This window comes from Brachionichthys hirsutus, chromosome 19 (assembly GCF_040956055.1).
Source record: "Brachionichthys hirsutus isolate HB-005 chromosome 19, CSIRO-AGI_Bhir_v1, whole genome shotgun sequence".
Lineage (NCBI taxonomy): Eukaryota > Metazoa > Chordata > Actinopteri > Lophiiformes > Brachionichthyidae > Brachionichthys > Brachionichthys hirsutus.
This window is the reverse complement of record NC_090915.1, coordinates 4,939,182-5,006,976: the sequence shown is the minus strand read 5'-3', so window position 1 is coordinate 5,006,976 and position 67,795 is coordinate 4,939,182. Positions and strand designations below refer to the sequence as shown.

At 45.9% G+C, this 67,795-nt stretch overlaps 7 protein-coding genes across 7 annotated transcripts in view; 4 read left to right on the top strand and 3 right to left on the bottom strand.

The window, feature by feature from the left end:
• LOC137908522 (E3 ubiquitin-protein ligase UHRF2-like) overlaps window positions 1-7,107 on the bottom strand; it is a 12,451-nt gene extending 5,344 nt beyond the window's left edge. The window contains exons 1-3 of the mRNA XM_068752933.1: window positions 6,955-7,107; window positions 1,261-1,659; window positions 528-850 (exon numbers count right to left, since the gene is read on the bottom strand). Coding sequence (XP_068609034.1) covers window positions 528-850; window positions 1,261-1,659; window positions 6,955-7,107 — 875 coding nt within the window. The remainder of the gene's footprint in view (window positions 1-527; window positions 851-1,260; window positions 1,660-6,954) is intronic.
• Window positions 7,108-10,036: 2,929 nt separating this feature from the next.
• Window positions 10,037-13,707, top strand: LOC137908749 (uncharacterized bromodomain-containing protein 10). Its single transcript, XM_068753170.1, has 8 exons — window positions 10,037-10,089; window positions 10,230-11,830; window positions 11,970-12,031; window positions 12,207-12,317; window positions 12,431-12,546; window positions 12,738-12,973; window positions 13,453-13,529; window positions 13,624-13,707. The coding sequence occupies exons 1-8, from the start codon at window positions 10,037-10,039 to the stop codon at window positions 13,705-13,707; spliced, it is 2,340 nt and encodes a 779-aa protein (XP_068609271.1).
• A 4,810-nt stretch (window positions 13,708-18,517) lies between these two features.
• mlana (melan-A) lies at window positions 18,518-19,932 on the bottom strand. The gene is made up of 3 exons (XM_068753169.1): window positions 19,868-19,932; window positions 19,550-19,680; window positions 18,518-18,678 (listed from the first exon to the last, which is right to left on the bottom strand). The coding sequence occupies exons 1-3, from the start codon at window positions 19,930-19,932 to the stop codon at window positions 18,569-18,571; spliced, it is 306 nt and encodes a 101-aa protein (XP_068609270.1). The 3' UTR covers window positions 18,518-18,568.
• Window positions 19,933-22,450: 2,518 nt separating this feature from the next.
• On the top strand, window positions 22,451-38,756 carry LOC137908217 (nipped-B-like protein B). Its single transcript, XM_068752586.1, has 47 exons — window positions 22,451-22,471; window positions 23,571-23,720; window positions 24,112-24,277; window positions 24,541-24,641; window positions 25,182-25,290; window positions 25,374-25,525; window positions 25,685-25,815; window positions 25,901-25,988; window positions 26,082-26,615; window positions 26,701-28,122; window positions 28,410-28,520; window positions 28,704-28,868; window positions 28,991-29,059; window positions 29,150-29,239; window positions 29,334-29,434; window positions 29,522-29,608; window positions 29,699-29,930; window positions 30,054-30,205; window positions 30,310-30,390; window positions 30,776-30,876; window positions 30,972-31,095; window positions 31,195-31,277; window positions 31,406-31,538; window positions 31,629-31,772; window positions 31,875-31,961; window positions 32,115-32,317; window positions 32,404-32,506; window positions 32,612-32,710; window positions 33,026-33,172; window positions 33,420-33,554; window positions 33,648-33,746; window positions 33,837-33,890; window positions 33,973-34,081; window positions 34,183-34,319; window positions 34,466-34,606; window positions 34,735-34,828; window positions 35,036-35,190; window positions 35,288-35,378; window positions 35,468-35,641; window positions 35,745-35,935; window positions 36,083-36,190; window positions 36,316-36,516; window positions 36,609-36,755; window positions 36,884-37,236; window positions 37,334-37,508; window positions 37,589-37,777; window positions 37,879-38,756. Exons 2-47 carry the CDS (start codon window positions 23,657-23,659, stop codon window positions 38,236-38,238), a joined length of 7,992 nt encoding a protein of 2,663 aa, XP_068608687.1. The 5' UTR covers window positions 22,451-22,471; window positions 23,571-23,656; the 3' UTR covers window positions 38,239-38,756.
• Window positions 38,757-39,970: 1,214 nt separating this feature from the next.
• On the top strand, window positions 39,971-49,621 carry nup155 (nucleoporin 155). Its single transcript, XM_068752827.1, has 33 exons — window positions 39,971-40,112; window positions 40,402-40,539; window positions 40,888-40,984; window positions 41,066-41,136; window positions 41,211-41,303; window positions 41,464-41,727; window positions 41,828-41,901; window positions 42,000-42,091; window positions 42,190-42,287; window positions 42,366-42,533; window positions 42,627-42,727; window positions 42,885-43,055; window positions 43,170-43,280; window positions 43,375-43,469; window positions 43,556-43,641; window positions 43,803-43,944; window positions 44,120-44,186; window positions 44,250-44,365; window positions 44,450-44,553; window positions 44,646-44,779; window positions 44,878-45,069; window positions 45,239-45,377; window positions 45,461-45,596; window positions 45,678-45,831; window positions 45,915-46,019; window positions 46,408-46,562; window positions 46,728-46,857; window positions 46,940-47,053; window positions 47,150-47,270; window positions 47,344-47,454; window positions 47,782-47,918; window positions 48,046-48,152; window positions 48,941-49,621. Exons 1-33 carry the CDS (start codon window positions 39,971-39,973, stop codon window positions 49,077-49,079), a joined length of 4,104 nt encoding a protein of 1,367 aa, XP_068608928.1. The 3' UTR covers window positions 49,080-49,621.
• A 1,764-nt stretch (window positions 49,622-51,385) lies between these two features.
• On the bottom strand, window positions 51,386-53,834 carry ora5 (olfactory receptor class A related 5). Its single transcript, XM_068753168.1, has 3 exons — window positions 53,783-53,834; window positions 51,800-52,500; window positions 51,386-51,592 (listed from the first exon to the last, which is right to left on the bottom strand). The coding sequence occupies exons 1-3, from the start codon at window positions 53,832-53,834 to the stop codon at window positions 51,386-51,388; spliced, it is 960 nt and encodes a 319-aa protein (XP_068609269.1).
• A 5,249-nt stretch (window positions 53,835-59,083) lies between these two features.
• zdhhc8a (zinc finger DHHC-type palmitoyltransferase 8a) lies at window positions 59,084-66,186 on the top strand. Its single transcript, XM_068752995.1, has 10 exons — window positions 59,084-59,166; window positions 62,583-62,704; window positions 62,791-62,948; window positions 63,269-63,441; window positions 63,524-63,626; window positions 63,727-63,818; window positions 63,900-64,029; window positions 64,182-64,293; window positions 64,721-64,833; window positions 64,924-66,186. Exons 1-10 carry the CDS (start codon window positions 59,084-59,086, stop codon window positions 66,184-66,186), a joined length of 2,349 nt encoding a protein of 782 aa, XP_068609096.1.
• Window positions 66,187-67,795: the final 1,609 nt, after the last annotated feature.

Sequence of the window (67,795 nt, the reverse complement as noted above, 5' to 3'; positions counted from 1 at the left end):
TACTAACCAAACTGTGATTGAGCTTCTTCTGGCATGACTTCCCCTGATGAAAAACGCACACACACACACACACACACACACGCACACGCGCACACGCACACGCACACGCACGATAGACGCTGGCGAGGCGGCTGCGTCTCGCCAGCGTTCTGTTCACAGCAATTACAGGCAACAGCGAAAGGAGGCAAGCAAAGAAGTAATGCTCCCGAGAGCACATGGGTTACCATGGAAACATGGGATTTTGAATGAATTACTGGAATGGGAATGTGCAGGAGATAGAATCCCAATTGTAGCATCAACTACGCAACCCCCACCCCCCCAGCCTGTCAGTGGAGGCTGCAATTGAACACATCAAACCAATGTTACTGATGCTTGAAGCCGCTGGTAACACACACACACACAAACACGCACACACACACGCACACACACACGCACACACACACACACACAAACACGCACACACACACTTGGTAGAAATTTAGTAAAGCAACGAAGAAGGCGTTACTTAGCAACGAGCCGTTACTTACTCCTCGTATTTAATGTGGTAAATTACGTCCTCTTCTCTCTCTTTGGTCTCTGAAGCTGCAGCAGAGTCTGTCTGAGAGGTGGAGGCTCCATTACGCTCCGCGCTTAGCACAACATGATTCCTGTTAGTGTCTGTGCTTTGGCCCCGGCCATGAACTTGTCCCTGCTGTTCCATTTCCAGCTTGCCATTAGCCTTTTTCGGGGGCCGGCCTACCTTGCCCTTAGGAGGCGTTATCTGTCCTTTGGGAACACGCGTCACATTTTCGACGCAGGCCTCGAACCAGGCACCGATGCTGACGTCTCTACAGTCCACCAGCTCATTTATCTGAGAAGACACAAAGGAAAAAAAAAAAAATCATTTGTGTTAGATGTTTTTTTCTTATTTCACCACACAGAATGAAGCAAACATCTGTTTGTGGTCCAGACGTTAGCCAAGTAGGCTAATTAGGCGTAAAGCGCAGCCCAAACGGATGCAATAAATGTTTTTGCATCCCGTTAAGCCCCTCCCACGAGGAGAAGCGGGCTTCCTTCTGGGAGGTGATACGGTGCGATTCGTTAGGATGAACCTCACAACAAGGTCTGGGGATTTACCGTGAGGAACTGAGGCGCCATTTCTCAAAGGAAACAGCGGCGTTTAGCTTTTCGCATTAATAGAAATTCTTGGGTTGCTTGGAAAATACTTTTTTTTGGCCGTCCCCTTAACGTTTTCCAACCCATTCATACGACCATCCTCACCTTGTACACGCCGATTCCCGGGTCGATCAGTGTGTTTCTGCTGGACGTCGGGGGTTGGGTGTCCCGGGTCGGACTGGAGGGCTCGAACCCATTTTTGGCACCGGCTGAGTTGCCGGTAGCGCTGGTGTCTGGCTTGGTTTGGTTAACAGCGCTGATAGCGCCGCCGCCGCCACCGTCATTGTCTATGTGGGTGGAGGTTGCCACAGCAGCAGGGGAGGCCGGAGCTGGGGGGCTGCGGCTTTCCGACCTGTGGCCGGGGGGAGGAGACGCACTACAGGCAACACCTGAGGAATCCTTTGGGGCCGGGCTGTCTGGTGGGTCCGTCTTTGAGCGAATCAGCAGCTGGACGATATCATTGAGTCCCACGTTGTAGTCGAACAGCGTCTGGCCATCTTCCATCTAAAAAGGCATAAAAAGGCATAAAAAAAAATCCTGAATCCAAACAGATATGGACATATTGCACTTATTTCTTGATTATCTCATTCAAAAAATTGTTATAAACATCGAGCATATTCAACTGACACAGATCACGTGGCGCCAGCAGCACTTAACCATTAAATAACATGCCCTTAAATATACCAGTGGCGTTTAAATCTGTTCTCAAATGATCAATTAGCTGGCGATTATATGAACGAAAAATATTCTCAGAACGAACGGTTGAATCGATTCGGCTTCTCAAATTCTTAGAATTTGGGGGGGAGGGACAACATTTGGCATAATGAGCTATTTATGGCTGGTACTGATTACCTGGCAAAACCAATTTCGCCAGTTTGCTTTCATTGACGCCGTCGGCCCAAAAGAAAGCGGGTGCCGAGCTGCAGCGCCCCTCAGACAGACCCCCCCCCCCCAAACACACACACACACACACTGGCTTTCTTCAAGAAGTCGAGGAAAAAAAATGACTGCATAAATTAAAGTGATAGGAGACGTAGCTGGGGGGGAAAGAAATGACTGGGTTGCTATGACAACCAAGAGAGAGCAACCCCCCCCCCCAACCCCTAAATCTGATTCACATAATCTCTGTCAACACAGAAACCCACAACCAAGAACGATCAACGTGGCCCATTCAGGCCGAGCATCATCATCATCATCAAAAAGGACGAAGGCCCGTTAGAGCCCGCGTTTCCTCTTGCGCCTCTGATCGGGCGTTACAAGTAACGCAGTCGAAGCGACGGCAGACGTGCGAAGTCGTCCGCCATTTAATTCAGCCTCCATCCCACAAGCCCGTTGCAGCGGAGCGGCGAGCGTGGCCGCCAGTCTCGCTCGCCGCTCTCCTCTTCGGCTGACAGCGAGGAGGAGCGTGGCCGGAGGCGTGGGTGGAGGCCCCACCCCTCCCTGTTCTTAATAGTCTCATGAAATTTACATCAGAGGGCCGGACACGGTGGCCGCTACGCTCACCTGCCCCGTCCGTCTCTCTGTCTTCCTCAGCTTCCCTTTGTCTCCATGCCTTTGATGCCCTTCTCAGCTTTAAGCATCAGTACGTCCCAAATCCACCCGCCTCGTGTTGCTCGACACTCCCACCGGGGACACTAACAGGAGACGTCCCCCCCACAGTGGACATTATCGGTGGGATAAAGGATTATGCAGACGGACACGACCGTCGAATTTCATGCGCCGCACGAAGTCCTCATAAATTATTTCAAGCTGCACCCGCTTCCCACCTCGACACCTCGTGATGTTACGGCGCCGACATCTTTAACTATCATCTGGAGACACCTTAAAACAAAGGACAACCCGTCCCCCCGCCCCGGCTGCCATAACGTGCTTTATAAATTCTTGAAGGTCAAGATGCCTTTGACAGAAATGTTAGCGTGTTGGACATTTTTCGGTGTGAAATGAACTCCGCCGTCGAGGACGTGGCGTTTTCCGCTTGGTACGAGAAGCAGAAAAGCGTGGCTTCTGGCGCAGCGTTGCTCGTCACGCCGCTCGGGTTAAAGACGGCTCGCTGTTCCCGGTGAGTCTTCAGCCACGGCGAAGCAGAAGGGCTCGACTTAAAGATCCCTCAATCCAATTACAGCCAAACGGCCGTTTCCACGTGTCTCATTTTCTTCAGTGAAATTACATTAACACCATTTTTTCTTTCTTCCCTGCTGCTTTTAAGGAGCCAGTCTTTCAAAGATTTATTTATCTTCCATTTTGGAACAAATGGAAGCGCGGCGTCAGAGGAAAACCTCAAACAAAGATGCGAGAAAGTACAAAGAGAAATAAATACCTGTGGCTGCTGGCATCGCAGTTCAAAAGCCTACCGAACATGCAAAACATAGATTTACATTTACAAGGTGATGACGCTTCTCATTCTATGATAATCAGCCAATGGCGACGATTATTGGATAGAAACTGTGGATGGGTAGAGATGTGGATGCAATCTTTCATTTCAATGCATTGTTGTGCAGTCATATCTAAACAATTCTAAAACGAGATTTAAAAAAAGGCCCAACCCGGCGAACGCGCTGACGGAGGAGAGGACGTTTCATAGCAGATCCGAAACTGGCCAGATTTGCCGAGGCAGGCTTTACAAAGCCGGCGACGGTTTCTTCTTCGCCCGCCGCCTCTGCCTGCCTACAGGCCTTTTTTTTTTTTTAGAAAAACACTGAGAAAAACAGGTCATATTTCAAAAAAAACAATGTCTCTGTGCCTGCCGTGCACCAGGTTCCCATCTTTCATCTTGCCCAAAGACATTCAATCCCCCCTCCCAAATTGTTTTTTTTGCACAAAATACCCAGAAAAGGTGACAAATTATTTCAGTTAATGTAATCATTTAAATAGTGAAATGTTTAAATATATTTCCCACCGAAAATGGTAAAATTACTCAGATAATAACAAGTGCCTTCGTTTCCTTCATGATAACTGTAAACTAGAAAGGGAGAACATTGGGACAGCAACGGTGAATATTAATGTGGATTTGTGTGAGTCTGAAAGCCTTTGAATAAATGTTACCAATATTATAATAACCCATGTAGAGGAACAAGAAGCCCGACTGTTCACAATGCACTGACAATAGATCACAAAGTAGGCTAGGAGTGGCAAAACTATTAAACACGCAGGGGGGGGGGGGGGGTGAAAGCCTGGCGTTGGAGCCCGATTCTTTGTCTGGGCCTATCTGTCGAAGAAAGGTGTGATTGTTTACATGCATGGCTGCACCCAACTCGTCCCCTCAAGTTTTCCACCAGATTCTACAGCTTATTATAATAACTAAGGAATAACCACATCGCCGCCCGTTTATTAATGACGTGATATCTAGGTCACAGCGACGGCCCGTAGCTCGACAGTAGGCAACAGCGAACGTTTGGACGACAGCCCAACCCATTTTGACGTGAAACATGTTGCTGCCTCAGCAAAAAAAATAAACAGGGAACAGACATTTATAGAGGAAAGACACAAGCTGAGCTTTAAGCTACTTAATAAAGCAGGGGGGGGGGGGGAATGTTTCCTGAACCAGTAAAGTGAGTGGCGGGCGAAGAGCAGAGAGGCTGCGTGGATTGTGAACGTCCGTCGGCGTGTGGTGAATCCGGGTGACGTGAGGATTCTATTGTTAAAAGTGAAACAGAGACAAAGTCTGGGATTCTGCAGACAAATTTGTAAAAAACAACAACAGAAATTTAAAGGAAAGGAGAACCAGGGAGGCAAAGTTGCGCGAGCTGCTGGCTGGGAGCGCCTTCCGACTGAAGGGCAAGCATGACTTTGAACCGGCGAGACAGCGTGTGCGCAGCCAGCGAGAGGGAAAAACAAGACGCCATTTTGAAAAGGAATTCGACGGAGTGATTCTGTCACAAGGCCACATCCCAACACAAGGCAGTTCTAGCGTGCAAAGGAACACTAGCTAGTGCCGAGCCGCGCGTCGCTCACTCATTCCACGCATTGCTTAAAACATGGAAATCCCCTAATCACCACCCCTCCACCTCCACCACAAGTGCACACACACACACACACACACACACACATGCATGCATTTCCCAGTGAAATGAAGGAAGCGCTGGACTCACTGGCATTTGAAACCAGCGCTCAGGTCAACACAGCTCATCATGACGCCTAAGTAATGGCTGATGAAGCTAATGTTAGTTAGCTAAACTGCACTTCTGTTGACGCTTTTGCTTGTTGTTTGAAAAATTGCTCATTCGAATGGCGGTATAAAATAAAAATCCATACGCTTCAGCAGCGCCGCTTCCAAAATGACACTGGTGCTACAAAAACTACCACGTTACATAGCAATGGCTAGCCATTAGCGGATTGGCCAACTAAAAACGTGCGGGAACCTGCAGAGATGGGTACGAGGTGCAGTATTCGAGAACACAATCGTGTAAATGGAACACCAAAGGACAACCTGAAGCAGTAAAAAAGAAAACATGTGCGACTGCGTGCAAACAATGTGACGTCACAACATGGTGGAGGGCGTTTTGGGTTTGAGCACAGCAGCAAGGCCGAGTCGTGACGTACGCTAAATGTTAAATAAATCATAGCACAGGTGTCCCTTAGTAGTACACGCATAGAAGAAGCGTCCTCCTTCTGTCTATGGCACTATCCTCTCACGCATTATAAAAATGACCACCATATATATTTTTTTCTATTATTCTCCATCGACCATTCCAATAGTAAAAAAAAAAAAAACACCCTGTATGCAGTGGATCATTAAGTGTGTTATAAACTATAAACCTCAGGTTCTAATGCTTGCATGCACGTAGTCACCTGTCAAGATGCACAAGCACATGTGCCAGTGTCAGAACAGTAGGAGGTGACAGTTTGTATTCCATTTCCCTGCAGAGCAATAACATTTAGTAGCAATAGACGTGGCGTACTGGAGAGAGAAAACGCACATAAACATCCGTTCACAGCAATATATGACTTCTTCCGGCGCCGTTCTATAGCAGCGTGTCGCTTTGCTGCCAGAGGGATTATATTAAATCTTTGCAGCCTGGTCACGGCTTTAAATCCAAAAACATTTGCTCGTTTCAATAAGCAAATCAGAGGAAGTCCTGCCACAAAAAACATTTTTCTGAAGCACAGTTAGTCTTTCTTGACAATGACAGAAAACAATATACATTTTAGTTAGTTTAGAATTTAATGTAGGTCATTCATTGCATGCAACAAACACAAAAGGATCAAACGCAATGAAAAGTTGAGGCGATCAATATATGGCATCTAAATATCAGTATCGCATATTTAAAATAATACAGGCAACTTAGCATTTACATGTCACGGCACGTGGACCCACGAGAGTCCCCCCCTCCCTCCAATTGATCATCAACATCATCACAACACGACACCGACGCGGAGATGCTCCCGGTTCTCTCCGGCGGTGACGTAAACAAACGCACCTTCGGCGGTGACACGTTTGTTGCATGTGTGGGTGCGCTCGGTTCCAACAAAAACAATGCAACATAGCAGCGTAATATGGACGTACAGTTATACAATATGTTTTATAATAATAATATTATTATTATTATTATTTACGCATGGCTGGTGCGTTAAGTACCCGGGGGCCCTTGCGCAAGAACTAGTGATGAATTCCAAATCAAAACAGGAAGCTGGCGCGGGGGTCCGGAATCATCCCGAAGACCACCAGAAACCGAATCATGCCCAAAAAGCATCAAAACACCCTCCCCGACTGTTGCATAACGGGATAACGCACACGCACGCACACACACACACACACACACACACACACACACACACACACACACACACACACACATTTACCTGCTTCCCCCGGTAGAACAGACGCTGATTTTGGGGGCTCACGCTGAAGATTTCCTCTATTTTCAACCGCAAAGACTCGATTTTGGTCAACCGAGAAAGATCCTCCACGGCTCGGGTCTCTTTCCCGTCTATAGTGCGGACCTGGATCCACATCGTTGCAACCGCCCCGCTACGTTTCAACTAAATGGCGGAGAGCAGCGCGGGTTTGAACTACGACTATTTGTTTTTTTTTTGCAGGGGTTAAAAAGCCAGAAAGGAGAAAAGGAACAAAAAAAAAACACACAAAAAAAAAAATTGCGTTCAGGGCTCCATTGCGATTTTCCCTCTGCAGAGACAACGTCGGGACTGGTTCCGCGCAGGAGGTGCCTCACATGAGGTCGCGGCGCCAAGCAAAGTCTCGCGTAATGACGTTTAAACGCGCTTTGGCTTCCACTTAAAGGCGCAGCGCAACCTCTTTAGCGTCAAGAAGGACGGAGCCGTGCGTGATGGTCAAACGGGATGACGCGTAATCCGCAGCCAGTGGAATAAACTCAAGACATCTAATTCTGAGGGGCGTTCCAGCAATAAGGCATGCGATTTAAATTAGTGAGTAGCGACACCTTGCGGTCAAATATCAGCGAACGTCTACTCCAGTTTGTGTGTTTTGTAAGTGATTTATAATTTCGCTTTAGCGCTCAAATTATGAATGAGCGTCAATCTGGTGCTGTTGAATGACAACTACCTCAAAAAATACTCCTCTTTCTGCGATAATGAGGTATTAAAATCACTATAAGGTTAACATTACAGTGTAAAAATATTGCGTAATGAGACAGGCGACCAACCAACATTTCGCATTGGACGCACGCAGGGTGGAGGTGAACGGCACCGTAGAAGAAGAGCGAGCTCGTCCGTAAAAGCCCTGGAGCGTTTCAGGATGAACAACTATCGCGCATGAGCCGACCTGATGTGAGCCTAACTTTGATATATGCATTTTAATGTGTCGTAAAGTCGTTGTCAAGCAGCGAAGCTAGCGGTAAATTGCTAGCTCGCCTGCAGATCATGAACGCATTGTCGGACAACCTGCTAGGCTAACGCTCCTGTGTTTGTCTTTCGCCGTCACCGACGTGACTCCGTGCCGCAGGCGACGTTAGAGATGTCTGCGGAACGTTTTATCCGTTTTTAACATTTAATTGTTACGGCATGGACAGCGAACGCAGCAATTGCAGGCCCCAGGTTTGGAGACAATAGCAAGCTAACCTAGCTTGTGGAGATGTCGCGGCTCGCGTAATAACTGTGTTGTTTACCTTTTGTATAATATGTCTGGGTCCGACCTGGATAATCGTTCAGGTGTGTTGTGTTTAGCCAAAGCTCTGCTACTGGTCCGTTTTGTTTTTGGTGTTATTCCGCACGTCTTTCCATGAGCAGACGGAATAAACTTTGTTTGTGTAACGTTGATATAAATAGTATTACGCAGCTCGCTAATAGCTAACATCAAGCTAGCTAACCAGTGATCCAGGTGTGTTGGGAGGGGGGGCTTTGCGAGATTAGGTAGATTTAAATGATGTATGGTTCTGTTAATTTAGAAAAAAATATATATTACACGTACCTCCATATAGATACACGCCTGTAACTATAATTTGAACACTTACTATGACTGGAATCGCTGCATTTTACCTCTGTGACACCTGTTGCCCATTTAAGGTGCCCGCACCATGGATCAGGAGGACGTAACGACCTACTTCACGGCAGCTCGCAGTCAACCTTTCTGCCGCAAACGAACGCTGGACTGTGACTAACCGAGGCTCAGCATCAGCGGCCCGTCTCGGATGCCATGTCTTCGCAGTCCAAATGGGCGGAGAGCGGCACTGAAGGAACTGATCTGGCCATCACTGAGGATGGGCTCAGCAATGGCACCTGCGATTCCGAGACTATAGTAGCTTTACACTGTGCCGGCGACGGTGGAGACGTCTCTGCCGAAGGTTTCCATCTTGCTCTGAGCAACGATGGCTTGTCTGCATTTTCAAACAGTGACCTGTCTCTGCCCGAGGTTTGCGTCTCCAGCAATAGCTTCGAGGAAGACATGAGCTACGAGGTCCAGCAAGCGTATAAAATATTCACTGGATTTCTGTCGGACAAGCACAAAGCGATAACCGCCCCATTCCTCCATCCCATTGGCTACCAGGAGTCCCAGCGTGGTGTCGGAGGAGTTCGCGGCTGCTGGGGTCAGACGCAGATGAGGCAGTCAATGTGCTTGCAGAGAATGGAGGAGAAGTTCATCGATCAGCAGTACGACAGCATAACGGAGTTTGTTGCAGACTTCAGGCTGATGCTGGAGAACTGTTATCGCTTCCATGGGGTGGATCACTGGACCTCCAAACAGGCTCAAAAGCTGGAAATCATGCTGGAGCAGAAGCTTACCTTGCTTTCCAGGTAAAGGTTATGTGCACCATTAAAAAGTAACCCATTGACTTGTACCATAAACTATTTTTCAGCTCAGTCATAGTGTGCAGAGGATTTTTTTTTTCTGATTTAAGATTATTCATATAATATAATACTATTTTTTTGGGGGGGGTTACTGACAACAATTCTAAAAGTTACCATCGGTTCAAGGTTCAAGGTTACTTTATTTGTACCCGAAGGTAGATTTGTTTTGCTGTGAGGTACAGTTAAAACATCCAATATCCATTTAAAACCAGCAAACATACATATAAGATGTATACAAACCGTTAAAAGTGCTCAAATAATATTTCATCAGCGCCAGTAAAGCAAGATGTCATAATAAAATAAAAATAAAAAGTTTGCAAACCACAATAAAAGAAATTACAACACAAGATTTAAGACTATGATTAAAATAACAACCCGATAAAAAGATGAAGGATTAAAATACAGACTAATGCTTATTCGGGCAAGTTATTTCATGTTGACCCAGATTATTCTCTCCTTTCATTAAACTAGGACGCTGCGAGAGAAAACTACCTTGGCGGTTACTTCGAAAGGACCTTTTGGTGCCGAAGAGGAACGCAGTTCTGGGGGCACCTCAACAAGGAGGAGACTGGCTCCCCGTAGCCTAGCTACCATTACCGTTGGGGGACATGAATCTATGATGGTCCAGACTCTACGTATGGAAGAGCAGCAAAGGGCCAAGGATGAGAAGAGGTAAGGTGAATATTTGGGAGGAGAAAAAAAAAAAAAAAATCTGTTGAAAACGGAATATTTAGAAAAACGCAAAACATGAATTCAAAATTTCTGCCAAAGTATACCCAACAGAATTCTTCATATGTGTTCTGACTTTTAAGGCAACGTGAGCTTGAGAAGAAGGAGGCCGAGGAAATGTCGGCCAAAGAGGTTGAGGAGTGGGAGCAGACTTTGCTGTCGCATGCTTCCCCCCACACTGTGGCCACGCTCTGGGAACTCCCTGCTATAGGGCACTTCCTTTGTCTGGCTCAGACTGCCCTTAATCTCCCAGAGATTATATTTTTTGAACTGGAGCGTTGTTTGCTGATGCCCCGTTGCAGCACTCTTCTGTCCAAAATAATGTCTTCCCTACTATCCCCACCCCAGCGAAGGGCCACTCTTCACCGTCGGCCGGCCCTGCCTTACTGCCGCTGGGAGTCCGAGCTCAGGCAGCGGGTCATGGTCTGGTATCGAGCCGTCGGTGCTTCCCATGATCAGCCGGGCCGGGCTGAGCAGCTGGGACTCTGCCGCCAGTTTTTCAGCATTCTTGGCGACATTAGTCCATTGGAGGAGAAACCCTTTCACTTGCTGCCCTTCTATCAGCGAGTATGGCTTCTGAAGGGCCTTTGCGATCACGTGTACGAGACGCAAAAAGACGTGCAGGATGCGCTGCTGTCGCAGCCCATTCATGAATGCAGGGAGTCTATTCTGGGCTACGATAGCAAGGAGAATGCCTATATTCATTTCCCACATTTCTGTGGGGCAGACCTTAGGATCTACTGCCAGAGCCCCAGCACACCCCCAGCATTCCCATTCCCTTCTGTATGGGTCAGCAGGGTTGACGTGCAGCAGAGGACCGAGGTGGATGATTTTGATGGAATGAGGGATGAGGCTGGTGATGGTAACAACGGATGCTATGAAGGTGCTTTGGACACAGGAAAGTCTGATGACTTCAAAAAGAGGAGCACGGGCGCTCTTGGTGTTTTCAAAAAGGAAAACTGGATTGGCGATGCTGATGAAGAAATTCTTAAATCATGGCCACTGAAGGAGGAGTCTGCATTAGAGTCCTCTGGTGGAGACTCATGTGAAGACTCTAAATCGGACTTGTGCATAAATTCATCCTTGTCACACGTGCACAGCCCTTTTGGAGGACGAGGTGTGGAAATGCATTCGAAGGAAGAACCCGTGGAGCCGAAGCATCGGTCCGAGCAGCTCGTATTAAAACAGGAGCAGGATTACTCGGCGGGTTCGATGCGCACCATTAAAGCAGAAACACAGGAGCCCTGTCTGAATGTCGGCGAGCACAGCTACACAGGCAGGTCCCCTGCTCGGTTGGCGAGACAAGCCTCGCCAACGAAATCGGTCGGCTTCAAAATGGAGACGGACAGTTTCAGTCGGGAACACCAAAGCAAAACGTGTTGTATTAAATCTGATGAGCTAGAGTGCTGCCCTCGCATTTCAGGGCCAGGGGAACCGTCAGAATCAGAACCAGAGAGTGCTCAGAATTCGAGCAAAGAGAGGATGAATGACAAAATCTGGACCCCCCAAAAAAGGCAAAGGAAAAAACGCGGCGGGGAGCCGCTGCTGCGGGTGAAAGGAGAGCAGAAGCGGCACCAGCATGTGGACAGAATGAGGCTGTCTGCATCTGAGGCTACCAAGTCTGCAGTGCAGAAAGTTGCCAAAGCAATCAAAAGAAAAGACGGGCAGAAAAAACATAAAGCAGGTGAGCAAAAGTCAATGTTAGCTTCTTTTACTATCACATAACGCTCAGTAATGTGCATTTATGGCCATAAAGCCATATGGGTTTTAACCACCCCTCCAGCAATAACATGTTTCAGTGATGAAATCTGTTATGTTAACAGGAAAAACGCTTGAATCATCCAAAAACTGTGAAGATGAAACTCCATTTGAACCATCCTTTATGGTGGGGACACCTGTGCTAAAATATACACATTGTTTTAGCTAAGTATTATTTTTTTATTGCTCTACTGAATTATGATCTAAAAATAAGCTTATTTTATTTATAGGATTGATTTAAGCCTCACCACTCCACTGTACCTTTTGTTACTTATCGTCAATCTGATATTTCTACACTGTAGTTGGTTTGTACCAGTTTAGAGGAATTGCGACGGCTGATCAGTACGACTGAAGACGAGCTTGATGACCTGGAGAGCACAAAAAAGAGATTGGTGGGTCTTCATCATGGTTCTGTCAAAAGGAATTATGTATATCCTCCACAGCCTTTTTAGATTTGCTCACACAAGTTTTCATTTGACTATTATTGACTTGACTAAGGGTTCGCCTTCCATGTATGAACTGACAGGGTCGGTGGTACTATAGGAGAGAAGCGGTGAAAGACCTCCACAGCACTCTCATCAGACTATTGAATGAACTGCTGCCCTGGGAACCAAAACTTGTTAAGGCCTTTCAAAGAAACAGGTAAAGCTCATTAGACAAGTAAATAGCTGGATGAATCTCCATGAATGCTTTTTGTTGGTGAATATAGAATCATTCTTAGTCGTATGCAGTTTGCGTTAACCTGAGCACAGCAAAGTGTCATGGCCACATGCCTTTTTCAAAATTGTTGGACCACTGGCAAATTTGTCCTGATTTTATTTTGTCTACGTTAGGCTTCGTTTGAAGAAAGAATTTGATGATTTCAAGAAGCACCCAGAGTACAATAACTTCGTGCGTGAGCAGTGCATTACTTCATCGTCGTCAGACGACGACGACGATGATGATGACGATGAAGACGAAGATGAAGAGATTGGTTTGGGGAAGGAGATGTGCTCGCTCTCGGATCCTTACAGAAAATCAGAAGAGGAAGACCTTGATCATATGCTTCCTAGATGTCTTTGGAGCGAAGGTAATTTAATTTAACCGGAACGCTTGCATTTTGGTGATTGTAATGTAATGACAGAGATAAAACTACGTCAGATTAAAGGCTTTTGTGCAGTTAAATGACAGTTTTGCAATTATTTAGGTGTCATAAGGAAATGTAAATGAACGTCAATACCCGTCTGTTGAATGTGTATAAATAACTTATGAATCAGTGCATCCTTAATGACATCTCTATTATGTTCTCAGCAAGTACCAGAGAGTTTGTGGCTGAGTCTGTTGAAGAAAGACTGTCAACTTGCGTGCCACTAAACCATCCAGAACACCCTTCGACCATCTTAGAATCAGGCTGGGGTCTGGTGCCAAGAGTTCATACTGGCAGCAGTAACATTAATTCTACTTTTGATTCTGGGCCACAATCTAGAACCGAATTGATCCCATCAAATCGATCCAGGGATTCAAACTCTGCATGGTCATCACGTGTACCATCCCAGGCTTTACTGTCAGCTAAACCACCCATTCTCCATCCAAATCCTGGACAACCTAAGGGCTACACGCCCATCCCCACCCTGCTGGCCAAGAATGTGGGAAACAAAGTGACCTTAATGAAACGGCCTGCAGATTACCCAGGGGTCAGCAATATAGATAGACAGATGATCTCCCTGCCTACCTCTCCAGTGTCGACCACAAAACTTCCAGATGTACATATTTGTCCTTCCAATTCCCAGCAGAACATTCAACAAATACAGACCCAAGGACTAAAACAGGCTAAAGTTTTAAATCAGCCTGAAATATCTACAGTGACCGCAGCTCTTCCCAAATCACCGCAGACCAACCAAACCCAGACTGCACCAAAAGTTTCTGCCCAGATGATTTGCAAGGTACCAATGGGGCTTGGCCACCTTGTGAGGACAGACAGCGCTGGCTCACTGAAGATCTCTGTTCATCCGGTTGTGGACCAGAAGCCTAGCGAGAAGATCATGCAGCAAGTGGTTATTTTGCCTTCTAACCTTCTCATTCACGAAACTGAAGAAAAGCCATCTTCGTTTCCTGGACATCGACAGTGTAAGGACATTCAGGTCCAAGATTCTAAAGTGGCCAGCCCATTATGTATGTCCACCAATGTGCCTGGTTTCACTATCCCTGAAAACAGCATTTCTTTTCAGCAAGTGGCGCCCCTAAAATATCCTCGGACACTGAAAAAACCCCCTCCTTCAGTTTCTCAGGAGGGGTCCATGATCAAAGCAGGGTTCAAGGGGACACATCTCTGCAGTCCCCAAGTTAGTGGAACTCAAGGTGCCATGCCAAACCCTTCATCTGTCACTCCTTCATGTGCAATTTATACTGAGCCTATGACATCTACAGGGCCCAAACAGGAACTTAAGACTGTGTGTATCCGGGACTCTCAGTCTATCCTGGTAACAACTAGAGGTGGCAACACAGGTATCGTGAAAGTTCAGACATCATCCGAGCAGAACGCACTGGGTTCTTTTCCCAACAATCCAGTCATTACCATTTCTCCTCAGTTTAAAGCCTTCCTCATTTCCAAGACATTACAAGCTCCTTCTCCTTCTGCTTCCTCTCAGACTTCTCCTACCATCACACCAGCAGTAACAGCAAGTATCTCAGTAGCCCAACCCCAGAACCAAGTTTCTTCAGTGTCAAAGCCCACTTCAACTGTCAAATATCCGATGACCACAGCAGGCACTTGTATCACTTCTGTAAATCAGGCTGCAAGCACTACTGCCCTTTTAGGACAAGGCTCCAATACATCAGTTGGTTCTACAGTTGCAGCAGCAATTAGCCAGCAAGCCCAGACAGCTGGTTCTCATTTTCAAGCTTCATTAGTGAAAAACACTGTTGTCCCATCGCTGATTAGTTCAAATGTTCCCCAAGTTCTTTCGCAAGCAGAGTTTGTCAACAAGAATGTCATGAAGCGCCTAAGTCCAGATGAGAGTTCCCCACCTACTAAATTAATCTTGGTTACTCCTTCATCCTCCACCTCAAATACAGCCTTATCCAAAGGAACTGCCTGTTCTGCAAAATCTCTTCCTACTTCAAGAGTCATGTTCATCAATCAGCTCACAATGACAACGTCCAGCACCTCCATAGGAAGCATTCCAAAGCATGCAATAGCTACCGGCACTAGCGGACAGCTGGCGTCGTCTTCATTATCAAGTCAGACAGTGAAGATGGAATTAAGCCCAAGCCATCCTGTTGGAAGGCACAACTCAGAAACATTGTCCAAGGACAAAAACATCACTCTACCCTCAGGTGGGCTTTGCTTGTTTTAAAGCTATACCAATACCAGTATTTAAATGCTTAAATTACTGCCAAAAATGCTGCATTGGGTGTTGGTAAGCAGGTGTGTCTATTTTTGAAAATGATAAAATAAATATTCTTCTGTAGAAATTAACAAAATACAACAAACTAGTATGTGGCAATTGCAGAAGAAAGTGCAGAAATTGAAGTTCTCTCCTTTTTAAAAGATATGAGCTGAGCACTCAACAATAAAACTACATCAGAAAGTGATTGATACAATCAACTCGAGTCCATTGTCACTGTGCATGAAGAATTACGTAACAATTATTTTGTATTTAAAAGAAAAAACAGCAAAAAGCTTGTTTGATTCAGCCTGTAGATTTTGTGAAAATGGAAATGAATACATTTTCACATAGATTCAATTATGTTGGTGAGATGTAAACCTATTTTTTTCTGATACTTCAGAAGTATATTAAAGTTTAAAAGCCATACCAGCAATACAGCCATATTATCAATGTTGAATAAAATATTTTTTAAGGCTTTTTTTTGTGTGTGTTGACAGGGGTTCAAATCCAGTTGTCGGCAAAGACAACAAATATTGGACAGTCCTTTGGTGCCCTGTTGTGTTCACCTCCCAAAAGTCCACCTGTGTCTATCTTGGATACAGGCCGTCCAACAGCCACCACCACTGGATTGCTGCTCGTTAAAAATGAAACCCTCAAGAGCTCTTCTGTCCAGCTTGCCTCCCACACTTCTCTGACGACAACATCTCTGCTCCACTGCATCCCTTCATTCATCAAGGTCTCGCAAGCGGACTCCACATCATCCACATCTCCATCTACCTCTCTTACCGCAGCAGAGATATTCAAGAATGACTTTAGCACATCCCCAAATATACTGTCCAATATGCCTCCAGCTCGGACAACCGCTACCATGCAGAATAGCCCCGCCCACGCCTACACACCCACTCATGCTCATCAGCCTTCAAATATCCAAAGTGACATTGGTGAGGGGACTGCCTTGTTCTTATCTTCCTCTCCACTTGCTGTCAATAAAACCCAGGCACCAATCTCCTTGTCAAGAACCACCAATACCCAAGCCATCACCTCTGGTGCAATCCAACAGAGAATAGTCATCAACACCTCTACGCCCCTCGCTGCTGGCACACAGATCCTTGTCAGCAATACATGTTTTGTAGTCCCTCCACAGGGTTTGGGCCCAGGCAGCCATGTCTTAATAATCTCTAACCCTCCAACCCAAGAAGTGCCTACTGCCAGTGCTTCCCAAATGGAAAATCATGTCACTTTAGCCCCTGGAGCTTCAGTTGTATCCCAAACCCCAGCCAGGCTGCCTTGTATCCCAGTTGCAAGTTGTCCTTTTGTAGCACGTGCACCTGCCGTCGCACCGTCACTACTACCAACGAATCCCAAAGCCATGCCAATCCGATCAACAGCAGCACCTTGCCTTGGCGCAACTGTTCTACCTTGTAATACAAATGTAGTTTATTCTTTACCTAGGTTCCCAGCCACACAGGCTGGTAATTTTGCATCACTTCCTCTGGGTTCATCCACTCTGCTCTCTTCCCCACCAAGATTTGGCAATGTACCAGCCTTACTTTCCAATGCCACTGCTGTCAGCTCACCATTAACTACAGTCAGATCTTCATCCACCATTTCAGCTGCAGTAGCACACCCCTTGTCCAGATTGTCGGCACCTCAATCATATTTGCCTGTTATAACCAACCCATCAGTTCCTGGAACCCTTTCATCAGCTGTGGCTCCTGTCATAGCAGGTGCACCAGCTTTGCATTGTTCTCTTCCTGCCGAGCAAGTAGTTTCAGTGACAGCCCCCAGCTTAGTCTTACCCCCCCTGCAGTCAACTCTTGGAATTGCCGCATCTGCTACTGCTTTATCACAAACTGCAGTGCATACTGGACAAGACAACATAGCAAGCAAAAGAACTGCACTGACAGGTGTGCAACCTGTGCTCGCTGGCAGACAGACACATGTTCTGCCAACGGTGTCTGTCCCACCAATCGCAAGGTCAGTGTCTGGGATGCAGACGGTGCCCATTGCTACAGTTACACCAATCGGACATATTGTCAATACCTTTGAAACGGCACCTGTGGTTAATCCCCCTTCATCCAGTAACTTTGCACTAAACAGTCCAGTTCAATCAATTGCATCATTGCGGACAAACAACTCTATCCATCAACCTGTTGTTCTGACCACTCAAACATTTGGAAAGCACTCTCTGCAGGCCTCATCCTTAAGTATGCAGGCCAACATAGTGCCCAAACTACCCATTAGCCCTGATGGGGATGTTTTGAGCACAGTTCAGTGCCAGGACAAACCAACAGAGCTAACTGCCTGCCCCAAACCAATGGATGCCCTGCTGGTTTCCCACAGCAGTACCCTTGGAGCACTACACGTGCATGATTCCTCCTTACAGCCTTCACAGACAAACAGAAAGTGATGGAAATGAACTGTCACTGCCAGCTTTGTTAAGAGTCAAGCATCACGTTCCATTTGCCATGTTTTGGCTTGGCTCACGTCTATTGCTTGATGGCATCTTGGGGTCAGCTTAATAATGACTTTACAGCTGTAGTTTCACTTGCAATTTACATATAGCTTTTAGTGGGTTGTTCCCTCCGGTTAGACTATTTTATAGGTATGCTCTATGTGCAGGCATACTAGAAATATGTACTATGATGGGATTCTCAAAACTGGCGATGTTGCCCTGAGATGAATGTTATAGACGTCTTTTTTTTTTTTTTTTTTACTTCAAGGCCAGTATTGAGAGTTGTATATGTAGAAATGAAGGGTAGATAACATGAATTTTTACTCAAGCTTTTGTAATATTTTTCAATGTCATTGAAAACTCGTTCATGAAGTTATTTCTGAGATACTATTCATTAATTGGCACAACTTGCTCTACTTTATCTGGCAGTTTGAACAACACAACTGTCTTTGTTCAATATGTTTGAGCCCATATAAATGCTTTGAGGTTACATGTATTTATTTTTATTACATAGATTTTTCAAAATTATCTACTAGGTGCATTTTCATTGAACAAATATGGACATTAATGCATGGAAATAAACATTGCAACTGTCCTCAACAAGTATGTTTGTGCTGCTTTGTTTGTATACGAACTTGTAATTTATTTTATGTTCATAGAAACAACCTGATGTGTAGATACATTTTATTTTTGGCAATCATTTTATCAAAGGGAGGGGGGGGGGGGGGTGATACAATACTTTAACCTATCGGTATATTGAGCTATGGGGAACCAGATTATACATCAGAAATCCAGTGATGTTGACAGTTTCTTGTCTTCATGGGTCTTCTCCAATAGTCCCTTAAGGAGAATAGGGAGGAGGCAGTGGCCCTGAAGACATCTTTTCATAGGTTGGAGGAGCATTAGGAACCTGGAGAAGAGGTGGGAAAAAAATACATCCAATTGATAGAACTGAAACTTTCAAATTCAATCATAGAAATTCAAGACATTCACTTTAAGTAAAAGTATTCCTGTTCTTTGCATTGATGGATGGAGCAGTGGATCTAGCATAGTGGAATGCTCTTTACTGTTTAGAAATCTAATAAATGCCTCAGGATCTGAATTTTTAACGGCTGCGGTGCTTTTGTAATCCACATGTCATATGAGAGGGTGCTGATCTGATTCTTTTCCCACAGACTCCGCCCACGCTACCCTTGGGAATGAAACGGCCTGCTAACATAATAATCACAAGTTTGATCAGCTTCACGTGGCTAGCAGTACGTTCAAAACCTTGAAGCATTTTACTAAACAAGTACCCTGTGTTGTGGACTTGGGTAGAGGGCTGAATCAGGCAACTAGTTCACTGTTAATAAATAATTTTTCATTATGTGTAAAACTGAGGGAGCTTTCCATGTTTTTTATTCCGGACATGAAAAAGATTATGTTTTGTAATGGGATAATACAATGTAAGGCAGTAATGTCAGTCGACGGTTAAATGCCCCCCCCCCTCACCGCAGTTTGGAAGCTGCCAAATTCAGTCATGGCAATTTTGTTGTCTGCTGTAGGTCCTGCATCTGAGTATTGTCCTGTGTAACTTGGTGGCCCTGATCTGGGGTTCTGTAGAGAAGAGAAAGATGTGTGGGAAATTGGAGTGAAATGTACATAAATGAGCACGTAAAGTTGGCCAATCAGATATTTGCATAATCAAGCAATGTTATTTTAATCGATTGGCCATCAAATGAGGTGTGCAGTTGGATTCTTGGCATATTTGTATTTTGTCTAAACTTTTAAAACTTGATTACAATTGTTAAAATAAAACACAAAATCCTGGCTGAAACTTTACAATGTAAAAAGATGCAAAGGTATGATGGTCCCACCCTGATTATTTTGTAGCCGCTCCTCTTCTTAAAGTACCAACAGCCCAGGATGAGAAGTGCTGCCACAATGGCCACCAGGACAACTATTCCCACTGCTCTGTGTGTCACATCACAATTCAGTGTAAATGTTTGTTTTTTACAATAACATTGTCTTTTACTGCAGCTAATCGTGCCATGTTTTATGGTGTTCAGCACAATTATATTTTTATAAATCAGGAAAACCTTCATTACCATTCAAAAGGCTGTGAGGTACATTGATTTCAAAATAAAATAAATACACATACTCCTCAGCTCTGACATATCCTCGGCTGCTCCTGGCAAAATAAATATTAAACCCTCCGCGAGGCATCCCGTCTGTGCGATTACACAGCATCCGGCTGAAAGTCAATAGAAAATGACTTCATTAATGCAGTGTGTGTGGCACATATTTATGAAGACAAATCATACCTCGTTTCATCATGTAGGCTAAAGTAAAAGGCCTTTACAAAACATGCATTATGCAGTCTTATAACCTGACATGAAGACGCCAGGAGCCGCAACACCAAGTGTTGTGTTGGTCTGGAGCTGACGGCAATTTACTGTACTGGACATTAAACAAACCTTTAACGACAACAATATTACTGCCAAACCAGGATGCATTTAAGTCACAATTAGTAACTAGTTAACTAACTATATTTAATATAGACACATTTCCCACCACAGAGCTGTGCAATATTAAATGTGCTTTGTACTATTGAAAATGTAATCATTATTAATTTAGTTCTTTGTGATTAAGATAAATAAATAGAAAATTTGGCTATTGTGAAAATTCTGATTATGATATACTATTTTCATTGCATTTTTTTTTTTTTGCATAAGCTGCATTTCTGCCATTTCTTCATTGTTTTGTAATGTCTTACTTCTAATCCTCCAACCTTTGTGAGATCTTACAGCGGCAGCAAGCAGGTACCAGTTTAGTATGTAAATAGTTAAAAGCCCACTCCTGAGATGCTGCCGTTGTTATAACACAGTTACCGTACTCAAATGGGAAATAATGCTATTGATTATTGGTGGTAGAGCTCCATTAACAGTAATGCATTATTTGAAAACGACTTGCTAATATCTGTTTGTATGCTGTGATCAAGTAGTAACATGCTGTTGAAATTCATACAAAGTATCTCTCTCTCTCTCTTTCTCTAGCTATATGTGTATTTCTATCATATGCATACTACAATAGGGATGTTGCTAGAAATGCTAGTCTACATAAGACAAAGTGTTATCTTACCAAATTGGATAAATAGATTGCAGCCACCAGCTCCTCACAGACAGATTGTGTCCTCTGAGCTCTCTGATGGATCACTCCCCAAATACCTCACCGTAGAGCAGAGAACAAATAACCCTCGTGACCGTCACGGGTTAGGTGCTCATGGTTAAACCCACTGAAGCAGAGTAATTACCGTGAAACCCCGCGGTTCACTTCAAATCACTCGTGAGACTACAGCGTCTGTGTGTGTGTGTGTGTTATCTAATGTTCTAATCTAAAAGCTCTATGAAAGGCCTGATGTTTCCTAAACTTCAAGTTGATTGCAGCCTAAAACGCATAGTTTTATAAAATAGAAGTACCGGTACAAGTACTTCACAAAATGCAAACTCCTCACAGAAAGGCTGCAAGTCAAATTCGAACCAGTGACCTTTTTGCTGTGAGGCAACAGCGCTGACCACTGCGCCACTGTGCCACCCATGCTATTCTGATAATTGGTCTAAATCTTATTTTAGCTTTCTTTAATGTTATTGTTTTGATGCATTTCTCCCCTTGACATTATTGTCATGTGTACATTATTTTTTATTCCATTTTTTAAAATCTTGTCTCTCCTATGTGAGGTAGTTGGTGCATTTAATGTTTGTGATGCAAAGCGCTCTGAACTGCATTCAGGGTCATGCTGTCAGGAATATTTGGGAAAGGGACTCCCCAGCAAGCCACTCATATTGGCACACTTTGTAAACGACAGTGATACACTGGAATAGTGCTCTTGTAGATGGTCCTGGGTTCAGATCTACTTTTTTTTCTGTGTGGAGTTTATTGCAGACATGAGTGTGAGTGAGGATGGTTGTTGTTTTTCTTTCATTGTGATGACGTGCAATGAACTGGTGACTTGTTAAGGGATGTACCTTGCCCCCCCCCCCCCCCCCCCCCCCCTCTGCATCCTATGAATGGATGAATGATTGAATGAATGAATGAATGAATATAACTTTTGATAATGAAATTGACCGAATGAGTTTGGAAGGGAAAGGGGACCGATTGGGGTAGGGTTGGAGGTAGTTCGGTGATCATTGATAGAGCCCATTAGAATCTATGCATGGTGTTTATGACAAGTTAAATAAAGTTTTTTTTTATTATATCACTAGTTCTACTACCTCATTGTTATTATTATTAGTTTTATTATTATTAATAATCGTTTTATTACTATTATTATTATTATTAATCATTTTATTCTATTTTATTTTTGGTTGACGGTGTTAGTCTTTTTTAATAGTTATTCCGGAAGGCATTTTGAAAAAAGAGAGAGGCTATTAAGGGTCAAACGTAACAACCGCGTGTTTTTTTTGTCTTTCTCTGGTCCCCGAAGCGGCTGATAAAGTCGTTGTCCGAGCGGGCGGGTCTGACGGGCCTGTCCTTCCGTCTCGTTAGACAATGCTCTCCGTACGGAAGCAGAAAACCCTCCGGTCCTCCCGAGAGTCGCTGTCGCGTTAGCTTCTTTCGCACGGAGGAGCTGTTCGACCGGTGGGACGGAGAGGGAGCTAGAGACGCTTCTCGAGCTCCAGCTGCCATCCTGCTCCTCCTCCTCCTCCTCCTTCTCCTCCTCCTCCTCCACCACCAGAACCATTTCTCTTTCTCATCACATCCAGAGGTAAATAAGACAGATTCATCAAAAGCGACCTCTATTTCAGACCAAGTGCTTTACTTCCCGACGGTCGCCGTGACGTGAAACACACCAGGCAAGCCGCTGGGAATCATTAGCGCGACCAGCCGGAGGGGCTAATTCTGATATGTGATGGGCTTTTTTGTGCTTTGTACCCCTGCCTCCCTGGCGTCGGGTCGGGGTTACGCTTCCTTCGGCAAGTCCGAGGTCCACTTATTTTCTTTCTTCTTTTTTTTTTAGCTACAGATGCGTCAATGAAGGCCATTGTGCGGCTGGGGAGGGGGTTGAAATCGATAAGCGAACGCCATCTGTATGATGAAAGCGACGCTTGGAAGGCGACCCGCGGCTAAATGGCTCTGATGCCCTTCCCTGTGATGCTAGCTTTGGCAAGTTACAGATACTGGTTACCTTGCTAGTTAGCTAGCATGCGTTAGCTGCACCTCCAGTTGTTTGCTAGCCGGCTAACTATGAGTTGAATTGTCACTTTGTAGACGCGGTTCTGTGCGTGCGTGTGTGCGCGCGCGGGTGTGTGCGCGCATCTCAAAAATAATAATAATCGACGTATAACACAGTCGTGTCTTGTATTCATGTCTTGTTGATTTTTGACTTAGCCTCAGTGTTAGCTCAGTGTTAGCTGGCAATTTAACAATAGAAACAAATCGACACAGTGGGATCTCTTATGATGCCCTTTTTTTTGGACTTTTGATAAGTTTTAATTGTGACGGTGAACTCGGTCAAACTGTCGTTGTGGTCGTAGATGACTTTTAGACATAAAGCGATTGGCTGTGAGTTGATGTAGTATTTGAGTGTTCCACTTCATTAGGTTTAAGAAAAGCTAGAATACACATGAAGGGGGGGGGGGGGGGGGGGGATACTGGACGAGAAGATGGTAACCAGATGCTAAAATAGATCAATATCTTGTATTTACATGTCCTGGCTTGCTTCTCGGCTCAAAGAATCTATACTTCAGAGGGTACAGCTATTTTGACAGTGTTTGAGCTGATATCCCCCCCCCCCCCCCCAATGATGTAGAATTTACTTATACACTAAACAATACTGACTGACTGTCGCCACTTTGTCCCCACAGCTTTTTGGAGATGTGAGGAATTGGAAGGATTTGGTGACACTGAGCTGCCTGTGCATCGGCACGACCGCCTCGACCTCATCTTCAGCATGAATGGTGATATGCCTCATGTTCCCATCACTACTCTTGCTGGAATTGCTAGCCTGACAGACTGTAAGTGAAACGACCCCCCCCCCCCCCCCTCCGTTAACGTTTATTCACCCCAGCGTAAAAGAGATTTGACCTCACTGTATATGTGTAAAGAATATTTTATCACGGGTCAGTTTTGAATGTATTCTAAAAAAAAATAACAAATGGTAAACATCAAACAAGAAAAGTTGCGATTTATTGATTTATTTAAAAGTGAGCAAAAATGATCACGCATAATTCACATATTCTAAAAGCACATTGTTTTATAAAAGCAGTTTAAAAAATGATGCAATGTCATCTTGTCAATCTTTAAATCCGTACACATATTTATGCAAGCCCCCCCCCCCACCCCCACCATATCCTGCTTCCTTTCATTTTCCATCCAGCCTAACTTGTCTTTCCATTCCCCTCTCAGTGTTGAACCAGCTGCCCCTGCCGTCTCCTCTTCCTGCCACAACAGCTAAGAGTCTCCTCTACAATGGGAGGATCTCAGAAGAGGTAGGCAGCCTGCTGGTGTGTCGGGATGAAGGTCTGGTGACTCAGCTAGCGCAAAGCCTCAACCAGGTCTCCACTGAACACATGTAAGTGCCGCTCGCGTATCCCATTGGTGAGAATCAAATGTTGTGTTTTGAAGCTATGCGAAGTCGAAAATTTGCTTTGAATTGGGATATGAAACCAGTTCAAATATTTTTTGTTGCACACAAGCGCTTAAGGAAATGCATTTCAAAGTGTCGATTCACAAATGTGAATTAGAGTCAGGTGTGGCTCTTTTCAGTGTCGGTTGATCGCGCGCTTGGCTTCCCTGGTTTAAAATCAAGACGTCTATTCTTTGTTTGCTTTCCAGAGAGTTGAAAGACAACCTGGGGAACGATGAACCCGAGGGCGACATGCCAATGCTTCTACAAACGCTGCTGTCCAGGAACCCCAAGATCTTCAGGGACAAAAGTACGCCAAGCCAGAGCTCAGTTTGGGAAGAGGAGACGTTGAGGCATTCTGTTGACTCAGCGGTTGAGATCAGTGCATGTTTTCTTGCCTGGTTTCCGCTGTCATTATTCATCTGAGCATTTCCTGGGTCAGATGTTCTACTTTTGGAAGAAAAATAAAAAAAACGCATTATATTTAAACCTATTATTTTTATTACTTCCACACGCATGTACAATTTAGACAACGTGAATTAACGTGACAGAAACTAGTGGCACCGTCTGTCAAGTGGATAAAGAAAACAAAGAAATGTAAAGGCTGTAGCTTATTACGAGCCTATAATATTGATAGTAGGTGATTATTATAATTTCTTTGTAAGTCAATGATGAAAGAGCGATGCTATTCCACTTTTTAATTTCTCTTCTAACCCAAGTTAGCTCTTTTTGTGGAAGTGTTCAGAATCCAAAACCCATAAAATGCTCACGTTTCCTTGTGTTTTTGGTGCTGCTGTGTTCAGTGTGACCTTAACGGATTGGTGGATTTATTTTAAATCTTATCTTTCAGGTTTAATTCAGCAGCCCATGATGCCACATTATAAGGTGTCTCAGAATCAGGTGCACGGGAGCCCAGGATCAAACTATCAGCAAGCCACTGTCCATCAAAGCCCCTCTGAGTAAGACGGCGCCAGCTTCCCGTCACACGGCAAAGAAACCGATGCATCTGTAACACCAAATAAGATTGCCTCTTCCTCTACAGATGCTTTACGGCCACGCAACAATCTGGACCAGGCACTCGCTTTGCACCCCCGCAAGACAGTCCCATACCTAGTCCCTATACCCCCCAGAGTCCGACAGACTACATGCAGTACAACCCACCCAGTTACTCTCAACACCAACAGACTCAGCAAGGTCGGTATCAATTTAAGTCGGGCTTTAGCTGCCTGCAGCACCTATTCTAAGAGCGGTTCCGACATTTGTTGGTTAAAAGTGCAGCTGGTTATCAGAATGTGCTCTATCGCTCCGTTAGATGTGAAACGTTTTTATTTTTTCCATTTTCATCTATTTCAGCTGCGGTCAATGTGAGAATTATCAAGTCTTCTGGACAGATATCAAATAATTCGGCCAATCATAATGCGAGGCTAGGCCCAGATGAAGACTACGTGAACACGGCTCACAGACTGGGGAATGAGCTAACGGAGGTACTTGACATGCTTCAGACCGGCGCGAAGCAGAAGCTGACGCTTAAAAAAAAGTGCTGACAAATGTCTTGTGTTCTCACAGGAGGACGACCCCTCCGTGAGGGCTGCTGCTCTTCCCGTTAAATCGCCGTACTCTGTATGTTCATCTGCTGGGAACGAAGACACTGCAAAAAGTAGTCATGCATTTCCTTCAAATGTCACGTCCTGAGAAGCGCCTAGAACCTATTCTCAGGCGCTGATATCCTTGAAATGGTTTGTGTTTTTAGGAGAGTCCAGACATCGGCCGCAGTCACCTCCACCTGACGGGCCTCTGTGTGCGGAATCCGACCTGCTCCTTAACTCTGCTGCCCACAAAAAGAAGCAGAAGGAAAGGAGTAAAGAAGAGAACGAAGCGATGGATAAAAACAGCTCGTACGGCATCGTTAGCTCGCCGCCGAAGGACTCTGCGAGGCTGACTTTAAAGCTGTCTCGAGTTAAGCTTCCAGACACGGATCAGCCTGAAGAATCTCCTCCCTCAAGGCAACCTGTTGACCACAGCCTCAAAAGCGATTTGATGAATAATAATAACAACAACAACAACCACTTGTCGAGGACTGCCCATGATATTTTACACAATTTAGGTGCTGGGGACCAAGCAAACTGTCAGCAGGTTCCTGCTCAGCCACATAGCAAGGATGTTGGCGTTGTCGGTGGCGTTGCGTTTGACGATGCTGAAATAGACACACTCGCAGAGATTGAGAGAATAGACCACGAGACGGCCAGCGAACGAGAACGGCGGTCAAAAGAAGTCCAAGACAAAGGTCTTGTGTGCCCTGTGCTTTATTTTTTTCCATTCATTATTCGCTTTGATTGTGATTGCTGAAGATATGTCTTCCTTTATTACAGATAAACCACTGAAGAAAAGAAAGCAAGAGTCATATCCTCAGGAATCTGGCACCGAGTCGAGTGACGGACCTGCCATGCAAGGGGGCAACGCGGACAGCAATTTGACACCTAAGAAGACGCACGCTACAAGTAATCTTGGCAGCCGGCCGGCTCTGATGGTCAGTATCGATCTGCAGCAAGCTGGCAGAATGATCGGGCAACCTGTAGTGGTCTTGGAAGCAAAGCAGTTGTGTGAGGAGCAACTGCGCCGCATGAAGTCCAAGACTGATGGAAAAATAGATAAAGATGCTGCAAACAATCCTGGAATTGTCAAACACCACGACGACAACTACAGGAAGTCTGGGTCAGATTGCCAGGTGGAAAGCCCAAAACGGACAGAAGAAAGGCGGCATAAATCCAAACACAGACATGACTGCAACACAGAGAGCGACAAGGGACACTCGGGGGACAGAAAGCCCGACGCGTCCCGGCAGAAACACGACAAGCACTCAGACTTACCCGGCAAAGAGGAAAAGAACCACAACCGTTGCCTGTCCCGCGTCAGCCAAGCCGAGATTCCAAAGTCCACGATGCGCAAGTTGGAGCACAAATCCAGAAATGGAGGAGACAAAGTCAGAGACAGAAATAAGGACATGGACAAAGACAGAAGTACAGACAAGGATAGCGGTAGAAGTATAGAGAAGGGCAGAGATAGAAGCACAGACAAAGATAGTTGTAGAAGTATAGAGAAGGGCAGAGATAGAAGTACAGACAAAGATAGTTGTAGAAGTATAGAGAAGGATAGTGGTAGAAGTACAGAGAAGGATAGTGGTAGAAGTACAGAGAAGGGCAGAGACAGGAACATTGATAAGAAGAGAGACAGGCAAAGGGAAAGGGAAAGAATGCAAAAGATGCCGAGGGAAAACTGCAGCAGACCGTCTCCTGATCAGCACCCTAAATCTGAAAGTCCCCCGATGAAGCAGGACAAAAGCAGAAAGTCCACCGACCTCAATGGTCAACAGAAGACAGGAAATTCCAGCCCTCAAAATGCCCAAAATAAAGACGAGAGGACGAGTGGGGACGGCGGTGTTAGCTGTCAAGCTGTGAAAAAGTGGCAGTCATTTGAGAATAAAGCCAGCACATTTCCTGCATACCTGCTGGGTGGCAATTCAGGAAGTCTGAAGAACTTTGTGATTCCAAAATTGAAGCAGGATAAGAAAGATAAGCAGCCCCAACTTCCAAGCGACTTGAAAGTGGGCTGGATTGAGCCCCTCGTTAGGTTGGAGCGAGTGTCTTTGGAAGAGAACTTAAATAAAGGAGCTCAGCCGGTTGTGGTTCTTCAGAAACTCAGTATCGATAAGGTCAAGCGGATCATTAAGGAGCGCAGGAATGCACACAGCTCCAAGTCCAGAAGCTGGTCCTCCTGTGACCAATCAGAGAGAGGTATTCTTTTACTTTGAACGTTCAAATTTAAGAGGCCCATGCTCATGATTTGTAAGGTCGCAAATATTGTTTGAACACACTCACTTGTGTTATGAGCATGTTATGAGCATGTTATGAGCATGTTACGAGCATGTTACGATGTCCCCGGCGCTATCTCAGGAGCCGTTATTACCACAGTCATCAAACCCAAATAAATACTTGTATCTGTGGATTAGTGAGTTGATCCTTTGTTTTTTAACGAGTGCAGATTATTCTATGATTAAAAACCTCAGCTCTCATCCTTACAGAGATTCACAAGGAGACAAAGAAACGAAAACACAGTTTGGCCAATAAGAAAGCCAAATACACCGAGGTGGACTCTGACGAAGACGACGATGAAGACGACTCCGGGGATTTTTGTCAGTATTCAAGTCACGTGATCGTACGGTTGACTTTAAGATGAAAAGCAACAAACCTGCCGATGTTCTCTTTTCTAATCGAGAGGATTTTGTTCATTTATTTGTTTGCATTTTACTGCTTGAAGTGAACTTTCTGATCTGTGTGAATAATCTTTCATTTTTCTTTTTCTTTTTTCCATACAGATGGAAGGAAAAAGCACAAGAAAAATCAAGACAAGATGTGCAAGGGTGGTGGGGAGAGGAGAAGTGGAGGTCTTCATCACGCTCGCCACGGTTCCAAGGGCCATTACCGTGAACGGACCCCGGACGACTCGAGCCAGGGTTCTCCGCCTCTCAGCCCAAATGACGGTAACATTTTACTCACATAAACTTGCCAGTGAGTAAAGTCAAACATTACAACTGATCAATATGGCATTGGCGGGGGTGGGGGGGTATAATAATGAGGGGTTCAACTGTTATTTTCCTCTCAGCTGCTAGAAGATTGAAGAAAAAGGAAAAACTGAAGAAAAGGAAACACGATTCCGGGAGAACACTGGAGGGTATTGTGTTACCAAAAATTATAAATAAAATTCTTTACAACTTCAAATCAAGTTTCAAATAAAAACAAAATGCCCATTTTATTTGGACAGAAATGCTGGACTCCTCCACATTGAAGAGGTTCACTGCCACACTGGACAACACGCTGGAGAGCCTCGAGGACGTGGACGTCGCGGCTGCCGGTAAACATGACGCGCCGATCCGGCTTTCTCAATATTTCTTTTGAGTTTTAAGATGAGAGTCACGACGGCTTTGCCTGTTCGCCCTCGCCCGCAGATGATGACGAGATACCCGAGGAGCTCCTGCTTGGGAAGGACCAGTTGCGCGAGCTCAGCGGCGATTCTGCTAAAATCAAAACGATGGGAATCTTCAACACGGTGAGAGAAGGGCGCGACCCGTGGCGCCGCGTAATTACGCTCCGATCCGCGGTGAAATGACTGCAGCGTTATTTATTCCATCCACAGTTTCCATCTGATAAGCTGGTGAAACTTTTGACTATCCTGGAGAAGAACATTCAGGACAGCGTCAAACTCGCCACGTTAATGAACCATGTGAGTTGATAATGTGACGACTTCTTTCTTAGGAAATTTATTTTGAAATCAATTTGGACAAAACCATTTTTTTTTCTTTGCCGTTTGCAGGGTAACGAGTCGATGGAAGAGGAGCGGCTGTGGCGCGACCTCATCATGGAGCGGGTGACCAAGTCAGCCGACGCGTGTCTGACTGCCCTCAACATCATGACGTCTCCACGCATGCCCCAAGCCGTTTACATCGAGGACGTCATTGAGAGGGTGTTGCAGTACACAAAGTTCCACCTGCAAAACACGTTATATCCCCAGTATGACCCGGCCTACAGACCGGACCCCCGTGGAGGTCAGCAAAGCTCTCTTCGGTTCTTCTAAGTTGATTACAGCGGCCATGATTTCAGGATGTAGTTGGTCAAATAAAAGTCATTTCCTCGGCTTCTCACCTTCCTCTTCATCCTCTCCACCTCAGACGGGCTGCATACGTCCAAGTCCAAGAGAGCGAAGAGTTCCTCCCACAAACAGAAGGCGATTGTCGTCCTCTACAACAAAGCGTGCGACATCGTCGGCAAAGTCTCGGAGCTCCTGAAGATCCAGCTGCTGACTGACACCAGCATTCTCCAGGTTCCCACCGCTTGATCGGTTTAACATTCAAACAGCAATTTAACCAGCAGGTTCTAACGCACTCCCGATTGCTGTTTTTTGCCCGGGGGGGGGCGGGGGTTAAGGTGTCCGCCCTGGGGATAACGCCATTTTTTGTGGAGAACGTCAGCGACCTGCAGCTATATGCCATCAAACTCGTGACTGCAGTAAGTATTTCATGGCATGCACTGTTGGTGGTATTTTATAAGTCAATGTCAAGGCTCTGTCGGGTGCAAGTAAAGTCATCTCTGGGCTTCCGTAGAACCACGCTAATGCAAGATGTCGGATTCCGTTGCTGACAGAAAATGGTTCATTGTCAGTCCGCAAAAAAAAAATACGAGTCTTGGATTTAGCTTATATTCCATTTCCATAATATTAGCATACAGTATACCTGTATTCCATTTCTACCAGCGTAAAAAGGTCAACCCCTATATTCCCTTAAATAATACAGAGTGGGCCTTTTTGGCTTTGTTATTCGCTCGGATGATTAATTATGCGCTATTTATAGCGTCTCGATTGATACCTTTTTTGCTTTGGTGTTTTCCACGTTAGGTGTTCTCCCGTTACGAGAAGCACAGACAGCTCATCCTTGAAGAAATCTTTGCCTCTTTGGCACGACTGCCGACTAGTAAACGCAGCCTTCGGAACTTCAGGTTGGATGATCTTTTCCCCATTGAACATGAATGAGTTTTTTTTTTTTTTTTTTTTACTGTAGTAGATGTAACAAGCCTGATTTATACTCTCAAAGACTAAACAGCGACTCGGATGGAGAGCCCCTGTACGTCCAGATGGTCACCGCATTGGTTTGTCAGCTGATCCAGTGTGTGGTGCAGCTGTCATCAGAGGACTCGGAGAACGAACGGAATAAGAAGGTAACTGCTGGTAGCAGTTCAACCTACCGGTATATTTAAATGATTGTTTTACAGATTGAGCCGCTTCATTTCTTTTTTTGTTGTTGTTGTTTTTTTTAGTTGGACAGAGGCACTGTCATCTCAAACTCTTACGAAATGGCCATGAGGACGGCGCAGAACTTCTTGTCGGTGTTTCTTAAGAAGTAAGCCAACCGATCTCCGTTTTTACGATGCGTAATTCACGGCGCTTTCCCGCGCAGTAGAACCGAATCCGTTGCCGAGAGGTAAATCGTGCCGTCTGGCTCAAAAGTGTGGATTCTTTCGGTGTTAGGTGTGGCAGTAAGCAGGGGGAAGAGGACTACAGGCCGCTGTTTGAGAACTTTGTTCATGATCTGCTGTCTGCGATCAACAAGCCCGAATGGCCCGCAGCTGAACTGCTCCTCAGCTTACTTGGGCGACTCTTGGTGCGTAGAATTTAATGAACTTCATCCTAATTGTGCGATGATGGCTACTGTTGTTGGGGACATTTCCTTGCTCACTTTTTGTCCCCCCAGGTCCACCAGTTCAACAACAAGCAGACAGAAATGGCGCTCCGGGTGGCGTCGCTGGACTACCTCGGCACTGTCGCTTCTCGACTGAGGAAAGAGGCCGTCTCAAGCAATGTGGACCAAAAGGCCATTGATCGCATCCTTAAAGAGGTAAATTACAATAGAATAGCAGAATTCTTTAGAACAAATTCACAGTGGACGAATCGGAACTGCTTTTGAGATTACCTACTGCCGTTCTTGGTCTACTTCCAGATTCCAGGCAGTGATGAAGTTCAGCAACTCCAAAAGGCCTTGCTGGACTATCTGGATGAGAACATAGAAACTGATCCATCTCTGGTGGTGAGTGCTGGCATGTCTACAATAATCATTTAGGCTCAATTACTCTTTGCATGCAGCATGTTGTTCTTTTAGCCAGTGTTTTTGGTTTAAGGTTCTTTGTTGGGCTCTCTATTATGCACTTCCCATCTCATGCTGAATCTGTTCCATCCGCAGTTTGCGAGGAGGTTTTATATCGCCCAGTGGCTCAGAGACAACGCGAGTGAGGCAGAGAAAGCGGTGAAGTCTCAAAATGAGAACGACGAGGATCATTCAAAAGGCGTTGAATCAACCGCGGAGATTATGCAGCGGGCGGACTCACGAAAGAAATTCCTCCGCAAGGCCATCAAGGCGTCCTCGCCGGATTTCAGTTCTCAAGGGTAAATACTTGCTTCACGTTGACTTTGTTTCCACTTTTTGGTTTTACTTCACCTATTGCAGAGTTAATTGCTCCCCCCCCTTGCAGGTTAAACTCTGACACGATTGACTACGAAGACTCGTGTTTGGTGGTTAAATATCTGGCCTCCATGAGGCCGTTTGCACAGAGCTTTGATATTTATTTATCACAGGTAAAATATGTTTTATGTTTATCAGACGTGAATGAAAGATTATGGGGCTTTGGATGTAATTGCCCTTTGCCTCTGTCTGTCTGTCTGTCTGTGTCTCTTTTATAGATTCTCAGAGTGCTGGGTGAGAGTGCCATAGCTGTCAGAACTAAAGCCATGAAGTGTTTGTCTGAAGTGGTAGCTGTGGATCCAAGCATTCTGGCAAGGGTATGTTCCAGGTTCATTTAGTTGCCACTCAAGACGCAGCAAAATTCTAGTTGTGGTCACTTTATGCAGCAAAAAAAAAAGAACTGTGGCGCTGACAGCTTGGTCGCTGTGGCAGGACGTACAGCCTGTGGTTGGGGAACGCATCCCCAACGAGATCATTCTAGTCTGCACCGACCTTATTAATACCTCTAATTTTCAAAGTGGGTTTAAATCGCCTACGTCAGAGTCCCGCTTTTGCCATTCTGTCCATTAGCCGTTGAATTCAGCGCTGTTTATCTGTGCTCGACTGATCTTCCTCTTTTGGTGTTTTTCCAGTCGGATATGCAGCGTGGGGTTCATTGTCGCCTCATGGACAACTCCACCAGTGTCCGAGAGGCCGCCGTGGAGCTCCTGGGCCGCTTCGTGCTCAGTCGACCCCAGCTCATCGAGCAGTACTACGACATGCTCATCGAAAGGATATTGGTGATTTCTCTATCGTCCAACCTCACCTCTGATAACACCTCTGATTTATACTGCCATCTAAAGCTCAAATATAGAACTGCAGCTATTTTACTGCACAAAAATATGAAAAATACAAAGTATTATTTATTTTTTAAATAGTTTTCCTGGTGGTTTAGTCAATATTTTCCCATTCAAGTCAATCAGTCAGTCAAAAAACCCCAACTTGCACTAGTTTGACCTTTTCTTGTAACCCTTTTTCTTTACGCAGGACACGGGCATTAGTGTAAGGAAGAGGGTCATTAAGATTCTGAGGGATATTTGCCTGGAACAGCCGGACTTTCATAAAATCACTGAGATGTGCGTCAAAATGATCCGAAGGGTCAACGATGAAGAGGGGATCAAGGTTTGTGTTCCTTCTCCACCTGAATTCCCGTTGAAAGTGACATTTTGTTTTTTGTATACAGTTTATGGACATAAAATGTCTGTCCCAATGCAGAAACTGGTGAATGAGACGTTCCAGAAACTCTGGTTCACTCCCACGCCCAGTTACGACAAAGACGCTATGACCCGGAAGATCCTGAACATCACAGACGTGGTGCGCACAAAATCTGCTCTTGTGACGAAAATCCAGTTTTGGTGTTCGCCCCCCAATCTGACACTGTGCCATGTTTTCATTTCATCCCAGGTGTTGGCGTGTAAAGACTCGGGCTACGACTGGTTTGAGCAGCTTCTTCAAAATGTGAGTGGCCCGACGTGTCGGTATAAATCGCTACGTCTTTTCTAGAATCTTATATCTATCTTCTTCAATGGCGACTGTTTAGCTACTGAAGTCTGAAGCGCAATCGGCACACAAACCTGCAAAGAAAGCCTGCGTTCAGCTGGTGGACAATCTGGTGGAGCATATTCTGAATTACGAGGAGTCCCTCACAGGTAATAACAAAACGTATTTTGTCTTGGTGTTATTATTAGTATTTCACTGGGATAATCATAACTACAATATCGAATATCAGCGTCCTGCATTTGGGTTTCAGACTGTGAGGTCAGCGGAGTCGACTCGGGTCGTCTGGTCGCATGCGTCACCACTCTCTACTTGTTCAGCAAAATTAGAGCGCAGCTAATGGTCAAGCACGCTATGACTATGCAGCCCTACTTGACCACCAAGTGCAGCGTGAGAACATTTTCCCTTTTATACAGAATGATTCAAGCGTGCTTGCGAAATCGTTTGTCGAGGCTGGTTCTCAGCTCGGCTGCCGTGCGTCGGCCCAGGCTCTGATCTAACGTCACAAAACGTGCTCTCTTTACCGCCCCTTTCAGACGCAGAATGACTTCATGGTGATATGCAACGTGGCGAAAATCCTGGCGCTGGTGGTGCCGCTGATGGACGAGCCAAGCGAGACTTTCCTCGCCTCCTTGGAAGAAGAGCTGATGAAGCTCACCATGAAATATGGCATGACGGTCAGTGAAAAGTTACAACTGTTAGATATCTGCGAAAAAAGCAAATGAGCAAGCAAATGAGCAAGCAAATGCGAAAGCGCTTTTCTCGGCACGCCTGTGGCGATTCACGCGCTGCCTCTTCTTCGCAGGTCGTGCAGCACAGCGTCAGCTGTCTCGGTGCCGTCGTCAACAAGGTCACGCACAACTACAAGTTCGTTTGGGCGTGCTTTAACCGCTACTATGGTAATTTGGCATGCATTTTCATGTCCTGTCATTATGAGACTAACATTACATGTGTGTATACGTTCATTTAAACATAGACAAGCCTAATTAAAGTGCCTGTCTTTTGTAAAGGGCTTCACATACTTTGAATTATAAAAATATTCTTTCTTTCATTTACCTTCAAATGAAACTCATTCGGTCTCATTTCACACCCATTCATTTTTTTAGGAGCTCTGGCCAAACTGAAGACGCAGCACCAAGAGGACCCCGGCAGCGCCGTTCTGGTGTCCAACAAGCCTACTCTCCTGCGCTCACTCTTCACTGTGGGGGCTCTCTGTCGACACTTTGATTTTGACCAAGAGGAGTTCAAGGGTGCTAACAAGGTTAGCGCCTGCAGTCTGCTCCAAACCGCGTGTGTACAGCGGTACTTCCGGAGCGGTGCTGTGGATTGACTTGTCTCGTTCTCCTTCTGTCTCTCAGATTGTCATCAAGGACAAAGTGTTGGAGCTTCTGTTGTACTTCACCACTCACGAAGATGAGGAGGTGCAGACCAAGGCCGTCATAGGTCTAGGTATATTGCACGTTCTTTGTCTCTCTTTGACTCGAGTTCCTTCAGAGATACAGTTTTTTTTGTTTGAATTATTTCCATTTTCTCAAAAGGCTTCCAGTTCATCATGCATCCGGAGCTGATGTTTGTGTCGGACGTGACGGCGCTGTACAACAGTGTTCTGTCGGACGAGAACGGCTTAGTCAGCATGAAGATCCAGGTGCTAAAGAACCTGCAGACGTATCTGCAAGAAGAGGACTCTCGGATGCAGGAGGCTGATCGCGAATGTGAGTCTAACCCGATCATGAACAAACCCATCCTGTGGAAGAGCAGTGAGAACATCAATCGTGCTCAGATTTCTTTTTTTTTCTCTCTCTCTCTCTCTCTCAGGGAAGAATAAAGCCAAGCAAGAAGATCTGAAAGAAATGGGAGACATCTCGTCAGGCATGAGCAGCTCCATCATGCAGATTTACCTGAAGCAGGTGCTGGAGTCTTTCTTCCACACGCAGTCCAACGTGCGACACTTTTCCCTGAGCGTCATCACGCTGACTCTCAGCCAGGGCCTCGTTCACCCTGTCCAGGTGCGTTCATGTCTCGCTGCTGCATAGTCCAGAAAAGACATATATAAAGACTATAGAGGACTATGGGAAGTGATTGAATCTCACGGTGATGCCATTCTCAGTTGTACTGAATGTGTCATGAGGCATGATTGTTGTTGTTGTTTTTAGTGCGTGCCCTACTTGATCGCCATGGGAACAGACCCTGAACCTACCATGAAGAACAAGGCCGATCAGCAGTTGGTGGATATTGACAAGAAATATTCAGGTTTCATCCATGTGAGCATTTTTTTGTTTGTTTGCTTCATGTGTAAATTAATGTAGACGAAAGAAAATACAGATCTCATGAAGATCAGTGTTTCAAGCACCATTCCTTGATCTGAGTTCTTGCTGGGGATTTGCAGATGAAGGCCGTCGCAGGGTTGAAGATGTCCTACCAGGTGCAGCAGGCCATCAAAGGATCCAGAAGCGCCGTGATCCGCGGTTTCCGTCACGATGACTCGGACTCTGCTCTCTGCGCTCATCTCTACACTCTGGTCCGGGGGAACCGGCAGCACAGACGGGCCTTCTTGATTTCCCTGCTCAATCTGTTTGATGACAGCTCTGTAAGCTTTGCTGCTCTCCTTCAGATGTATCCCCTCCTTGCTTTTTTGTGATTGATTTTAAGCAGTAACATTTTACACTTTGTCCCCTGCAGAAAACGGAGGTCAACATGCTGCTATTTGTCGCAGACAGCTTGGCCTGCTTCCCCTACCAGACGCAGGAAGAGCCGCTTTTCATCATGCACCATATAGATATTACTCTGTCTGTCTCTGGTAGCAACCTGCTCCAGTCTTTCAAGGAGGTGCGTTTCATTTTGTGCATGACTAGTTGCTCACCCCCCGACCATTTGAATATAAAGAGATTAAAATTCTTGCTGGTATGATCCAAATACTTTCTAGAGTAATTGAGCAGCTTTGTCCTCTTGCACAGGCTTTGCAGAAGGAGCCGTTACAGAAAGAAAAGAAGAAAAAGATGAAAAAGAAGAAGAAGAAGCAGCCTCGGAGGAGGAAACACAGCTCTGACGACGATGAGGATGATGACGACGAGGAAGAAAGCAGCAGCGCATCCAGCACCAGCGATGAGGACGACGATGTAGTCCACAGGCGAAAGAAGACTCGGAGGGGTTCAGACTCTGGCTCCGATATGGAAGATGAGGACGCGGTGATGGAGCGTCTCCCCGAGAACCCCGACCCTCTGCTGGACTTCGCCAGCGCTTCACAGGGAATTCTGCTGCTGCTGGTGCTGAAACAACACCTGAAGAATCTGTACGGCTTCTCCGACAGGTGGGTCTTATCAAATAATATCAGTCAAAGACTACTCATCCACCTCGGTCGCGCTGCCGTTCGTTTGAACAAACTGGGCTTTGTGTTTGCGTTGCAGCAAAATCCAGAAATATTCGCCCACCGAGTCGGCCAAAGTATACGACAAGGCGGTGAGCAGGAAGTCCAGGGTGCACTTTAACCCCCGTCAAACACTGGCTTACCTGAAGAAAGACTCGGCCATCGTGGATCTCAGCTACGAGACAAAGAGGAACATAGTGAAGCAGTATTTGGACGTAAGCATACATATATATATTCACATTAAGAAACTAATAATGATGATGCTTCACCGTTTTTCTTTTTTTTTATCTCCCAGTTTAAAGTACTGATGGAGCATCTGGATCGTGATGAAGAGGAGGGGGAGGGCGAAGCGAGTGCCAATGCCAGAAATAAAGCCATTACTTCACTCCTGAAGGGATCAAAACCTTCAGACAACAACCACAATAACCACACGGCACCAATAGAGACTGAGGAAGAGGAGAGCGAGGATGAAGATTGTCCAGCGGTATGAATTTCTAAAAAAAGAAATCTTTTCCCAACATTTCTTTTGCGCGCCCTTCCTCTGTTGAATAACGTTGAACAACGTCTGCTTGATCTCTCCCGCAGCGGAAACCGAGGAAACACGGGGGCTCAGCAGACGATTCGGGCCACGCGAACCGGGCCGTGGACACCATGGACGTCATCGCCATCTGCCATCCCAAATACAAAGACAGGCCACAGATTGCCAGGGTCATCCAGAAGACCAAGCATGGCTACAGCATACACTGGATGACTGGGTCTTATTCTGGGCCCTGGGCTGTGGCGAAAAAACGCGACGGCCGCAAAAAGGTGCCTTTTGTCGACACTATCAAGGAGTCGGACATCATTTACAAGAAAATATCCTTGACGAGCGGACAGAAGCTTACGAACAAAGTGGCACAGACGTTACGGGCTCTGTACGCCGCCAAGGAGCGGACCAAGCATTAATCAACGCAACAGAAACCCCTCGCAGGCCCGAATCTAGCCGGATCGGATAGGATGTTGCAGGAAGGAGACGGGGGGCCCGGCGGAGAGAAACACGCAAGAAGGAAATGTTTGAAAAAACATTGTGTGGGAGTTCCTTCGCTGTTGTGCAGCAGCTTTGTTGTTTTAGTTTTACTCCTGTTGTATCATAGTTTAACCGAAACACATGTTTATATCTGAAGAGAATTCAGTAAAAACAACAGAGCTGAATGTCGGAATCTAGTTGATGATGTTCTTCATCTTCTTCTAAATTGTTTTTTGAAATATAAATTAGATGAATTTATTCACTTTACTTGAGCTCCAATAACTTTTAACTTAACTTTTTATTTTTTTTTCCTGTTTGTTTACCCACACTGTGTACTGGAGTATCTTTGATATAATTTATGTTAAAAGCACTGCAGTATCTGTGCAGGGGAAGTTGTATTGTTTCTAATATAGATTTTGATGTTCTAGGACAAGAGAAAAGAGATCCCCCCTGCTGTTCTGATGGAACAAATACTGCAATAAAATTTTCTTATGTCATTGTTACTTGTTTTTGATCTTTTTCCTCCCCCACCAAATCAGAATATGCACTGGAATTTAATGATCGGGGAGATGTTTATTGTCCGCAATGTTAAGCCCCCACTGTGACAGAGATTGGTGGAAGTGGGGGAATAAATTGTAGATCTGCAGATACAGCAGATCCTCTAAACTTGTCACATACTTCACCCCTGCGAACGCCATTGTGCCACGATGAGCATGGAGGGAATGTGCAGCTGGCAGTAGGTTTAATGTACTCAGCACAAATGTTCAATCGTGAGACAATAGTTTTTTCCTGGGAAAGGTCAAACCTAAACACACTCGACCAACTCAGGAATATTTTTTACAAACATTTTCCTTTTTACCTTCTATGATGCTGAATCTTATCCTGTAGCTTTTTGGTGTCTTATACAGGAGGACTGTCAAGACTTATGCCAGTTTGTGTGTTTGTGTCTACTAATACGATTTGGTCAGATGTCACAAACTATAATCGTTTAAAAACAGTAACAAATAAGATACACAAATTTAAAAATACAGTGTGACAAAATATAGCCTCCTTCCTAAAATGATTAAACACAACTAAAAGAACTGGCGCTGGCTTCGATTTATTGTAAATAACATTTACTCTATTTATTAATAAGTCCTCTTTTAGGCCATCCTACATTTACATTCTACTCACCGCACCGCACGCTTCATCTTAAAAAACAAAACTTGAACTGACAGATAGGTGGCAGCACAGCGTATAACTGTGTGGAACATCCAGGAAATCCTGCAGACGAAGAAGAAAGTGACCGGTCGGACAAAAATGCGCCTGTGCCCGCTGTGCAATGAGGTTGGCGGGCTGCTCCTGCATGCTTTCTAAACTTTAGCTAGCTAACGAACTTTATTCGCCAAATAACTCGTGCACCAAGAAAAATACCTTTTTTTCCCGGTCTGGTAAAAGAAAAGGTTTCCTTCAAAACTTCATTTCACCCACTGAGGTAGGCTTTTGTTTATAGCTTTTAATGCTAACTGCCAGCTAACATCGTAAAGTTCTGTTACTAGCTTGCTAACATAGCTAGCACAGGGGGAAGATGTAGTAAACACTAAACTTATGGCCAGTATACCCCCACATTTATACCCTTCATTATGTCATATATATATATTTCTGTTGTTTTTCTGCGGCGCTAGGCCAGCGATGCCGTCCAGCACCGGGTCCAGCAGCCCCGCTGCTGCGCTCGCAGAAGCGCTGGTAAACTCTTCCCGGCTGATCGACAGACACCTGCAGGAGGACCGCTGCTTCCCCGATCTGTCTGAGCTGCTCGGCGTCCCGTCCCACAGTGAGTGGTGTAGATAAATGCCTAACGTCAGCTATCGAAGTGTTATCTGTTTAACTACGAATGATCATAGAAGCAAATATTAAAACCGTTATTGTGTAGAGAAGAAAGGCATGCAGAATATGTATATAGCATTTATTACTATGGCTTATAGTCGATATAATAATATCCAGAAGATACTTGCTCACCGTTTAAATGGTTTGATTTATCATCCATCAGTTTTATTTACAGAAGCTAAAAACCAGATACCTTGTTAGCTCTACCTAACCCAATTTGTTTTTTGTACAAACAGATATGCCGTCCCTCTCTGGAGTGTCGGATATGGACTATCCTCTCCAGGGACCCGGTTTACTCGCGGTACCAAACCTCCCAGAGCTCAATGCGATCCGTCGGGTCCCGTTGCCGCCTGAGCTGGTGGAGCAGTTCAGTCGTATCCTTTTCGCCGTTCAGGAAGATGCAGTCGCCCTTCGCTGTATTGCAGTTTACTTTCCGTGGATTTTCTTACCTAACATGTATTTATATGTTGTGTATTTTCTGTTATATTGCCGGATTCCTTATTGTGTTGCTATTGTATAAGCATTTTCTAGCATAAGAAAAGCAAAACAATGAATTAATACACATTTTGCAACATAAAATACAGTACCGGTCCGGTCCTGGACGTAACGCCCGCAATGAAAGAGGAGCGACCGTGATTGAATATTTGCTAATGGGATTCCGTCAGTCATGTAGCAACGTTGCTAAGCTGCTTGTTTTCATGTTGAACTTGACGGCTTCACGGATATGCAATGCAACTGCATGATGGGAGTGTTTCCCGAGATCTGCCGAGCGTGGCTCACGATTGACAATGACATCTTTATGTGGAATTATGAAGATGGGTAAGATTTAGCAAAATATATATATATATATACTGACGACAAACATTTCTGTTATTGTGACCGATTTATTTTTCGTTTCAGTGGAGACGTGGCCTATTTTGATGGCCTCATTGAAACGATTCTGGCGGTGGGACTTGTAAAACCAAAACAAGGTATTTGTGTGCCTATATTTACGTATTATTTGGGCATCAGAGTTGTTAAATTGTGTTAAATTGTGTTTTCACAGGGATTTTACAGCCAAACATCCACTACCTCTTAGTACTGGCCACTTCTGTGGATGTCGTAATTCTCGGGTTGAGCTTTCCCAGGAGTCAAGCCGGTGAGTTCGCCCTCTATCTTTTCATGACACCGACACGACAAGTAAATTCATTCCTACGACATGTCGGCGTGAGCCCTGTTCCCTGGCAGCTCCACCCACAGCATCCTCACACCGCTATTTTAAATGGGTCTTCTCTGTGCCTCTTGTGTTTTTGTTGCAGTGTTGAATGACAGCACGGCCGGTGGGATGCAGCTGCTGTCGGACCCGCTCTTCTCAATCCCTACGGACAACACGTACATCCTGTCCATCACCTCCACCGACCTGGGGCGCATCTTCATGGCAGGGAAGGACGGCTGCCTCTACGAGATAGCTTACCAGGCGGAGGCCGGCTGGCTCAGCCAGCGCTGCAGAAAAATCAACCACTCGAAAAGCTCTCTGTCCTTCCTCGTCCCGTCTGTGCTCCAGTTCTCCTTCTCTGACGACGGTGAGGAGGGAGGACACATTTTCATTTAAAATATGCCCATATTTTGTTTACATTTTACTTCAGGCCCCCCCCCCCCCCCCCCCCCCCTTGTGCTCCACAGACCCCATTGTGCAGATTGCTATCGACAACTCTCACAATACGCTGTTTACGCGCTCTGAGAAAGGCGTCCTGCAGGTAAAGTGTTTGATAACTGTCATGTAGTTTTCACATGTAAGGCTGTTTTCGGATCCGATAAGAAACCGACCAGCCATTAATGTTTGGGCTTTCGTCAGGCGTACGATCTCGGTGTTGACGGGCAGGGAATGAGTCGAGTTGCGACGATGTCTCAGAGCTCCATTGTCGCCGCTGCTGGAAACATAGCGAGGTGTGTCTTCCTGCGTTTCATCAATGATCCGCTCCGATCTGATCTTCTTTTTTTTTTTTTTTCTTCTTCTGTTAATTTGAATCGTCTCCATTTTGCAGGACAATTGATCGATCTGTCTTCAGATCCATTGTCCACATCTCTGTGATTGACAGATCTGAGTCTTCAGACTGTCACCTGCTCGCTGTCACTCATGCAGGTACTGATCATGAGCCGACGGCGAGGGCAGTGGGGACGCATGCGTGGTAACGTCAAATGTCGATGTCTCTTTCTCTAGGTGTGCGCCTCTACTTTAGCACCACCCCTTTTGTCCCTCCGCACCAGAGGCACGTGGCCGTACGGCCTTGCCTCCTCGCTTTGGTCCACGTTCGCCTGCCGCCAGGCTTCTCGGCGTCTTCTACGCTGCAGAAACCAGCGAAGGTCCATAAGGCCCTACATAGCAAAGGTAAAAAAAAATCTGTTCTTTGCTTTTATTTTCTGCTTTTATTCCTTATGTGCAAGCCTAATGTTGTGTCTTTTCTTTGTTTAAATCCTGCAGGCGTCCTGCTAATGGCTGCTTCCGAGACGGAAGACAGTGACATCCTGTGGTGCATCAACCACGACTCCTTCCCCTTCAAGAAACCTTTAATGGAGACACAGGTTGGGCCCATCGAGCACGCACAATATCTGGATTGCAGATTTAGGCCTGAGTTTAAGTGTCTTACTTCTTTTGATTGCGCCTCTGTAGTACACGTTGTGTATCCAGAACACGCTGCTTTAAAAGAGCCTCTTTTTTTTTTATTGTGCTCTATTGCAGATGATGTCTAATGTCGATGGACACTCGTGGGCTCTTTGCTCCATAAATGAGGAGAGGCCAACCAGGATTATTACTCCTCTGAACAAGGAGCAGATCCCCGACACCGATTCGCCTGTGGTCGTCCAGCAGCACAACGTTCCTTCCCAAAAGTTTGTCCTTCTCTCTGCCAAGGTTAAAACCTTTCTCGTTATGTCTCGTATAAAGTGCTCGCTCTTGATATAAATAGTTAAAAATGATGTCTTTATCTCGCGAGCGCTGTGTTGATGCTGCGTTACTGTCCCGCAGGGGAGTCACATCTTCCAGAAACTGCGGCCAGTCGATCAGCTACGCCACCTGCTGGTGAGCTGCGCCGGGGGAGAAAGCGAAGAGGTCGAGCGCTTCTTCAAGCTGCACAGGGTACGAATCACGACGTTCGTCGTCTCTACGTTTTTACGATCTCTGCTTCACCGCCTTCGCCAAGATTAGCGCGCTCTCTGTTTGCTTTGTGCAGGAGGAGCAGGCCTGCGCCACAGCGCTAATCCTGGCTTGTTCAAATGCCGCCTGTGACCGGGAGGTCTCGCAGTGGGCCACCGGCGCCTTCTTCAGGTTAGCAGGAAACATCGTTTATGCAAAGACAGATTTATCCTCAACTCTGCACAAACTAAAAACGGTTCCCTGTTCGGTACGATCAGATATGGAGGAGAAGCACAGATGAGGTTCCCTGCAGCAATGACGTCTCCCAGTACTGTCGGACCTGTCATGAGCTCTCCAGCGCCAGGTGAAAGACGAGTTAATACTGTCCACCTGGCTGTGTGGGGGGGGGGGGGGGGGGGGGCTGCGTAAAGCTCGTCCACGTCTGAGCATTTTCAAACAGAATTAATGCGTTTTGTGCTGAAACAAATGCTTAAATCTTCATGATTTTTCTCCCTCTTCTCTCAGGTATTATGCCCCCGAGTTTTGCGACGCCTTTCGTGCAAATGCAATCCATGTCTGCCCCCATCAGTCCCATGCCAGCCGGTCCGGAGGTGATTTTCTCTGGGAAGCACAATGGCATCTGTGTCTACTTCGCTCGCATTCTCGGGTCAGTAAATCAGTTCTCGCATAGAAGTTTGGGAGAACGTTTTGAATCTTGTCTTTAAGCCCAAACGTTCTTTTCTTGCGTCTGATGGATGCTGATGTCGTGGTGGCGGAGATGGCGTCCATATTGAGCAGTGTATGTCTCTCCCGCCCCCCCTTTGTTGATGTTCTCCTAACAGAAATATTTGGGACGGCAGCCTTGCTGTTGAGAAAACCATAAACAAAGGCAATCAGGCCGTCAGTATTGTAAGTATCAACAACAGAACGCGAGTTGTAGCGACGACGGTAACTCACCCGCTGCTCCCGCAGCTGGAGAGCAGCGTCTGTGCCTTCGATCTGGAGTCGGTGCTTCTGGAGCTCTTTGGCTTGAGGGCGTTCCTTGATAAGAATTCCCAGTTCAGTCCGTCCTCTCTCGGCGCCGCAAGGTGAGTTCTCCTTGTCTTATAATAAACCGTACGGCGGGTTTGTTTCTCATTCCTCCTGAGTAAAGTCTGTCCTTCCCCCGTTAGCTTCAGCACTCCTGCCAACCTGCAGCAAAGGCTGCTGGGATTTATGCGTCCAGACGGGGCCAGCTCTCAGCAGGTCCAGCAGGAGCTTCAGAGGAAATATCACAGTAGGCTTCCCGATCTGAAAATCGGTGCTGATGTTATTCAACAGATTTTATTAAATCAGATTTGTTTGTCTTTTTTTTCTCTCTTTAACCAGGTAAGGCTCAGGTTTACGAGAAAGTGTCCCTGCAGGGCATCCAGCAGTTGGTGCATCGCTCTTACCAGACGCTGGCCCTCTGGAAGCTTCTCTGCGATCATCAGTTCAACCTCATCATGTCCGAGCTGCCGAAGGTGCGTTTGTGTTTCGTGACGCCTGGAGGGGTCCGACGGGAGACGGGAGACTGACCCGAACACTCGTTCCACACTCGCGGGTTTTTTTTTTTGTGTAGGAGTTTCAAGAGCAGATGAAGGGAGCGTGTTTCAGAGACGTCGTGATCCGGGGGAAAGAGCTGTCCGGAGCGCTCGTCACGGCGCTCATTAATGTGTACATCAAGGACAACGCCTCCGTGGACGCCATCAGCAATCACCTGCGGGACATCTGTCCGCTGCTGTACAGCGGCGACGACAGCGTTTGCTCGAAGGTGCTGCTTCTTTAGATCCTTTGGAATGTTCTGAGCTGAATTGCGTTCGATGCTTTTTTTTTTTTACGCTCTTTCGATGTTCAGGATAATTGTGAGCGGTCCAGAAGTCTTTGTTCAACCCTCGCCGAGTGTTTCTTGGTTCTGAATTTCCCGTCTTTCCCGTCTTTAGGCGAATGAGTTGCTGCAGAGCTCCAAGCTGATTCCGAATAAAGCGGAGAAAGAGCGAACGCTGAGGGAATCCCTGCAGCTCTATCAGCAGATAAGCCAGCACACCGACCTGCCACTGGTCTGCTCCCAGTACAGGCAAGGTAGGGGGGGGACACAAGACCGTCTCTTTACTTCTGTATTGGCGTTTGTTGCTGGGGTTAGATTATATTACCCGTTTGCCCAGTGCGTTTCTACGAGGGAGTCCTCGAGCTGTGCCTCACAGCGGCAGACAAGAAGGATCCACAGAGGCTGGGGCCCCATTTCTACAAGAATGGAGAGCCTGAAGACGACCGATCGGGGCAGCAGGCCTTCCAGGAGAGGTAACAGAAGTCAGTTTCATCGATGGCTATTTTAACCACCTGTCGGTAACGTATTTCACACCTCCTCTCTCCTCTCCTTAGACTTTCGTGTTACAAGTGCATCACAGACACCATGCAGGAGCTGGTGAACCAGAGCAAAGCTGCGCCCCAGTCCCCCAGCGTCCCTAAGCAGCCTGGGCCTCCCGTCATGACCTCTGACCCCAACATGCTCAGTAACGAAGAAGCTACCGCTCACGTGAGGAAGACGGTGCTCTGTTCCTTCCACGCCTACTTTAAAGATTGTTTTCTTTTTGTTTTTAATGGAATAATGTGTTCTAGTTCGAGCAGGTCCTCGTTCTGGCCCAGAGGTCTCAGGATGAGCTGTTCCACATCGCTCTGTACAACTGGCTGATTCAGGTCGATCTGACTGACAAGCTGCTGGAGGTAGTGTGTCTTTCTCTCTCTCTTTCTCTCTCTCTCTCTCTCTCGATGTCTGACACACGATAAGGAGACCAGGTGGGAAGAAAGCAAGGCTAGAAGCTCAGGAGCAGGATTCAAGTTGTTTTATAACGGAGGCGATGGAAAGAGGAGGAGGAGGAGGGGTTATCTTGAAGGAAGAGTTGGAGCAGAGTGTTCTAGAGGTGAATCGGCAATGTTGCTAGGACAAAGTGGTGGAGGCTGAATAGCGTTGCGTGGCTTTCAGGGAAGATGTGAGACGGTCTCTGGGCGGGCGAGAGAGGCTTCCAGAAAATGGAATACGGCAGCGAGGCGACCAGACGTGGGCGTGTTTTACGGAAAGTTTATTTTTCTCTCTCTCTCCTCTGTTGCGCAGGTGAATTCTCCACACCTGGAGGACCATCTGATGCACATGATCAAACAGGAACAGAGTAAAGTGCACAACATGGACCTTTTGTGGCGCTACTACGAGAAGAACCGGAACTTTGGCAAAGCAGCTCATGTTCTGGCCCGTCTCGCTGACATGCACAGGTCTGGACACGCGATGGCCACTAACGCTGGACACTTTGTCCAACGCTGGCTCGCCACATGCACGAAGGATGTGTGAAATACTGACAAAAGGAGATCCTGACATTTTCCTTGAGTTTGCATTCTTCAAAGTCCCATTCTTCCATGTTGAATTTTGTGATTTCGCAGCACCGAGATCTCTTTGAAGCAGCGATTGGAGTACATCGCCCGGGCCATCCTGTCCGCGAAGAGTTCCTCTTGCATTTCAGCTCAGGCATCTGATGGCGAGTTCCTGCATGAGCTGGAAGAAAAGATGGAGGTAAAAAAAGAACATCAATCCATCGATCCATGACTTAAAATCTAACCAGTCGCTTGTCATCTAATCTGCTGTGTCCCCCCAGCTGGTCCGCATCCAGGTACAGATTCAGGAGACCCTAATCAGGCAGTATTCCCATCATCCCTCTGTGAAAAACGTCATCTCTCAGCTGGACTCGGAACTCATGGACATCACCAGGGTAAAACGCAAGCAGAACAAATTGGGCCATTTGAGATTTGAGCGATTATTTACTGCAACGAATGCTTTTTTTTAAATTTTTTGCTTTCTCTTGCAGCTCTACGGGGAATTTGCAGATCATTTCAAATTGTCCGAGTGCAAGCTGGCGATCATTCACTGTGCTGGACACGCCGACACCATCCTGGTGCATTCGCTGTGGCAGGAGATCATGGAGAAGGGTGTGTTAAATATCAGTAAATAAAAAAACAACTTTGCATGTCGTCTAACTGGTTTTTTTTTGTGCTCATGCAGAATTGGGAGACACCATGGCAATGAGTCCAGTCGACAGGATGAGGATCCTCGGTTTGAAACTCGTGTCGCTGGGGAAGATTTACGCTGGAACACCGAGATATTTTCCTCTGGGTAAGCGGTCGTACCCGACTGTAATTATCATCGCATTAAGTTTTCCTCTCCGTCGCACTTTCCGGCTTGGTGTTTACTATTATGCTAACGCCGATATAATTAGTCTTCCCCTTTGCATCGTTTACGGCGACCTCTGTGATGTTGGTGTGCAGGGGTCGCCCCGGTGACGACTTAATGACCCTCTAATTATAACCAGCCTGCTCAAGCCTGTCTCCCCTCCTCTTCACTTACCCGAGGAACAATCACACACATGCACGGAATCAATTACAGCTCGACAAAATGCTGAATGTGCAATTCTAACGCGCCGACGCGTCGCGTTGGTCGCAGAGTTCCTGGTCAAGTTCCTGGAGCAGGAAGTGTGCCGGCTGAACTGGGACGTGGGCTTCGTCACCTCCACCATGCAGGAGATCGGAGTGCAGTTGCCTCGTCTTCTGGAGGTCTACGACCAACTCTTCAAAACCCGGGTATACCTGGAATATCATAGTTTAATCCCTATTTTTATAAGCCGCCAGTTCCAGATGTTTCGGATCGAGGATTAAACGGTTTTCTGAATGAATGAATCACCCCCCAGCTCGTTTCTCTCGCCTGCAGGATCCCTGCTGGCAGCGTCTGAAGAAGCCGCTGCATTTGGTGGAGTGTATCCACGTCCTGCTGTCCGGATATGTGGACGATCCCGGCAGAGTAGCGACATACGACAGGTGATCGCCGAGTCGCCGTTCATCTGCTGGCCTGTAGTGGGCGCCGTAGTGACGGTTTGACACTGAGCCCGTCGCCACTGGTTTAAAATCTCCCAATAAACTTTTTATTCTTCCAAAGTGTCCGCGAGGAAGATGAGGACACCCGCCCCCCCCGCTTACTTTATTATAAGAGGCTGAGGGGGGGGGGGCTATATGCTGTTGTTGGATTAACTGTTGAGGGGGTCATTTTAAGATTATGCAAAACAGCATCTCTTGCAAGAGCACCACGTTTTAGCAGGAGGCTTTTCTTTTTTGTCTTTTCTGTTTCTAGGCAACACATGCCAGTCAGTCACCTCTTTGCTACTAAATAGCAGGTGCATTAAGGCGATAAAAAACACTAAATACCAAACGTCCAATGATTGTCCAAGCCTGACACTCAAAATCACGGCTTTACGTCCGTCTCGTATACCCGTACATACATTGGAAGGTTTATTCTTCTCTGTAATTCTCCCTCTTATAGACTGTGAAGTTATACATCTTAAGTCTTCTGGAATTAGACACAAGCCAAGTGATTATCCTGCAGGCTTTGGGACTTTCTGTCTCTGTGCGAGCTCCTCCTGGGCTGCAGAAGACTCCTCGTAAATAAGACTCGTGGAGATCACCATCAAATTTTGAACAATTAAATCCTCCGTGCATGCTGCGTCTACTTGCGTACCGCGAGTGTAGCAGCGGCGTTGGCTTTATTAAGGCGCCGCGTGTGTTTCTGAACGTCTCGAAGCTGCGCTCAACTTTGTGCCCGTCCGTTTCAGGCGCCGCTTCACCAACGTGTGTCTCGACAACATCTGCGGATACCTGGTGGAGCTGCAGTCTCTGAGCCCAAACTCGGCCCTGCAGCAAACCATCGGCAACTTCAAGTCTCTGCAGGTGAAGCTGGAGAAACTCCACTGACGTTCCCCCCCCGTGACGTTCATCGCAGCGCAAGGGGGGGCTGGTGACAACTGGGGCCGGAGGATGTTTGCCTGTGTCATTAAATGATCGCCACACGCAGACGAGTTCTTTTTTTTTAAACTTATTTAATAAATTTTGTAAAGCATAATGCTTGGAATACAAATTTGGAAAGCGAAAAACTCTTGGTTTTTGTGTTCAAATTGTTGTCGGATATGGAAAGAGTGTCGAGATATTTGAGTTCATGTGTTTATAAAATATTGAAATCCTCCCCTCCCTTTTTTTTTTTTTGACTGTCCACTTTGAAATGGAATGAAATAAATTCTTGAGGAATATTTTTTTTACAGTGCCAGGCTTGTATCTTACAGTTCAGTGTTGAGTCTTGTAATTATGTACATAACTTGGCGATGATTTCATCTTCTTTGCTGATGACTCTAATGTAATGTTTTGAAGGAGTGCTTCTGTAATTGGACTGTAGAACAATTTTTTTCCTGCATTTCAAACTGGCCCGAGAGAAAAACGATCTAAAGATGTTCCCAAAGAAATAAAACCTTGCATTGCTTTTTGTAGGTGAGGTTATATTTTATTTTCTTAAGCACGCTTGTAATCTGAAACTCGCTCTCACGTAGAGCTCTGTCTTAAATTTAACAACTAATTGCCAGCTGAATGGACGCCTGACTCTGTGGGGTTGGCGATGTGATTCTGCAGAGGGCATTTAGTAACGGACTTACCATCGTCAGTATTTGTGTTTGCATAATTATCTTTAATTGAAAAATGGCACTCGGGGGGGTTCATGCAGTCATCGTCAGCGACAACAGGCTAATAATTGCTACTTCAATTAGCCGTTCACTCTCCAACACGGTTGTGTTAATTTCTACCCTCATGGGCAAACCAGGCTGGGGATGAAGTTCTCTTCTAATGATGCAGTCGGTGCACGAAAACAAGAGCCAGTAAAGCTGATCGTACCAAATCAAAGGAAGCTAATATATGGATCGTTGTAATTATCAAAGTTGGATTCTTTATTTTTTTATGCTTTATCAAAGCGTCTTGCAGGTGTCGTCCGTCCACAGCTCAGCAGCCAGAAACTTCCTGCATGCTTTCTAAAGATCTCCGAGTGTGCATCTTGTAATTGCTTTCTTCATTTATCTTATTTTTTTTTGTCTGCTATCCATGTAAGCACAAATGTAGTTTTTCCAATCAGTGTCTCAGGACAAAATATCCAAAGAACTCACAATGTCTGCTAAAAAATAAAATAGCATCGAGAAATAGGCCCACAATAAAAATGTATGGGGAGTTGTGCACTTAAAATATGTGACCTCAAAGGGCTGTACACAACTTGCAGTTCAATTATACTGTGTTTAGATATATATCTAGGATCTGCAGTGTGAGCATAAACATTGTCTACTCTCAACTCTATATATTTATGTCCCTTCAGCAAACGATTGGAAATAATTTCAATTTCTATTGACACTAGATTATGGTTATTCATAATTAGATTGTTGTGTTTTAATTCCAATCAACAATGAAAAATATAGTTTTGACAATTCAATATTTAATGAAAATATTTTATTGAATGTTTTATTGCATTATCTACTAAAGTCTGTTCTTTATTTTTTTATGCTTTATCAAAGCGTCTTGCAGGTGTCGTCCGTCCACAGCTCAGCAGCCGGAAACTTCCTGCATGCTTTCTAAAGATCTCCGAGTGTGCATCTTGTAATTGCTTTCTTCATTTATCTTATTTTTTTTTGTCTGCTATCCATGTAAGCACAAATGTAGTTTTTCCAATCAGTGTCTCAGGACAAAATATCCAAAGAACTCACAATGTCTGCTAAAAAATAAAATAGCATCGAGAAATAGGCCCACAATAAAAATGTATGGGGAGTTGTGCACTTAAAATATGTGACCTCAAAGGGCTGTACACAACTTGCAGTTCAATTATACTGTGTTTAGATATATATCTAGGATCTGCAGTGTGAGCATAAACATTGTCTACTCTCAACTCTATATATTTATGTCCCTTCAGCAAACGATTGGAAATAATTTCAATTTCTATTGACACTAGATTATGGTTATTCATAATTAGATTGTTGTGTTTTAATTCCAATCAACAATGAAAAATATAGTTTTGACAATTCAATATTTAATGAAAATATTTTATTGAATGTTTTATTGCATTATCTACTAAAGTCTGTTCCAAAAAAGACACTGCAGTAAAGTTCACAGCCTGGTTTTATTATTTCTCGAGTTTTATCTCTACTCAAGGAAAATGGCTGCGAGAGAAAAAAAAAGAAGATGATTTTGAGATGCTTCTATCTTTTGCATGAGCAAGTCAGCTTCTGGACGCCGTGCAGGAATATGTAGGGTATGATGCAGGTGTAGGAGGCTGCGAGGTAGCTGGCTATCTCCACCACCACGGACGAGCTCTGGATGTTGTTGGTGATGCGCAGAAACAGATGCGTCAGCCAGCAGAACAGGAACACGCTGGCTACGGCCACCACGCTCTTGGCCGCCCTCACCTGAGCCGCTGAGCTTGACCTTGGTTTAACCTTTGCCTGGGTGGGCTTAGAGATGGTCGGTGGAGCTCCGTCTCTGCTGCTTTTTGGAGGGGAGGTATTCGCATTGTGCTCTGACGGCCCATCCTTTGCAGGGGGCTCGGGCAACCCTGCAGCAATTTGGTTTGGGGAAGCAGAATATTTGAGATCGTCCGAGGCGCCTGCACTGACCGATTCGCCACCGTTTCCGTTTTCGGCGCCCTTCATTGCAACGTTGCTCTTCCCCTCGTCTGCCTCGGAGTTTCTGCTCTTTATGCGTCGCTGGTTTTGGAGCAGACTGACGACAATCTGGACGCTGGCGAAGACGATCCCAGCGAGCGGGACGGCGTTTGCCAGTGTTAGATAAAAGGCCTCGTAGGTCTGCTGAGCAAGCGCATCGGGGAAAACGTCTACGCAGTCCTCGTGGCTGTCATTCCCTGTCTCCAAGGTGACGAAGAAGAAGTGCGGGACGCTGAAGACCACAGCCACCGTCCAGCTTCCGGCCAGAAGACAGCCCACCAAGCGCAAGCTGTCCATCCGCACTGATGCGCCTCCCCGTTTCAGGGAGCCCACGAGCTTCTGGTGCCAGAAAACGCTGATGAAGAGGGTCGTGTAGATGCTGCTGGTCTCCGAGAGGTCGGCGCAAAAGCGGAAGATCCCACAGTAGGTCTCCCCCAGGAACCAACGTCCAGCAAAGTCCGCCATGGTGTCGGGCAGATCCACCAGATAGTTGGTGATGAGGTTGGACACGGCCAGGTTGAGGAAGAGAACCTCACTGGTGTGGACGCCGCCTTTCCGTGCAGGCAAGGAGCGTATCGCCAGCCAGTTGTTCCCCAGGATCCCAGCCAGGAACATGAAGCCTCTGATGATTGACTCAAGCAACTCTTCAGCATCTATCCCCTCGCAACATCAGGCGGGGACGTCTCTGTGTCTTCACTGTATCTGTGTTCGAGGCTGCAGCTGATGCTGCAATATTTATAGAGGTGGGGGGGGGGGGAGAGAAGCCCAACCTGTTTGGGTTTTCCTCCATCCACAGAGACGGAGGTGCTATTCTGCACACGATTGGCCCTCGCTGACTGAAAGTGCACGACAAATCATCTGGCTGGAAAAAAAAAAGAAATGCAGGAGAACAGAATCTGAAAATGTTCCAAGCAGATGTGAAAATCTTTGCGTCGTACGATCAGTGTTGGGCAAGTTACTCAAGATCAGTAATATATTACTTATTACTAGTTACTTGCTGGAAAGAGTAATTACATTACTTTACTTATTACTCCCTGCCAAAGGTAACTAGTTACTTATTACTTTAAGTTACTTTTTTTTGTCTAGCCCTCAATAATTGCATCCTTTCTTCCCTAAAGGCTCACTTTGCATGTTCAACATTAGCGGATGTTTCTTCTTTGTAACTTCTCATTGTTGGTTTAACTCCAAACAGGTTCCTGAACACACCACATGGTGAGTCCGTCTGAGTCAGTCTGGACCCTCATTTGAATTAAATGAACATGAAGACTTTTACTTTGTAGGAATTCAAAAATTGCTGACTAAATGAAACCACACCTGGACTCAAACTGATAACGAAATACACTTTTTGAACAATTTCAGTTGTTTAATAAAGCAGGCAACACTCCGGCGTAGCCATGACGACAGTGCTTCCTTGTGTTTCTGTTGGCTGGTGAGGGATTTTATTCTTGACTTGTCCTGCTGAGTCTCGGTATCGAAGCAAGAGAGCCGACATGCTACATTCAACCACCGACGTCTTCCTGCCATATGCTTCTTATTGCGTGCACTGAGCTTCTGACACCGGAATAAAGCTGCACTTATTTTAGACGTTAATTAAAGCTTCATTCAGTTTGCTGAGCAAATTTAAAAAGGGACAGTTACCAGCATTGCTTTCTTCACTGAAGGTAGGGGTCGGATCTGGAGTCGGTTCTGTGGGAATAGAGGATTAAGTATCAACTTTAAAACCAATTTCCCTTGAATCCTAAATGAAAACAAAATATAAAAAATATATCTCTGGGATTGTTTTCATCTAAATTATGCTGCTCCGGCTGCTTCATTGACCCAGAATCCTCAAAAATGAGTCTTTATCAGGACAACAACCGTCATGCTGATACCTCTGGGTGTGACAACGTGAAGTCAAATCTAACATGCATGTTGAGTTTGATTGACAAAGCGCACCTTCTGCGTCACACCGGTTGTTGTAATCTGAGCAGCACTGCTTGAACTTCATGCACTGAGCATCGCAGCTGCACCTCCGACCTCTTTTGAAGGCTACCCCGCATTGCCCTTTACACGAGTTTTCTGTTGCACACAAACACGTCTGAGGACCAAAGACTACAAATATTTTATGATTACATGGAACATCCGGATGGCGTCTGAAAGTTGGCTCTCTGATGGTGAAAATCAGTGCAGAACATTTCTATTAGTACCACAGGGATCAGCATCTACAGTGTTGACTCTTGGTTTTTCTACACCGAGTGGCATTATTTGTACGTCAGGAGAGAAAAGGTCTCAGTGGTGCTGCATTGAGCTCCGTAGTCCTTGCAGCACTCACCATAAACCAGGCAGTTGTGTCACACTGGCACATGAAGCTCCTGGAGAACGCCGCACCACAGCGTCCTTTGCAGCTTGCTGTTAATGACAAACAACATAAACGGTATCTTTAAACATTTCATACATTTTTAACTTAATTGTTCATCTAAAGAATAATTATATAAAAGTAAGTAATACAAGCGAGTGCGTTTTGCGTTTGGGTACAAAATGGTATCCTAGCAACCAAAAAGTTCAAAGGCAACAAAGAGCTTAGTGCTTTAGTGTGGTCCTTTGCTGTTGGGAGACATTAAAGCAAGCCCCTGCTTTGATCTGGGTTATAAAAGTAAGTGCTTTGTCATGCAAGATTCAGTCTTTCACCAAGAGACAACCTTGAGAGATACGATGATGGAACCACAGCTTAAGACTGAGACCCAGCGGACCGACTCTGCCTGCGATCTCTCCAGACAACTGAGGGAGATGGCTGCAGAGAAGAAGGAGCTTGAGTTGCAGCTGAAACGAGAGAGATTTAACATCCAGGAGCTGCGTATGGATCATCAGAGGCTCAAGCTCAAGAATACCAGGCAAGAGCAACGGGTAGAAAGTCTGAAGGCGGCCAAGGAATCGGAGTTTGTGCGGTTCACTAAATCAATCGCCAAACTTCGTGCTGCGCTTAAGTCATCGGACGACGAGAGGTGCTCTCTCGAACAGGAGAAGGTAGGCATTCCATGTGTTAATTATACAAAATATGTGTTATACCGGTATACCGTGGCGTTGCTAGGCATTCCATGTGTTACATTATACAAAATATGTGTTAATATACTGGTATACAATGGCAAATTGTTTTTTTGCACATTAAAATGCACAATATATAAGTAAAAAATGGCCACATCAATAGAAAAACAAAGTTGGCACAATATATATAAAACAGTGTAAATAAATAACGTTAAATAAAATGAATAGTACAAATTTATTTATTTTTATTTTATTGGTATTGTTAAATGATGATTTATGTATTTATGACTTTCAACGGAAACAAGACCGCAAGGGCTTTTTTGGAATGCTCCTCTTAGACAGGATGTTTGACTGTACTTGTACTGTAATACATACTACTGTTTGACTGTACTTGTACTCTAACATTTATTCATCATATTCATCATCAGGTGAAGCTGACTCGAGCGGTGAAGGAGCGCCAGCTTTGCATGACGACGCAGGACCACCGTATGAAGGATGTGGACAAGCGAGCAGAGTTTGAGCAGTCCAATAAATTGATCGCTCACCTCCGTGCTACTCTTAAATCAGGCAACGCTGATTATAACCGGCTCAATCAGGAGAAAATGTCCCTCATAGAAGCGGAGAAGAAGGCCAGAATTCAGCACGAAGAGGAAAAGGTAGGCATTTTGACACCCACAGCCACAACACTAGAGGGAGCTCAGGTTGTTACCTGATTACTCCCTCCTATAAGACAAACATGGGTAAATCATATTTTTACAATACTGCCCCCCCCCAAGGGTGGAACTGTTTGACTCCTGCCCTCAAAACATGCACCTCTTTGGCCTCCTTCAAAACGGCCCTAAAAATTCACCTTTCAGGGGGGCAGAAACGGAGATAGTCATTACGACTCTCTCCGGATCAACCCCCCACCCCCATTTATTTTAATTTTATTGGTATTGTTAAATGTCGATGATTTATGTACTAAGGACTTTCAACGGAAACAAGACCGCAAGGGCTTTTTTGGAATGCTTTGACTGTACTTGTGCTGTAATACATACTACTGTTTGACTGTACTTGTACTCTAACATTCTATCTAATAAATATATTCCTCATATTTATCATCATCAGTTGAAGCTGGCTCGAGAAGTGACCTCCGCCAATGCTGAATGCAAACGGCTCCAGGATCAGAGACGCTTTCTCCTGGAAGAGGCGGAGAAGGCCAGCGACAACAATGAGCAGGAGAAGGTAGGCATTTTGACACCCACAGCCACAACACTAGAGGGAGCTCAAACAACAACCTGATTACTCCCTCCTATAAGACAAACATGGGTAAATCATATTTTTACAACACTGCCCCCCAAGGGTGGAACTGTTTGACTCCTGCCCTCAAAACATGCACCTCTTTGGCCTCCTTCAAAACGGCCCTAAAAATTCACCTTTCATGGGGGCAGAAACGGAGATAGTCATCACGACTCTCTCCGGATCAATCCCCCTTTTTTTGTCCACCTACGTTGTACAATATGTGTCTTTTTAATTTTAATTTATTGTTATTTTGCATCTGTGGAGTAATTTATTTTTATTTTATTGGTATTGTTAAATGTCGATGATTTATGTACTAAGGACTTTCAACGGAAACAAGACCGCAAGGGCTTTTTTGGAATGCTTTGGCTGTACTTGTGCTGTAATACATACTACTGTTTGACTGTACTTGTACTCTAACATTCTATCTAATAAATATATTCCTCATATTTATCATCATCAGGTGAAACTGGCTCAAGAGCTGACCTCCGCCAAAACAGAGCTGAAGGAGGAGCTCCGGCTTCAGGTGGAAAAGGAGGCGGAATTAAATGCTGCACTGAATTCCGCCAATGCTGAACGCGACCGGCTCCAAGATGAGAGACGCGTTCTCTTGGAAGAGGCAGTTAAGGAAAGAGCTAGCAACGAGCAGGAGAAGGCGAAGCTGGAGCTCAAGGTGACTGTCGCTATGGCAGACCTGAAGGAGCTCCAGCTTCGCCTGGAGCAACAGAAGAAGGAAGAGCTCACCGCCACTGCAACCTCCAGTGAGGCTGAGGCCACTTTGGGGAAGGATGAGGGTGGACAGGTTGAGAGCCAGACACCAAAGAAAGCCCCAAAGAAGTGGTATCAAAGACGGCTGCGGTTTAAGAAGAAAAACTCCGCAGCCAAAGAGCCCGGCCAAACAAGAAAGTGATTGCAAAAACGGGAGCCTTCCGTTTTTGCAATCACTTTCTTCATTTATTTCTTTTTAATTTAGTTTAGTTTCACTTAATCTCCAATTTAGTTAATCTCAGCCTCCCCGCAGCCGCAGGCCATGTCAGAAAAGGGTGGAGTGCACCCTCCAGGTCGGGGAGGAGATCCTGCCCCAGTGGAGGAGTTGAGGTACCCGGGGTCTTGTTCACGAGTGAGGGAAGGATGGAGCGGGGATCGACAGACGGATCGGTGCAGCGTCTGCAGTGATGCGGACGCTGCATAGATCCGTCATGGTGAAGAGAGAGCTGAGCCGAAAGGCGAAGCTCTCGATTTACCGGTCGATCTTCGTTCTCCTACCCTCACCTATGGTCACGAGCTTTGGGTCGTGACCGAAAGAACGAGATCACGGGTACAAAGCGGCTGGAAATGAGCTTCCTCCGTGGGTGGCTGGGCTCTCCCTTAGAGATAGGGTTGAGAAGCTCAGCCATCCGGGAGGAGCTCGGAGTACAGCCGCTGCTCCTCCTCCCTGAGGGCACGTCTCCCCCCCGGGAGGAGACCCACGGGGAAGACCCAGGCCAGCCGAGAGACTCTGTCTCTCGGCTGGCCTGGGAATGCCTCGAACCCTGGAGGGTGCACTAAGCAGACTTCCCTGCTTAGGCTGCTGGATAAGGGGATTATTAATTTCTTATTCTAGATGTGTTATTGTTGTGTGTGTGTGTATTTGTGGTGTCCTTGAGGGCTGAGAAAGGCGCGTGTAAATAAATTTTATTGTTATTATTATATTGTGTGTGTTTGTTTTCTTGTTTTATTTGATAGTTTGAGGAGCAACAGCTTTGCATTAAACCTATAGCTCTGACACTGCTTATTGACAGCTCTGTGAATTCCCCTCTCCACCAATCGCATCGTCTCCATGCTGAACTGATCACTAATCAATAGCCTGTTGGTGGAAATACTTCCTGTTCAGCACAGCGACGTCCTGCTATTCATGGATGCTGCAGGTTCTCTTTCCAACATGGAGCCCTTGTTAATCTCTGACGTATTATATTAGTCGTCCCCGTGCATAGAGAATAATTTCATGATATCTGAAAAAGAATCAACAGACTCCAATTAATTTCTGCAAAAGACTATTGTTGAAGCGACTTTGAGAGTCTATAAAAGTGTGATATAAATCAAATGTTTTATTATTATTGTACTATATATTTTTTTACTAAGGCTATTGGTGTGTTTGCTCTAAGGCAGTGGTTATTAACCTTGTTGGAGGTACCGAACCCCGAGGGTTCGATCGAACCCAGGTTAAGTAACAAATCTGCTTTAGGACATAGTCTCTAAAAATAAATATCCATCCATCCATTTTCAGACCTTTATCCGGGGCTAAAAAAAAATACTGCTGTGTTAGGAATTGATTTCCTCCTCTGGTAAATCATTAACAGAATTGCATTTTCTCTTTTAAATAGAGACGTAGAATCACTTACTCCGAGCAGCACGGAACGTCAAGGCACAAGTCAGCAAAACGACAGCACAAAATACAGTAGAAGACATCCTTTGGTAAAGCTGAAAAAAGCAAATAAGTCATACGTTGATAAAGGAAGGTTGCAACTATAACTTTAGAGGTGTTGTAGGGACACATAAAATAGATGAATCAGGTTTTATCGGTTTGTAAAAACAGTTTAATCCATATTCTTCATTTATTTATTTTTTCAAAGAAACCCAAGCTGCTCGACAGCTCGCCGTTGGTTCTGTAATCTTTCACGTGATTGCTGAATAAGAGCTCCACCTTTTGAGATAAACCGGAGGCGGCATCTGTGCGCCGCTGCCTGCCAGACAGGACGCAGGGCTTTCTCCGCCGCTGCTGCTGCTGCTGATGCTGATGCTGCCGGTCGTCTTCCTCTCTCCTGACTATGGTTGACCTTCTCCGGCGCGCTGACGTTCATGCAGGGCTCTTTCCAAAGAAGACACGCAGACACTCGGTGTCGCGCGCACCGTCGCGTTCTTTGGTAACGCGCTTCTGAGGCGCGCAGAGAGGACAGGATGCCCGCCTCCAGCGCCTTCATCCCGGTGTGCACCGCAGCCTGCCTCCTGATGGGCTCTTCCTCCCTCTTCTTCGTCTTTACGTAAGTGCGGTCCCCATCTATTTCGACTAAATGTAAAAAGAAAAGTTAAAATCCGCCTCCGTTAATTGTCATTAAAGTAACCGACTACATTTTTAAATGTATTTATATAGGTCATCTTGATTTTATAAAGAAAAGTTGCAAAATCCAACTTTAGTTTGCGTGAAACTTCTTTTTCTTCTGGCGACAGACTCAACGTTTGGGCACAAGATTATTCTAACCCTTGAGGCTCTCAGGGGTCCGATGGCCCCCTAGAGCCTCAAGAGGAACCACACTGCAGGGGATAAAACCAATCACAGACAAACAGTGGATGAAACAGGAAATAAAATACTGAAGTAGAAAAAAAAAGTCGTAGTTTTTGTCCAGATCAGACCTGATGGGAAGTTTCAGTGCGAAATGTAAGCGTTTAAAATAGTTGGTTTTGGCCTCCTGGGTTTGACCTACTTGTGAGGAAAGGCTCGAGTCAACAATAAAGGAATTAATATTTTATCCAATACTACCTCAGAATCCAGTTTAAAAGATGAAGTATTTACTTAAGTACACGAAGATCAACAAAGAGAGAGAAAAAAAATACTGCGTGAGTTCTCCCACTTCATGACGTCTACGCCAGCGTGCTGACCTCTGACCTCTGCAGCCATATCTGGCCCACTTTCTCTTGTGATCTCCATTCGGTCATCGTTCTACTGGAAATCTGACACCAGATTGTCGGTATGGGATTAGGATCCCTCCCCCCCCCCCCCCCCCACCTGGGAAAAATGGAGCCTGGGATCTTTGAATGCTGCGTTCTCTCTGCAGATGTTTATATTGAGGTAATTCATTCATGTAGTAGTTTAAAAAAAATGCTGCTCCATTGTGTTTTCATTCTTTGCAAAGGAATAAAAAAAACAACATTAAGCAAAATGTAAGATAGTGTGAGGAGTAAATCCAACATGAGTTTTTACTATTGTTGTCATAGATGTGAAGAAATGCGATGCATTTACTTTATGATGTATTTTTTATTTATTACTAAATGAATGAAATATATTGTGAAATGTAGAATAAATTTAACCCATTTCTTTCTCTCTATTTGCTAGAATAAAAAGAAAAATGGCACCCTCAAGCTAGACAGCTGATTCATTGGATGTTGTGGATGAGGAGGAGAAAGCGATAATGATGAGCTCCCAGTGAAAGGGGAGGGGGGGGGATCAATATGCATCTGACGGCTTAATTGGGACACAGCATATTGCTAAAGCAACCAAAAAAAGGGACACACGCAGCAAACGACTGAATGAGGAGCCGAGTAGAAACGAACCCGTGTGCAGTTTAACGTTCCTAATTAAATTATGCGTGACGTTTTTACGCGTAAACGGCCTTTCATATCCGCATTCATATTCTGAAACCGCCTCAGTGACCCTGAGTCAAAGGGACTCCTGTGATCAGCAATGGCGTCTTCATCCCTGTTATCATCTCAACCGGCCTTTTGTCACTTCTTGCAATGCAACACACTTCAAAATTAATTCCAAGCCCTGCAGCCATGTTATATATAAAGTCCCAATTCTTTTCATCTATAGTCGTTGCATTCACGCAATTAGAAGAGAGAGTGTGTGTGTGTGTGTAAGGCCTTGCAGCGCTGACACGCTACTTCTTTCTGTTTCCACTGCCGGTTTGGCGGAGATTGAAAAACCTGTGAAATTGTCGAGGCTGATTTTTCTTCATTTGCCCTGAGAGAATGAATAATTCACCGGTTTCCTGCATTTGTTCGTCTGACTGTGAACTTCATGATTGGGTTTCAGTTTTTTGTTTTGTTTGTGCATTGCTCCACTCATGCAGGCAGGTGGCCAAATGCCCTGCAAAGGTCACAGCCATTGGAGAAAAGTCCCTTGCCCCTTAATTACTTCATGATCCTTTTGACCCAGACTCTTAATTCTTCACACATCTGCAAAGCAAGAATGCAGCTTCTGAAAACAGCTCGCTTTGCTTCCGCTTAAAATCATCGGATAAAGCGTAGAGGAGGGTAAAAGTCGCGTTACCGATTCCAGGAAATCACAAACGCTAAAATAAAAACAACAGCATCACAGAAAGATAAGAACGATTGGGTAATGAGAGATGGACTCTTGTTGACATATTTCATCCCTGTTGCCATGACAACATTTTGCAGAAAGAAGATTTTTCCGTGTTTTTGGGTTTGTCTCATTTGGACGACGCGCTCTGTGTGAGATATTCTGACTCCTGATGGGACGCTCTTGCGTTGCTCCACTGTGAGGAAGGCGCAGTGCGCTGTACGCTCAGAAATGGGCTGCAATCCACCGTTCATAATCCAGGGATTATTGGGTTTGCATCTGGCGCGCCATCAGCAGGGGAGTCCCCTCCCCCATAGCCTAATAGCTGCCAGTGGGGGGGGGTTGGAGATTGGAGACGCACTGATAAAGCGTATAAATGAGACGGACGGCTCAAATGCTGTCAAAGAGTTTTCAAGATTTATTGTTAAATCACCCACAAATTCAGATTATTCACACACGTGGTTATATTTGATAAATATACGCATCACCTTGCCGCACAATTTCTGGCTCCAGTTATACTTTCTGATTTTCAATAGCAAAGATGTTTTTGTGCAACGAAAACTGAGACCCATTCCAAGTTCTGTGCATGCAAATTAAACGAGCGACGCTCAATCAAACGCTGTTAATGTAATCCAGTGAACAATTTTCTCTCTGTCTACAACTGTAATCTGATTATGTACTGCTCCTCCTCTCTAATCTCAAAGCATGGCGATAGAATCATTCTATCATTCAAATAATACAGCTCTCTCTCTCTCTGTACAATTTAAATAAGAATCCATCAAACACTGAACTGATTTCCATCAAACTTCACGGAAGGCGGTTCCTCGATCGAGTGCCATTATTATTACTTTACTTTGTTCAGTGCAATTTGGATATTTTCTTTGTAACTTTAAACGAGATTATTAGATAACCTGTTGATTGCTGGGACAGTAAATATATGAGTAATCTGGAATACAAATAATTTCAGTTTATAATTCGATGAACCAGAGTGAAGCAGCGAATCATAACGTCTTTGGTTGTTCTTTAAAAGTGAAAAACGATTCATTGGTTGCCAAAGTACTTTCTTTAGCTCTAATAATCAATTCAGATCTACATGATCCCGATCTTTTAGGCTCTAATCCTGCCAGACCCTGGAGCCGTAATCCTTATAGTTGCAGTCCTGACTCGCCGCGCTGTGCAGCAAAGATATTGTCATCTGATCGCTTCTCAAACTAATACATGCTGATCTTTCAATTTTGGGATCTGCTGATCCCATCGGAATAAATGGGATGAAGATTATCCTTTCAAATCTTTTCTGTAGCCCTGATGTGTTAACCCCAACCTGCGAGGCAGGGATACTTTATAAAATACTCCTGTTTGCCCCCCCCCCCCCCCCCCCAGATGCCCGTGGCTGGCTGTGACCATCTGCCCTGCGGTGCCACCGTGCTGCGCCGTCCTCTTCCTTTTTGTGTTGGCCAACTTCACGATGGCCACCTTCATGGATGCCGGTGTGCTGCCAGTGGGTTAGTAATCAAAGTGGTCATATGGGGGGGCGTTTGAAAGACAAAAGCAGTCAAAAATGTCCACAATGTCCCGCGTTGCCTTCCAGCAAGCGAGGACGAAGACAAGGACGACGAGTTCCGTGCGCCGCTGTACAAGAACATGGAGGTGAAGGGCGTGCAGGTGCGGATGAAGTGGTGCGCTACGTGTCACTTCTACAGGCCCCCACGCTGCTCCCACTGCAGCATCTGTGATCACTGCGTGGAGGTCAGTGCACGGGCGTAATAAGGGGGGGGGGGGGGGGGGTCTGCTTATTTATCACAAGGCAAATAAGCAGACAGCTTTATCTGCTGGAATCTTCACACACAGGAGGGTGAAAACAAATGTGGGGGGGGGGGGGGGGAGGGCGAAGGATGTGTGTGGACAGTGTGATGGGGGAGGGGGGGGCATTAATCAGGTTAATCCTTTCCTCAGATCCCTTTTGCTCTCCGCAGGAATGCGATTTATTTCCGACAGCCCGTTTTAAAGTGTATTTCAGGAAGCGTGGCTGACGGCGTTGGTCTTTCTGCTTCTCGCCGAACGCTCAGGACTTCGACCACCACTGTCCCTGGGTGAACAACTGCATCGGGAGGAGGAACTATCGCTACTTCTTCCTGTTCCTGCTGTCCCTCGCCGCTCACATGATCGCCGTCTTCGCCTTCGGCCTCCTGTACGTCCTGCACCACGCGGAGGACTTGCGGCAGCTGCAGTGCACCGTCACGTATCCTTCGACGCCCTCGGCGTGCGTCTATATTTTTATTATTAAATGCGACTGAGTTCCATTTCCTTCACGGCGAGCGCAGTCTGGTGGTGATCAGCGTATCGGGGCTGTTTCTGATCCCAGTCCTGGGTCTCACTGGTTTCCATCTGTTCCTGGTGTCCAGAGGACGCACCACCAATGAACAAGTCAAGTGTCGTTTTTTTTGATAAACAGCAGATATGTGAAATAACTCGTTATTATAAATGCACATTCCTAACAGCTGCCGCGATGAAACGATCCCAACAGGTAACCGGAAAGTTTCAAGGCGGGGTGAATCCCTTCACGCGAGGTTTTTGCAGCAACCTGGAGTATCTGGTTTGCAGCCCCATCTCTCCAACGTAAGAGCCACCTCTTTCGTCATCGGGGTTTTTCCCCGGGATGCTCTGTAACTCACCGGCTTCCTGTCGCGTGGCCTTCAGGTACACGGCAAGGCCCTGTGAGAAAACGACCATCCACCTGCGGCCTCCTTTCCTGCGGCCACGGATGGGCAGGCAGGTGCAAGTCAAAGTCAGAGACAATGGCGTGCAGGATCTGGATCTCCACAGCAAAGTATATGCGCCGATAAATTACATGTCAAAATCAAATGCGGTCAAATGTTTTCTCCAAGGATTTACAACCTGCAGATGTGACGGGATTATAGATCTTTAATGTTTGTGTGTGTGTGTGTGTGTGTGTGTGTGTGTTTTCCCTCTCCTTGTCAGCGAATCTCAGCTGGAGCCGTCCCGCTATCAGACATCAAAGCGAAATCTCCACCGCCTCTGCCACCAAAGCCAGCCCACAGCCTGATGAAAGGCCGGCTGTCCGCCATGGAGGGTAGGATGTCTGTATCTGGGATAAAATGTACCGTCTCATCCTGAAACACAACTCTACATTTACTGACAGTCTACGCCCCAAAAAATAATGTGTTCCTTTCAGCTCCACCGTTCCAAAAACGATCAGTGACTGGTCAGAGAGCCGAGTTTGATCCCTGCACACACATGGCTACGTTGCTATCGTTGGTGCTAGTACAGCATCCAATGCGGTGAAGGCCGTCCCTGACAAGCTCCCTATACTTTCCCCATTTCAATTAGGAGAGAGCAGGAAATCATTGTGAAACCAGTCGGCCTATTTCGAAAGTCCAAATCTACATCAGGGACTTAATGCCCTCACGGCGTCCATTGTGGTGTGGCGTTTGGGGGAGGGGTGATCTTTCCCGTTTGCTGATGTGCGTAAATGTTATTTAAAAAAAAATATTTTCCAGAGTTGGGACATCACAACAAATCCATCATTCCTGTGTCCATCCCGACGGTGCCGCAGCTACGGCCTGTCCTGGAGGCCATATCGAGAGGATCGTCTCCTCTTCCTCCAGAGCAGGTTCAGTCTGACATTGATTGTGCGACATCGCTGTCCGAAGTCCTGGTGTTGACCTTTTTATTGTGTGTGTGTGTGGTTTTTATTTTTTAGTTGATCAAGACTTCAGACCAACAAGGAAACAATAGAAGTCCCGTCCTCCCCCCTAAAGACAGTCCCAGGAGAGGCAGTCGGCAGGCCCCCCCGTCTGCCAACGCCGACAGCACCTCCGGCTCGCTGCAGCTCAGCGCTCTCAAACTCAACTCCCGCTCTTTCACGCTCAAAAACGCCAATCGCCACGGCAGCAGGTCCCGGCTGCCTGCTGTGCACGGTGACAGTTTGGCATCCAGCCCCCCAACAGGTATCATCACCCCCTCCGGCCTGGCGGCAAACCACAGCAGCAGCCTCCCCTTCGATAGCCTCTTCTCCCCTGCAGACCCTCAGTTACTAGCGCAGCGGGGGGCTCCTCCAGTTGGCTACCCCTCCCACTTCATGGCTCTGGGCGCAGATGGGACTGTGGTGCAGCGGCCCCCTCCTCACGCCTACAGTCCCGTGTTCGTGGGTGTTGCCAGACAGTCTCCTCAGCCTCGAGACCCCTCGCCGTCTTTGCAGGGTCTCACCTCGAGGGATCCCTCGCCCTCCGTCCAAGGTTTCATCCAAAGAGACTCGACTCCAGCTTTTCAAGCTCTACCGGCAAGAGACCAGGCACCCCAAGGCGTGACATCACGAGACCTCCCACCCCCCGGTTTGGCGATACGAGACGTGATGTCTCAGAGTCTCCGAGACAGCTTTTGTGATCTCGGCCAGCAAGGTTTGACGCCTCCAAAGTCTGCCGCCACACGGTATGACAGCTTTCCCAAAACCCTCATGACATCTATCCACGAGAGACGAGAGATGGACGAGAGGGAGAGGATTCTCCGCCTCCAAGCGAGATCCCAGGCCCTCTACGGTCCAGATGTGGGGGTTTACGACATCCCAACCAGGAGGAGCCTACCACCAGACAGCATCCGACCCCCAGGCTCCCGTGGACCCACTCCTCCAGCCTATGGCTCCAGGGAGTTTCTGATGAGCACAGGCATCCTTGGCTATGGCATAAGGACCACACATCTCTCCAGCTCCTCCACGTCGTCTCTGACCCGAGGCCCGAAAACGTCCAGCTCTCCTCTGCAGAGCAGCAGCGGCAGCAGCCTCCAAACCAAGGGCAGGTCTTCCTCTCCGGCTTACGGCAATCCAGAGAAGAGAACTCAACCTCTTCCTTCTTCTACAGCCGCTCTGCCCTGTTTACCACCCACCTCCTCACATACCGCTGCAAAACGATCCTCCCTCACATATTCCTCTGAGGGGAAGGACTCCGGCACCTTGGGAGGTGTAAAGTAAAAAAAATATATAAAAAAAATCAACAACATATTTCTGATCCTTCTGGTGGTGTGAATGAATCATCTCTGCAGTGTTGGTCTCTGAGATGCTTTGTAAATAAGAGGCCTGTTGAGACTTCCCTGCGTGGGAGGGGGGGGGGACTAAATACAGCCAAAGGCTGAACAAAGTCATGTAAGTCTGGCCCAATCAGAAAATCATTAGAGACCTGCAATGAGCTGTAAAAGAAAGGGCTTATATCTGCTTGTATGTGTTTTGAAATTGTTTTTGTGAAACAATGTAATACCATCTTATTTGTTTCTGCTCTTGTAAAATGATATTTAATAAAAATGCTTTTTTTTGAGCTGTTTATATAATAAACTTTTGTAATTTTCAAACCTCTTTTTATTTGTACCCCCCAATGACATTGAACAAATCTAATGACTTGTTCTTAACATTGAACCTGATCCATTTACCTTTGAAGCTGCTTACATGCATGGATTTGTTGATAACGGGACATCAAAAATGATCCGTTGTGTTCACTGGCTCTGCAGTGACGCCCTCTAGTGGTTGTCAGACAAGGGTGTGACTTCTGTATTGCAGTCAAGACCCAACAGGCCAGTTTTTGTGCGTAAAAAATACCAACAAATGAAGCAAAAGATCCAGTGGTGTGTTAAAAAAAAGAATCCAACCTGTTCTCGAGGTTTCAGAGGCGTCAGATGAGGAACCCAGTGAGAAATCTAAATCTCAGACAGCTTGAACAAGCCTCCTCTTCTGGCTGCATGCGGCCTTCTGGTCTTACAGGATCATAAGTCTCTCTGACAGAAACGCTTCCCACGAAAGGGACTTTTATTAATTTTGGCAGCGATCGGCAATCACACCTTTCAGTTTGGGCGACAAAATGGCGAGACATGACATTGAGCTTGGAGCTTTTCTTGTGAGTTATTGATGTTATAACAGGTGGGAGTGCAGATAGGACGCCGAGGATGCGTGTGTGAACCCCGTCTAGTGTGCACTTTGTCGGCAGGAATACAGAACAGAGCTCGACAACCGATAGATCTTTCACCAGATAAGTAAATTAACTGGGATTAAGAAATGATTCACTTCTCGGCGCTTACCTTGTTGTTGTTTTACAGCTGCTGAGTTATATCTCTCAGGGAGGCGATGATGCCGCTTGCATTTTCAAACCTCTGACAATTTATTGTGTGCATCCACATTTCTGACGAGTGCTTGACCTTATCGGTACCGTTGCCTGTCGGTACTGATCATCTGGTTCCTGTAATAAACAACGCTTTTTGTCGTGCCCTTGGCTCCACGCCGTCACCTCCCCCGACAAGGAGGTCCAGGATGCGGCTGACTCTGCACACGGCGGCGATGGCTTCGTCGAAGTGTGGGCCGTGGACAGAGCCAAAGATGAGTAATCCTTTGGCAAGTCGGTGAGAACCAAGAGAAGAACGTGGAGACTGAGACTGACCTACATCTGCGCCGCCGACTTCCTCTCCGCCTCTCGCTCGCTCTCTTTCTCTCAGCTCATTGATATGCTCGATCATCAGAGGCATCGCTGAAGTGGCTGATTGTCATTTTCAGCTGCAGTGGCACTGATGCATTTCATTTCCTCTTTGAGCTCTCTGTT

What these genes read in the sequence shown, in the direction of transcription:
- LOC137908749 (XM_068753170.1), top strand. Translation starts at nt 10,037, where the DNA reads ATGGTCCAGACTCTACGTATGGAAGAGCAGCAAAGGGCCAAGGATGAG. An exon ending in TGGGTCTTCATCATGGTTCT is followed by an intron (nt 12,318 to 12,430) that starts GTCAAAAGGAAT and finishes ATGAACTGACAG; the next exon opens with GGTCGGTGGTACTATAGGAG. An exon ending in AAGGCCTTTCAAAGAAACAG is followed by an intron (nt 12,547 to 12,737) that starts GTAAAGCTCATT and finishes TGTCTACGTTAG; the next exon opens with GCTTCGTTTGAAGAAAGAAT.
- mlana (XM_068753169.1), bottom strand. Translation starts at nt 19,932, where the DNA reads ATGCCTCGCGGAGGGTTTAATATTTATTTTGCCAGGAGCAGCCGAGGA. An exon ending in GGATATGTCAGAGCTGAGGA is followed by an intron (nt 19,681 to 19,867) that starts GTATGTGTATTT and finishes TGTGACACACAG; the next exon opens with AGCAGTGGGAATAGTTGTCC. An exon ending in CCTTTGCATCTTTTTACATT is followed by an intron (nt 18,679 to 19,549) that starts GTAAAGTTTCAG and finishes TGAAAGTTTCAG; the next exon opens with TTCTATCAATTGGATGTATT.
- LOC137908217 (XM_068752586.1), top strand. Translation starts at nt 23,657, where the DNA reads ATGAATGGTGATATGCCTCATGTTCCCATCACTACTCTTGCTGGAATT. An exon ending in TCGCCACGTTAATGAACCAT is followed by an intron (nt 29,609 to 29,698) that starts GTGAGTTGATAA and finishes TGCCGTTTGCAG; the next exon opens with GGTAACGAGTCGATGGAAGA. An exon ending in CTGACACCAGCATTCTCCAG is followed by an intron (nt 30,206 to 30,309) that starts GTTCCCACCGCT and finishes GCGGGGGTTAAG; the next exon opens with GTGTCCGCCCTGGGGATAAC.
- nup155 (XM_068752827.1), top strand. Translation starts at nt 39,971, where the DNA reads ATGCCGTCCAGCACCGGGTCCAGCAGCCCCGCTGCTGCGCTCGCAGAA. An exon ending in TAAGGCCCTACATAGCAAAG is followed by an intron (nt 42,534 to 42,626) that starts GTAAAAAAAAAT and finishes TAAATCCTGCAG; the next exon opens with GCGTCCTGCTAATGGCTGCT. An exon ending in ACCGAGATATTTTCCTCTGG is followed by an intron (nt 47,455 to 47,781) that starts GTAAGCGGTCGT and finishes CGTTGGTCGCAG; the next exon opens with AGTTCCTGGTCAAGTTCCTG.
- ora5 (XM_068753168.1), bottom strand. Translation starts at nt 53,834, where the DNA reads ATGAAGTTCAAGCAGTGCTGCTCAGATTACAACAACCGGTGTGACGCA. An exon ending in CAACCGGTGTGACGCAGAAG is followed by an intron (nt 52,501 to 53,782) that starts GTGCGCTTTGTC and finishes GCGAGGGGATAG; the next exon opens with ATGCTGAAGAGTTGCTTGAG. An exon ending in ACGGAAACGGTGGCGAATCG is followed by an intron (nt 51,593 to 51,799) that starts GTCAGTGCAGGC and finishes TCAGCGGCTCAG; the next exon opens with GTGAGGGCGGCCAAGAGCGT.
- zdhhc8a (XM_068752995.1), top strand. Translation starts at nt 59,084, where the DNA reads ATGCCCGCCTCCAGCGCCTTCATCCCGGTGTGCACCGCAGCCTGCCTC. An exon ending in TGCCGGTGTGCTGCCAGTGG is followed by an intron (nt 62,705 to 62,790) that starts GTTAGTAATCAA and finishes GTTGCCTTCCAG; the next exon opens with CAAGCGAGGACGAAGACAAG. An exon ending in TCTGTGATCACTGCGTGGAG is followed by an intron (nt 62,949 to 63,268) that starts GTCAGTGCACGG and finishes CCGAACGCTCAG; the next exon opens with GACTTCGACCACCACTGTCC.